The sequence below is a fragment of the Lycorma delicatula genome, chromosome 4 (assembly GCF_047948215.1).
Source record: "Lycorma delicatula isolate Av1 chromosome 4, ASM4794821v1, whole genome shotgun sequence".
Taxonomy (NCBI): Eukaryota; Metazoa; Arthropoda; class Insecta; order Hemiptera; family Fulgoridae; genus Lycorma; species Lycorma delicatula.
The window spans coordinates 149,407,189-149,479,277 of record NC_134458.1 but is presented as its reverse complement, the minus strand read 5'-3'; positions in this window follow the sequence as shown (position 1 = coordinate 149,479,277).

The window sequence follows — 72,089 nt, the reverse complement described above, 5'->3', positions numbered from 1 at the left end:
GAAGTCTTCTCTTTTTTTGATCATCCATCAGTAGTCACTGATCATAGATTTATAACATCTGCCTTAATAACTTTCCATGTGCAATATACTTGTATCTTGGTGGAACGTTTCTCCTTGTTCATTGCTGATGTCACCCAAGTTTAAAAGGAAAAAATTCAAATGAGAATGTAAAAAATAAATTTTCAATGACATTTTGCAGCCTAAATTTTTTAGTTCACTAAGAGTTCATTATAAGCTGATCATGAACTTCACCTTTTCTGTTTCCAAGAAAACCAGTAACGACATCATTGAGTGACTTCTATGCTGCTAGTTTGTTAGGATTTAGTTTTCTGACAAATATATTTTCACCAACTAATTTTCTTATTTGTGACCCAATGAATACTCCCTCTTTTAATTTGGCTTCACTTAATAATGAAAAAACCTCAGCTAAATATTTAAAACTGTCTCCATCTTTATCCAATACTTTTACAAAATTTTTCATCAGGCCAGGTTTTATGGGTAGAGGTGGTAAAATAATAAGTTTTGCTTTGACAAGAGGAGTATTAACATTTTCCTTTCCTGGGGTAAACTGAATATTTTTTTGCCAGTCTGTAACTGTGTAGTGTTTATCTGAAACCTGACTGTCCCACAAACACAAGAAACACATGTATTTTGTAAAGCCACTCTGGAGATTGAGAAGAAGCCTTATGACTTTCAGGTCAGTAGTAATTCACCATGAGTGTTCATCATACTTAATAACTTTAAAAATTTTTGAAATTCCTATAGCATCTGCTACCACTATAGAAGAAAACTTATTTCAGTTATGCAACAGCACTACCATTAAGCTTCTTTTTAATGAATATAAATAAACGCTGATCATGAATAGCATATTCATGACGTTAGCTCCCTAACATCATGGCAGGAACAGATTAAAACATCTCTTCTGAAGTATTTCAGTAAATTTTACTTTTGATTTCTATATACTGAAATTAGGATAGGATAGGATAAATTAGGGTATATAAATAGGATTAGATTAGGGATAGGATAAATGTGGATGTAGTAGGAATTAGTGAGGTTCAGTGGGAAGAGGAAGGCGACTTTTGGTCAGGTGATTTTAGAATAATTAACTCAGCTTCAAATAATGGGCAGGCAGGAGTAGGTTTCATAATGAACAAGAAGATAGGAAAGAGAGTAGAGTATTTCAAAACGCATAGTGATAGAATCATTGTAATAAGGATAAAATCAAAACCTAAACCGACAACGATTGTTAACGTCTATATGCCTACAAGCGCCCATGAAGATGATGAGGTAGAGTGTGTATACGAAGAGATTGATGAAGCAATTAAACACGTAAAAGGAGATGAAAATTTAATAATAGTTGGAGATTGGAATGCAAGCATTGGAAAAGGCAAGGAAGGAAATATAGTGGGTGAATACGGGCTGGGCAAAAGTAATGAAAGAGGGGACCGACTTATAGAGTTTTGCACGAAGTATAATTTAGTAATTGCCAACACCCAATTTAAAAATCATAATAGAAGAATATACACTTGGAAAAAGCCAGGCGATACTGCAAGGTATCAGATAGATTTTGTCATGGTTAAGCAAAGATTTAGAAATCAACTTGTTGACTGCAAAACTTACCCTGGAGCAGACATTGATAGCGACCATAATTTGGTGGTAATGAAATGTAGATTGGGGTTTAAAAACCTGAAGAAAAGGTGTCAGATGAATTTAGAGAAGCTTGAGGAAGAGGAGGTAAAGAAGATTTTTGAGGAGGACATTGCAAGAGGTCTGAGTAAAAAAGATAAGGTAGAAAATGTAGAAGAAGAATGGGAGAATGTTAAAAATGAAATTCATAAATCAGCAGAAGCAAACTTAGGCGGAATAAAGAGGACTGGTAGAAAACCTTGGGTTTCAGACGATATATTGCAGCTGATGGATGAACGTAGAAAATATAAGAATGTTAGTGATGAAGAAAGTAACAGGAAATATAAAAAATTAAGAAATATTATAAACAGGAAGTGCAAACTAGTGAAAGAAGAGTTGATTAAAGAAAAGTGTTCAGAAGTGGAAAGAGAAATGAACATTGGTAAAATAGACGGAGCATACAGGAAAGTTAAGGAAAATTTTAGGGTACATAAATTAAAATCTAATAATGTAAGATGGTATACCGATATATAATATGAAAGGCAAAGTCAGTAGGTGGGTGGAATATATTGAAGAGTTATAGGGAGGAAATAAATTAGAAAATGGTGTTATAGAAGAAGAAGAGGCAGTTGAGGAGGATGAAATGGGAGAAACAATACTGAGATCTGAATTTAAGAGAGCATTAAAAGATTTAAATGGCAGAAAGGCTCCTGGAATAGACGGAATACCTGTAGAATTACTGCGCAGTGCAGGTGAGGAAGCGATTGATAGATTATACAAACTGGTGTGTAATATTTATGAAAAAGGGGAATTTCCGTCTGACTTCAAAAAAAGTGTTATAGTCATGATACCAAAGAAAGCAGGGGCAGATAAATGTGAAGAATACAGAACAATTAGTTTAACTAGTCATGCATCAAAAATCTTAACTAGAATTCTATACAGAAGAATTGAGAGGAGAGTGGAAGAAGTGTTAGGAGAAGACCAATTTGGTTTCAGGACAAGTATAGGGACAATGGTAGCAATTTTAGGCCTCAGATTAATAGTAGAAGGAAGACTGTAAAAAAACAAACCAACGTACTTGGCATTTATAGACCTAGAAAAGGCATTCAATAACGTAGACTGGAATAAAATGTTCAGCATTTTAAAAAAATTATTTAAATAAACCCAATTTTATTCGTTGTAAAATTCAAAATGTTTTAATGAATGATAGTGAACTGTAGTATTACAGAAATACTTACTTAATTATAAAAATAATTAACTTTTAATTTATAAATACTTAATTACTTAAAATACTTCATAAAATTGTTTCTTGATGGAGTGCAATAAAACACAGCACAAAACACACACAACTTAAATCTTGATGTTCAATAAAATAATACCAAACATTGTTCTGTCATAAAAATCTTTCACTAAATTTATGGCATCATTTATGTATGAAACAATCTTTATAATATGTGAATGGTATAATATGTGATACCACATCTAAAGAACACAGCAAGTCATACCAAGAGCTGAACTCATACTGAAGAAAATTTCATAACGTTGAATTACTAATTACTTGATTCACTGACATGCCTTCTACTTTCTATACATGTCTGGCTTGACATGAAATGACATCATTCGGCTGGTATGTATCAAGTATAGGTCTACAGCATGCATCATAATATAAATCAGAGGTGAATAAGCAAACACACATATGTACTAACTTATTTGTATTGTATGTTCCATGAATGATTGAACAAATAAATTTAAGGGATTGTAACTTAAGAACATTACGTGATAAGTTGTTTTGGAATACATACTCAGATTCACCATATATAATACTATATAGAACCCCTACTCCCATTTTCGTTCCAAATTTTATATTGACCAGTGTAATCTATTAATACAAGTATAAACTATTCATTTTTGTTTTGTATACAGTAAGAAATATTTATAATTTATAAGTACGCTAAATATTTTTAAATGAATTACTGTCAGAAATTAAACAAAATGATAATAAATTTTAACTGTGAAAAGAAATTTTGCTGTGTGAAAATAATTAAACACCTGTATTGCAGAATACTTGGTTTCTGAATGAGCCTACTGTTATGAGAAAAGTGTAATATAATAAATACTCTGCACAGTAACTGTCTGCCTTGTACAAGGAAGTTATTATTTTGATTGCATGCACTGTCCATATTACATTATCATACTAGTACATTGTGTGTGTGCATGCGTTCATTTGTGCGTGCATGTGTGTGTGTGTGTGTGTGTGTGTGTGTGTGTGTGTGTGTGTGTGCGCGCGCGTGTGTGCGTGTGCGTGTGTGTACTTGTTTTCAGTTAACTTACCACTTACCTGAATTTAAGTAATCATAACAGGTATCTTAAAACCAATTCCTGTATATCACTGAAGTTTTATGCAGGGTTTATTTTCACTGAGTACTGAAAATATAATAATTATAAAAATTTATACTACATTATTAATGTATTATATATATATTATTTATACAGTAATTGTGAAACTTAAATAGTGAAGGATTCAGTAATAATTTTGAAATCCAAATATGCTGATGGATTCAATTTTTTGTGCATATGTTAGGTGCCACGACCGGAAAAGTTATAGATAATCTGACATGAGGTATAGATCACCCAAGATAAGCAGCTTTACTAGGGAAAGTGAGGATCAAGGTGGTTTCTTATTGCCTTCCTAAATGAGCCAAACACACAATTCCATGTTTCTATGTTAAGCCCATCAAAATACAATAGTTGTTTAGATCTTCTGTATTTTGTTCATAAAGAGATTGCATGCATATAAAACATCATTAATCTTAGAGAAAGCATTTATAATTAATAAATCTTATACTTCAGGTCCTTTAAATATGTCACAAGATTAGGACAGATAGTGTAAGCTAAAATAAATGTTTTGCTTTAATTTTGTTTTTTAACTTTACAGAACATAGAAAGATATTTAATTTTAAGTTATTTCCCTCTTTTTTAGAATATACTTCTATTGATTAGAAGTCATTGATCTGGTACTGGCAGTTTGCTTAATCTTTCAATCAGTGAATACTTCTGTTGGGATTATCTTAAATTGAAAATCCCAACAAAAGAATTATTTGCAGAGTGAGATTTTTAATTAATGTAACAAGATATGGCTATGCAAATTATGAAAAAATATGAACATGTTTTACTAGTAATGTGATTTTAAGGTAAAATGAAAAGTATCGTTAAAAGGAATAAGCTTGTGAACTGTTCTTTATTGTTTAGAATTTTGCAATAAAATTTGAAGTTATGAAAAATTATTTTAAAAGCAAAGTTCAATTTTTATTCTCATTAAATTACAAGTTGGTTTCTTTGTCGTATGTTGTATTATGCAATAAAACATACTAACGTAATGTCATGGATTGGTGGTTTTAAAAATATTATATTGGTATTTATTTTTTGTGTAACTTATTTGAATATTTATGTTATATTTGTTATGTTTATCTTGCATCTAAGATTTATACTTTTCAGCTATTTATATTCTCATGTGAATATGTATTACTTCCAATAATTGTACAGATTTATTATAATTTTTATACTACAATGCATTTTATTAACTTTAGTCCTCATGACTAACATTTTTCTTTTCTTAAACTATTTATTCTTAATAAGAATTCTCCATTTCATATTTATTGTGGTATAAGAAACTATTTTAAAATTTTACGTTATACTTCCTAAAAGATAAAATAATAACAATTTCTAACTAACTGGTACTTACTTATTTGTTACTTTGCTTTCTTGAATTATATGATGATCATAAATATGTACAAAAGATGGTTCATTTCATTTTACTGGTAAAAATCAAATCTTAAAATTTAAGATTTTATTAAATTTTTTCTGTTGTTAATTTTAAAAAAATTGTCTTGATAAGAAGTTTGTATAAAAATCTATTCATCTGATCTCAAATCCTTTGATAATTTAATATTATCATTATTTATTTAAATTTTCAGCTTGTGCAGAAAAGAAAGCCAACTACTTGCAGTTGCAGTTAGCAGATTCTGTTCATCAAGAGGAGGTAATTATTATTTTACTAATTTTTATAAATTAGCATAAGCTTCAAATGATTCTTTTTTACTTTTTTTTTTATCTAGAACAATTCTGTACTTACTTTTAAATAATTGATGGATGAAAACTTTACTTGATGAAAATCCATTATAACTAAAAGAAAATGAAAACAAAATATGTTGTTTAATTTTTACAAAATTAATTTAAAAAATGACAGCCATTTTGGTACACAGTACCTTACATAGATGAAAAGAGATAGAAATAGAAATAAAAAACCTGTATTTGTTTTATGTATCTTTTTTTCTTTGTATCATTCGTTTTAGCTTTTATATTATGTACTTAACATATGAACTATCACTTGTACTTATTTATGAATAGTCACATACTTCAAAAAGGCAAAGTAACAAGTAAGTACCAATTTCTTAGAGATTTACTGTTTTTTCTTATTGTGTATCAAAACAGCTGTGATCTTTTAAATTAATTTTGTGAAAATCAAAAAACTTACCTTGTTTTCATTTTTTTTACTTTTAAACATATTTTATGGTTAATTTAATGTGCTTTGATTTTTTATTTGTTATTTATATTTAAAATTTCCTGGGTGTGTTCTTCAACCTGTCTTTCTGTCACTCTCAATTCAAAAACCAACTCTTCCCTGTTGCATTAATTCATCTTGCATATCTTCTCCAATTTTCCCATTACTTTACTATCAAATTCACTTCTTGGTTATTGTGTTTCTCAAACAACATTTTTTTAGATGGCTTTTGTATTCTGTTCTAGTAATATGTGCAAACAACCTGAATTTTGACCTTCCAGTTCTGTGTAGCAAACTATCCAATCCCAATTTTTTCTCTGATGTCTTTTATCTTATCTCTTACTTCTTGTCTTTCCCAAAATTCCACTCTTTCTCTTGTGCCCCTGTTTCTCTTGTGCAACAGGCAGAATACCTGTTTGTTCCTCTATCTGTTGCTGTCAGTTTGTACTGTTACCTGGCATTTCCTATGATATCTTAATTCTTTAATGTAAATTTGGTGTTTCTGATAATGAAGTAAAATGTTAGTAGTTTTCTCATAAATAATTCATTTTTATGTAATTTACTAGAATTAATTGTATCATTTATCTATTTTATATTTTAAGATAATATTTCAATCTTGTACCTGCAGTACAAGTCTTTGTACTGCAGGTGTACATTTAGATACTTAAAACAAAGGGTTATATAATCTTTGTTAATTTTCATAGCTTTACTACTTGCTACTGTATTGATTTAAATATATAGTGTTTATTACACATGTGTAAATATAAAATTTATATGAATTTCTGAAATTTGATTTTTTGTCAGAGGTAATTTTATGTTTTTGTAACTAATTATGTTGTGAGGATCCATGTATATACAGGTGTTATGTAAATACTGATGTGTGTCTTTTGTCTCAACTTTTTTAAAACGAATCACTGAAGCAAGCTTAGCAATGTTACGTTTTCTTTATTGTGAAACTACTGATCTGATGAGATTGCTCATTTATACAGTACACATGTACAACACATTTTGGTGTGGGTAAACATTTATGTTTCAGTTAGTTCTGCTTTCCAGTCTTAGTTACTGCTGGTTATGTAGTTAATATAGAAGTGAGCTATGCCAGTACTCTCACCTATGCCCCAGTGAATGGCATTTATCATAATGACAAGATTGCTTAATATTTTTCTTGTTCAAAATCAAGAATTCAAGGGGAAGAAGTGTCTTTTACTTAAAAAATCCTCCATCATGTAACTTTAGGCTAACTAGAATTTATTTTTTTCTTTGTTAGATAAGAAAAGCTGGGAAATTTCTACCAAAGCAACACTGAAAGGGTAAGATGTGTGTGAATATTTATTATTATGGCCTTAAAAACTAAAATTAAGTACAGTTATGCAGTTAAAAAAAGTTAACAAATTTTTTATATTAGAAAACATTAAAAAAAATAACTTGTATTTATGGTAGCTTCCCTTCCAGAAGTCCTTTTTTGAGTAAAATATGAAGGATCTTCAAAAAGATTTAGTTTTCCAAGATCTTCTTGAAGTACTGTTTTGTATGTATTTTTAAAGTAAGCCATTAAATATTCTTTAATTTTTGTCATGCTAATCAGTTAAGTCAAGTTTAAATATAATACTATATACATGTTAGTAAATATTTAGAAAGTTTTATTACTGTAAGTTTGAGAAAGCAAAAATATTTATTGCAAGGTTATAAATATATTCATAAAATAATTATCTGCTGTTTGGTAGCTTCATCAACTAATGAAGCATTCAAGATGTATACTAGGAAGAGATGAAGGACAAGATAGTAGAAGAAATAATTAAAAGAGACTATGATGTTAATATTTTCAATGAAGAGATGGGGATGGACAAAAGAAAATTGCAGCAGTTGGGCCAGATCGCGACCATGAAGTGACTGGATGTGAGACTGGAAAAAAGAAAAATGAAACTTTATATCATCACCACTTTGTTATTTATATGTTAAGTAATTAAAGATGCATTGAATTGTTCTGCAAGTCTTCAAATAGTCAACCTTTTGGGGGGTTTTGTTATCAAAAATGGTGTATAATTGATCACAGATTCAAATATACACGTGCACATGTTTCCAATGAGAAAACCTAACATATTGTAGGAATTCAGTTCAAAAGTCAATATAAAGAAAAAAATTTCTTATAAATGTTTGCCCAAAAATTCTTTGTTTTCAAGTTAAATTAGTGAAAAATTTTGGTCTAATTTCTACTCCAAACTTATGAAGATGCTATACTAATATTCTTGGGACAGAATTATGAAGGGTAAAATTGATGATTTATACAATATTTAACCTTCAAAATGAAAAAAAAAATAAATACCAGGTTCCATAACAGAATTTTGAATAGTTTCCAAGTGAATTGTTGTAAAACACAAGTTGTGACGAAATTTTTGAATTTCATATAAAAATATTCTAGTTAAATTATCAATAAAAAAAATAAAACTTTGCAAAAAACATTTTAGAGAATTTACTCGTAATTTTGAAAACTTTTTAATTGCTCATTCCAAATAGTAATATTCCAAATAGTGTGTTGTAGAAAATCCAATGTTATACTCTTTGCTATTATAGTACATTCTGAACCTTATTCTTTACAATCATTATTTTTTCTGATGAGAATGGTGGCCAAATTTGCATGTTCACACTTCTCTGAGCTAGTTTGTTTTTTACGTAATGCTTCATTAGATGTTACAAATCTTGAAATGTTCTTTTATAATTTGGTGTTCTTTTTTTATGTATTCGTCATGATTTATTTTAAAATTTCTGTCATTTAAAATTATGCCATGACTTTGTGGCTAAACTGTAGATTTTGTTTTGAAATGTGGTAATAAATTTTGATAACAAACTGTTACTAAGATGTCTCGTTTTTTGGATGGAGGAAAATCTTTCTGAAGTTAATTTCAGTTTTCCTAATCTACGTTACAGGTGCTATTACAGATATTAGCTGTTTTTCTCAAGTAAATTAGGATTGCTGTGAGAAATGTGGTCTGAATTTGTTTGCTCATTTAATTTATTTTTTTTGTATTGTATTATGTATTATTACATGGTAATTAATATAGTTTTTTGATGTATTTGCAACAAACATTATACGAAACAGGAAAAAATCATAAATTCAGCATATGGGGCTATATGAAATCTTTAGACTGATTAAAAACTGGGAAAAAAAACACGTGAAATAAATGATCATAGCGAGTGTGTAAAGTATATGCTATTGTAATCAATTCTCCACAGAATTCCTAACTACTTCAAAATTACAGTTATTGGCATAACATGTGAAAAGTAGGCAGAGTCAAATTTAAAAAATGTTACAAAAAAGGCTTAAAAAGGGGGATAACTGTCTTCATTTTTTCTTTAGAAAAATATTTTGTGAGTAATATCAATATTTTTTATTCTCATTTTAGACAATTACATTTTCCTGTTAATATAGTAATTTTATAAGCAATTTATATGGTTGTGAACATTTCAGGAATACAGTGATTTTGATAGTAGACAACAGTAGTTGAAAAAATGAATCATCACTACAGCTTAAGCAAAATGATCTTAGCCTGATTAAGTATGAATTGTCATGTAATATCAGACCTGTCATTTGTAGTTGAAGCAATGAGGGGGTTTTAATAACCCATCTACAGTTATATCTATAATTCATGTTGCACGTAGCAGTTTGACAATAATAAGCAGTTACATGCATCTTATTCACAAATAAAAATTACGTTTTTATTTGTAATGACATATCTGTTATTAAACTTATGAATTTATTTTTTCCACTAATTACTGTTATGTTTTCATTGCTTTTCAGTGTGATTAAATGTCATAGAAAAAACTGATAAAAAAAATCAATATAAGGGATAGGCATTAGGTTAATTTTTTCTGGTAAAATTAATATTCATTAATTCACAGTTGAAAGAAAATGAGTTAATCAAGTAAAGGTCCTATAATTAACTTTGAATGCAGAGGAAGGTAAGATGATATACTACCCTAATGAATAGATTGGTTCTGTGGGTGCAGGCGTACTATGTAATTCATTTGAGGATTCCCAGCATCTGAAGGCTAGTGCATCTTCAGTAGGCTAGGGGATTGATTTAGGTTTTGTTTCCTGTTAAGTAGCTGTACCACAAGTTTAAGCACTGATGCACTTATTGAGTAAAGTCTGCTTGCTATTACTCTCTGATTAACTTAGAACACTGAGAGTAAATGAAGTCTTAGTTATGTTACTGTTATATTTTTCTATTAAAAAATAAAAATAGCGTTTTACTTTTTTTATGATTAAGAGGCTAAAAAAATTACATTATTGTACTGACTAGTTTTGTAGTGTATTGTTTATATAATAAAAAAAAAGAAGTTTCAGTTGGATAATAAAAATAATTGTGCCTACCATGTTATATATATAATATTATGTGTATGCATCTAATAATGTTGCATGGAGATTAAAATAGGTGTCTAGTAGAGAAAAAAAGTTGAAATTTATGTATGCATGTATTTTTTGAAAATAAAACATTAGTTTATGCTTTTATATATTTGTGTACATATATTCTACTAATTTATTTGTTCAGCAAAAGACTGCATTTACTGACACATTTACTGATATTAAGATGATAATGTATGATAAGAAAAAACATGTGTGTGTGTGTGTGTATATATATATATATATATATATATATATATATATATATATATAAATAGTCAAATATAAAAATGGGAAAGAAAATGAAAATAGTGTGTACAAAAATGGTTAAAGACAGTAGAAGAAAGGGGTTGAAGGGATGAAGTTTTAAAATTACTTTCTACCTCTTTTTTAAAAAAAAAGTAACGTGGAGAGTATGGAGAAGGGAAAGAAGTGGTAGGCTTTCTGTATTTTATCATTTATTCTTTTTCTTATATGTATATAACAAGAAGATAGTAGGAAAGGCAAGAAAAAAAAAGAAAGAAAACGTGAGAAAAAAAGAGTGTGAGGAGAGACACCCGTACAACATGACTATTCAGGAGTGGAAGAAATATATTGCTAAGAAATAAGTTCTCTACTGCATATTTAGTATTCTGAAAGAGTTTATAATTCAAGTGGAATGTTAAAGGGAACTGGATAAAAGTTTTGTATATTTTTAGATTCAGTAATTTTATCAATAAAGTTTCTTTTTACAACTGGAATCCGTAAATAATGCTACTTTATTTTTCACAGTTGAATTAGTTAAATTTTACCGTTCCAGTTCAGCTTGTAATTTTACTTCTATTACTTTTTCTCCTTTTGTATTTTATTGCACACATTGAATATATTAGAATCATTAAAAATGTTTTTAATATATAATTTACCCTCATTAAAAGTGATGTATGTTCAAATCTCTTGTTATTAATGTTTGTATTGGATGTTGTAGAAATTGCATTAGTATAAATGTGTTAAAAAATTATAATGAAGAAAGTTTGTGAGAATTTATTATTTATTTAAGTGAATTAAAGTTGATATACTTTTATCCTAACTTTTTTACAATCTTTACTTTACATTTAATCTTATTTAAAAAAAAAGTTAATTTAACTTTAGTTCTTGAGCCATCATCTAAATAAATTATTAAATAAATACGAGTATTTATTAGAATTAAATATCATTTATTCAAATTAGAATGTGTAAATTATTAATTATACATTATATTAATCACGCAGTAGTAGTAGATGGGCATTTCCAACAAAAAACATAAAAATAACAAATGGAACTGAACTATCATTTGCCGGCACACAATCAACAAAACAATCAAATGTAGTAATGTATTACTTCTAAATAAAATGTGAATTTTTCCATTTTTTCTTTGTTTTATCCAACTTATCTTACACCATTTTGTTCAGAATTAAATTCTCTACAGGTTTTGTTTAAACATTTTAAATGTTTATTATCCATTTAACAAAGTTACTGTATGTCAAACAAAAAAAAAAATAGGGTTTGTTACCCCCAATGTATTGGTTTTCCCTAAGTTTCTCAAAATTTACTGAAGGTTCTTGGATCTATTTTATTTGTTTTTTTCAGATCAAAAACCATAAGAAATCGCTAATTCAGCCCCTTAATTAACGTTCTAAAAATTTCAATATGACCTCATTTCACTGGGGTAGCTGAAATTCAAGCAAAATCTTTCACTAGTCGTAACTCACAAATGAAGCATGTTAGGACATATTTTTATTATGAATCTGAGTAGAATAGGTTATGAAAGTCCCAGGAGAACTTCGTGATAACATTATGTATATGTAATGGATTGTTTCACAAAGAAAGAGGTAAATAAAATTGTTTCCTTCGCAGTATCTTTCCAGACTTTCTTATAGCTGTAATGGCTATAAAGCACCTGAGGTACAAATGCACTAGTAAGAGTTGTTTTATCAGAGAGTAATGATTTTCCCTATTAGTAACTGTAGTGAAGTATCATTTGCAGGTCTAACTTATATATTTGTGGATTGGGCTGTTTTTTCCATAGGAGGAGAGAAAATCTGTCAGTTGCCATCTGACCCCGCACAGCTGGCAGTGTTGGGCTCACACCAACTAAGAAGTCTCTCTTCTTGCTGACTTCACGTTGGGAACTGGACATACCTAAGTATTACTCACTTCATGGGGAGTATGTGGTAGTGACATTTAGAAAGTGGCATTACACAGATCCCATGCAGTCCCATGTGTATCATTGTCTGGAGCTCACCCGAAACACAGATGAACACCTCCTCTGGATGTAGGCTGTCTAGCAGCCTATGCTTCAGCTTCCTTTCACCTGATGGTTTTAAATCATATTGGAAATTTCTTCCCAATTTTCTTCTGTTGTAAGCATTTTAGGTGTGATGTTACACACTTCTAAGATACCTGTCTTTGGACTAAATCGTTCTCTTATGTCAATCTACTGCAGTGAAAGACACATGCTCTGGATTGTCGACCTCACTGCAGTGTGAACACAGGTTGTCTTTTACACCTTGTGAATAGGTAAGACCTGAAGCACCCCTGACCACTCAGAAATTTGGTGATCTCATAATTGACCTTACCAAAACCCTGTCCTATCCACGGTACAACCTCTTTAATTAATTGGTAGATACTTTTCCTTTGTGGACGTCTCCCACTTGGACTGCCATTGGTTAAGAGGGACGTTGTACGTATCTGTCTTCTCCCTCCTGGGATAATGTTCTGTGCGTAATCTTGCCAACAGTTCTAATGATGGTTTCCCAGCAACAACAAACACTGCTTCAGATGAAACAGTCCTGTAACCAGAGAATACACTAAGTGACGACATCCTGAAAAGCCCTGATCCAGACCGGAGCCCCATACAACAACATGAAGTGCATCATGTGTGTGTACAGTTTCCTTTTTGAGGCCCTGGGCTCAATGACTTTTGCAAGAAGATGGTTTAATGCATTAACGAATCTCAGCCTTCTTCATTACCTCCCGTTTATTGCAGGAAAATGACATTTTGCAGTCCAACCATATGCCCAGATATTCTACTGGTAGGCTAGAAATGATCGTAGCTTCCTCTGCTTCAAATTGGATTGCATTCAGTCTCCTTCTTTCTGCCATAATGATAGCCTTCCTTTTTTTGTGAGGCTAATTGTAACCCTCTGCTGACCAGCCATCTCCTTACAAATTTGTTGGGGCAATTCCCTTTCAAATTGCTATCTTCCGCTTCAGTCCTTCCCAGTTAGACTAATACTAGGTCGTTTGCAAAGACAACAGGATTAATTCCATCTCGGTATTGAAGTCTAAGGACTCCATCATATACAACATTCCACAAAAGCGGACTTAATGACGGAGCCCTGGTGATTACTTCTCTGCACATCAAACAAGATCTCGTTGCCTTTCACTGTCACAACCTTTCTTCTATGTAGGTATTGTTGAATCACTCTTCTGATGTTTAGTGTTGGAATACACCTCATCCTTCTTGTGTCAGTCGCAGATTTGTCAACAATATCTAAAATATGGCTATCTACGTCAATAGTGGACCTGCCTTCACGGAAGACATATTAATGCTGGTTTAGTCCTCCATACTTCTCTGTAATCTTCTTCAGGCATCCTACTAGTATTCTTTTGAACAACATACAAATGTTTTTCGTAAAGTGGTATGTTGATCATCCTGCCTTCTTCAGTAGGATGAGTCACGACTTCTTCCATTCGTCTGGGATCCACTCGTTAAGCAAAATATGATTCAAGAGCCTCCAACACCTTAAACTGAGCTGCCTCAACCACAATTTGCAAGACTTTCACTGGTAATCCATCAGGCTTAATGCTTTTCCCTATCTTCATTTTTCTGGTAGTTGCAATCAGTTCTTGGCGGGTAAATCTTGGTATACTGTCTACGACTATCTCCTCTTTCAATATATCTTCGCCTTCAGGGAAGAATATTCTCAATATGTTCATAAGCTGGCCATCTGTTAGTACTGTACTGTAAGCCGTTGACCGCACCATTTGGTAACTACCTGATATCCCCTACCCCATAAATCCCCATCAACCCCAGCACACAACTATCTCCAACTCTCTGTTTCTTGTCGCAATCGCCAACTTGTATCATTCATTAATTCCATGAAGTCAGTGTTTGCAGCACTGATGCGTCACAGATCGGTTCCTCAATTAGCCCTCTGAACCTCCTTCGTGTAGCCCAGCATTTCTTCCTGAGATTAGCAAGCTCCGTAGTCCACCAATATATTCTCCTTTACCCTAAATTTGTCCTAATGAAGACTCTGGCCTGTTCACACCTCCAACACTACCGCTGTCAATATATTGGGAGTCACTTCTCCAGCAGCTTGGTGGCTATTTTCTGTCTCAGTCTAAGGCAGCCCTTCCTTAAATTTGCTAGCTATTTAAGGAAATTGCTGGTCTTGGCTGTGTGTGCTGCCCAATCATCACTGTCACATCGAACAAGATGGTCACTAAAGGTGATCCCTGTAACCATTGATTCACAAACCTTGTCGACATTGCATGACCGCACCAGTGTTAGATCAGTTCAAGATTGAGAGACTTCTTTCAAATGTGGGACACTCACCATTGTTCACACAAGTAAACATTTTGTCTGTCTCCTCCGAACGCCGACTACTTAGTGTTGAATTTACGCGATATACCCACTATTCTAACTGGGTGATTGGCACCCTCAGCAAATAGGTCATCAATGAAGACCCCCAAAGGCATCTAAGGTGGTGTTAAGGGAGTGATAGCAGGAGAAAATCATGATATCCTTAATGTCCATCCAAACAAACCTGCTATTTCTGCCATTGTTGGTAATCCAGGCCTAGGGAAGCTGATTGCAGCATCCTTAAAAGTGTCCGTAAACCAGCCGTCTTGACTCACCAATGACAATTTGGCTTGGAAATTACAAAAATCTTGGCATCTTCTGACAACAGCATTCTAGCAACATGGTGTCTGACACCATGGAGAACATCAGTCTGGGTTCACAATTGTGCTTTTCTCTACAGTAACCAATGCATTTTTATGCTTCTAAGAAGGTAATAAGAAACTTTCTTACTCCTTACTACACCCAATAATCTTGGGTTGGGATACTAATTATTCTTAGAAATATCTGTGCTGATCCCAGACCTATGCTATTTACATTCATTAAATTACAGTCTAACATTCATTAAAATGGTCAGAAGATTTTTTAAATCATTTGGGGAAATTATTAAAAATAAATATGGATGCACAATAAAATCCTTTTTTCATTGGCCAGAGTATTATGCTGTTTGATGAAATTTACCTGGTTTTATACAAGTGAATATTGTTACTTTTTAGGAATGTGAATTACTTTTAGCAAAGGTAGAAGATTTGTAATTATAGACCCGTGGAATTAACTTTCTATGTTTTAAATATCAACGTACAAGAGTCTTATTTACCGACATTAGCCTGTTTTTGTATTCTGAAAACTACTTCTGACTTTTTGAGTAGTCACAAGATGTAAATTACATTTTTATGCGAGTATATATTGATAAAATAATATTTAATGTTAACTAGCCTAATGGTTGATTAAGATGCTACAAAGCTGAACAGTATAGCAATATTTTCAAAATGAAATTTTCTGGGATTTGTCATCCCTGAAAAATTCAAAATTTACAGGGATCCCGTAAATTGTATTTTACGAAAAACAGAAGTACTACTATTATTATAAATAGGAATACTAACGATTCAATTAGCAGTAGGGTATTTATCTGAGAAACAAACTATAATGATTTTATTCACGTTTAAAGTTAGTTATTTGCAATGAATCTAATGAATGATTCTGTGAATCGCCAATGTGAAATTGTCTATTTCTGTTAAATTAGCTTCCAAAACAGTAGTATCATAAGTAAAGAGAGTAATAGTGAATGGTTTCATAGTTCAGGGAAGATCATTTATTAAAGTTATTAAGAAGAGCAAGGGTCTGAGGATACTTCTTAGGGCAATCTAAAGTTATTTATGGATCGAGTTATCTTCAAATTATCTTATTTTGAATTCTTATGCTCGGATGATTTTTATATATCACAACACATGAATTTCATGAATAAAATACTCAGAGAGTGGAATTTGTCTGAGGCACATTTACCTTGCAGTAGGAAATTGATTGGAGATGTCAATTTAGTTTGGACATCACTTCTCAAGTTCAGTTTGATTTGACCACCTGATACTGTTCTCAGGTAGCTCTTAAACAAGAAAAAGCCATACAAGCTGTTCATCAAAATTGCTGAACAGAAATATTCTGCTTCCATTTTGGGTGAAGATATGATTATCTGCTGAAGAAATGTAGGTGGGATAATCATCTGCTACCTGGAGAGCACATACCGTTTGAATGATTTCATTATTGCGACTGATTTCATGATAATTGTATCGTTATCAACCCTTGTGTTTAATTCTTGGTTCCTTCTTCCATAGGGTGTTCTGTTGGTTTTTGTTTTGTAAACTGCGTAGATTATGTACTAATTTACCTAAAAATTAATCTAATGGCTAGTTAGCATATTTATTCATTCATTTTGTCAACTGGTTTATATGGAATTATATTCATCAACCTCCTTTCTTAGTGAAATAAATCGTTTAGAATCTGAAAAGCTTGACGGTTTTAAGATTAGAATCTTCTGAATGAATGAATGGTAGCGGTGTTATCATGAATATCAATATAATAAAAGAAAGTATGACATTATTAAATTACAAGAAGTTATGTTTTCCACAATACTGTTAACGGTTTTTGATAAAAACATGTAGGTATTATGATTAAATTATTTTTATAATAAAATAAAAGATAAAAATGTCACTTTAAATAATCCATTCGTTTAATGTTGCTTTTGTAGTATGTAATAACAGAAATTTAATACGTAAAGCTTTAATAAAGTATAATTTATGAACTTGGTTTTTTTTAATATTAGATAGGTTTAGGTAAGATACAAGAAGGGTAGGTTGGGTAATATTATGTAAGAAGAGAAAGATTATTAATGATATTTTATTATCTGTTTACCTTTTTCTTGTTCTTTAAATTATTTTTTTATGTAATTATGTTTAATTATTTCTCTATAACTTAAAATTAGAGGTCTTAAATTTCTTTTTGTATTTATTTTTAATATTGTATGATTAAGGTATATACTTTAAGTGGGCCTTTATTAATGCTGAAGATCAAACGAATGGGTTATTTTAAAGGTAAAGGTAGGCTTTTACAAATAAGAGGATCAAAGAGAAAAAGGGAACAGAATAAACAAGGGAGATAGAATGAAAGAGTGTATCTGATAGTAAGGGATAGATAGATGAGTGGATAGATAACTGGAACGGGTAGTGTAAGGGGAGGAGTTTTTCCAAGTCCTGTGTTCACAAGGGAAAAAGAGACTTAGTGTTTTCTTATAACTTAATTCTACTCTTTGGATGTTTTTTTTTTTTTTACATTTTTTCTTATATTTTAATATGAAAGTATAATATTTTCTTAATAATTATTTTCTTAATCTGTTTTTTCGTCTCGATATAATATATTATTATTAACATTATAATTACTTCATTTTATTTTTATTTTTTGAATATATTCACGTAAAACTTAATTTCTGTAGTATACCAAATATTTATTCATTTCGTCCGGGTTCCCCATAAAGAGGGTATGCCTCTTTTAAAATTATTCGGACGAAATTTTTCCGACGTTTAAAGTAAGGTTATAATTAATTTCTCTAAGCAGCTTTCTAAAAATTAGGTCGGCCAGTAATACACGAAATGAATTCAAATATACATGTATAAAGGCATAGTGATTGACAGACAATTTGGGAAAAATACGAAGTGTAATTATCTGACAACTAGTATCTGTGGCTTCTTACAGGTATTTACCGGTTTCTAGTCGTGAACGCGTCTTCCCAAATCAGCTGATTTGGAAATCGAGAGTTCCAGCGTTCAAGTCCTAGTAAAGACGGTTGCGTTTGTACGGATTTGAATACTAAATTATGGATACCGGTGTTCTTTGGTGGTCGGGTTTCAATTAACCGCACATCTCAGGAATCGTCGAACTGAGACTGTACAGGGCTACACTTCATTTACACTCATACATATCATCCTCATTCATCCTCTGAAGTAATACCTGAAGAGTAATTCCCGGAGCCTAAACGGAAAGATATACACCAGTTTTCTAATAAGGATACAATTTTAAATTGCCATTTTTAAAGTAAATTTGTCACCTGCTGATCGTTACCCTCGAAAAAAAAAGTAAATAGGTACAGATCTAGTCCGTAATTTTAGAGAAGGGACGAATCATTATTACTGAGGAATTTTTCCTGTCGAAATTTATTGTTGAAGTCATTTCTGTTCATTATCTTAGTGAGTACATTAAATACAGTAGAAACCTCGTTGCGTTGATTATCACGTGGTTAGTATTTCCTCCATTACGAATAATTAAAAAAACTTGAATTTGCTTTGGTTATCAAATCGAATTTGTTTACAATATATATATATATATATATATTCGTTTACTATATTGTTTCACTTTGAAGCTTTTTCTTTTTCTCTAAAATTGTAATTATTGAGCTTCATTTTATATTTTATTTTTTTTACGGCAGCAAACTGTAGAGTGTATTCGTAATTAATAAATTATGTTTAATTATGAAGTAAAAATATAGTATAGTACGACGTAGTTATGCTAAAATAGTAAATGGACGTGCAGACGTCCATGCACAGTGGACAGTATGTACAATGGAACTATGCTAAAACGTTGATGATATATTCCTGTAGCGGAGTTTGTGGTGGTTATTAGAGGAAGATTATCATCGTTCCTCAGCATCCTTCTTCCCTTACCTTTGTAAGTGTACTCATATCCTTCCCGACACATTGTCATCAACTGGCACCAGTCACATTACCATCCTCTGCGCATTAACTAATGTAAGTTAACTTACTGTTAAGTTTATAATATAATTATGAATAAAAAATAAAAAATAAAATTTTTAATCATTATTAACGAATCATTTATTATTAAAGAAACAAGTTACTACAGTAGTAAGTATTATGCTAAATTTCTGTTTTATTATTAAAAATAATATTTAAATAATTTACTTTAAATTTTTACCATAATTAGATGTAAAATATGCAAAACATTGGATTAACTCCTACTTCAACAAATCCGTTTAAAACTTTCTCTGCAGTTCGTCTTATATTCTAATACTTCTATCGATCATTTATTTTTTACTCTTCCTGTTGTACATCGACAAGAATAATTTTATAAATATCCCTTTTTTAACGACCTAGTCAATTTTTTTTTTACAGATTTATTAGTTTTTGAAAAACAGTTTAAAAAGTAAAATAGGTTTTTGTTTGTTGTAAATCGCCCTTTTTTTTATAATTATTTACTCCTATTTAGTATAAAGTATGCTGAAAGTCAGGTTTTAAAAAAAATCTTTCTACAATATCTTTTAAACGCCACTTTTCCAAAATTGAAGAAATAAGTTTTTGATGTTACATGTTCATTTATAATTTTTTATTTTTGAAAAAATTAAACAGCCCACATAAATTCAATTAAAAAAAGACACAATCCTTTATCGCTATTTTAAAAACGAATAACAGAGGAAACTGCTATCGGTCGAAAATTGGTCTTTCTGGACTTTTTATTTTTCGTTATTTTGAAATTCTCTTGTCTAAAACTCCAAACAAAAATTATACGTTGGCATTAATACTGTTTTATATTTCAGGAAAAGTTTGAAATGTGGAATGATAGCTTTTATATAAGGGAAATGGATACTAATAATTTTTTTTAAAATAATTGTGGAAGTGGGACGATGCTGTATGTTGTTGTATCTCGAAAATTCTTAATAAAAATATTAATTGTACTTATATAAAATAAGTAAACCTTTATTTTTAGAAATTTTTCATAAAAGCACCCGTTTAATTAATGGAGTTACATCAGTTTTGGTTATCCTTTTAATCTGGTTAAAGAGAATGTATTAACCTATTTGTTGGAGATCATGTATTGATATCTTTTGTGTTAAGTAGTTGATGGAAAAGATTTTGGCTTACAATGAAGCGTTACATATAATATTTGTGGATGTCAGGACGGTATACGACATTGTCCCGGTCCAGAAGTTATGTATAAAATGGAACAGGGAGGTTGCAAATATTTATATTAATTCTATCAAAAATCTACATGAAAATGCTAAAAGCAGAGTGTTGGGAAAGAATATATTAGACGAACACAGTGAATAAATGACGGATAAGGTTGCTTTAAGCCAGTTAATATCTTTGCTACTTAGCGCCAATTACGTTTTGATGTTAAGAAGGTAGGCTTACTTACCTCTGAGCGCATAAAAAAATAGACGACGAAGGTTTCCATTTATGGCAGGTCAGGTGGACTGAATCGCCCGATGACCCTTACACGCATGGTATTTTTTCTGACGTGAGAAGTATGCAGGTGGTTAGGTGGATTTCCCCCAATCGGTATATTGAATACAGTTTCTTTCTGGACGTGGTACTCTTCGAGATATGTTGGCCAGATTTGGTTTGATTAATTCGGGATTTTGTCCGGAGTATAGGGCCACTGATGATGTGCGCCACGTGTTATATGTCTGCCCTAGATAAGAATCTGAACGTACTAAAGTAGCCAGAGAGCTTGCTAGGATCAATTGTGGTTTTGATCTGCAAGTTAATTTGAAAACCGAAAGGGACGTAGTTACTGGATTTCTTAGATTCTTAGCCCTCCGGAGGATGGCTGAGGGGATCTGATGCTGTTATAGATGTATATATAGAGTAACAACCCGGGTAGCTTGGGACCGGTGTGGGTGCTTACTTCGCCAAGATAGGAGCTTTGACATCGAGTCCTGGTTAGCTTAGATGTTCGCTGATAGGATAAGGTGGATGTGTGGAGAACTCTGTGATGGAGCTGTGGTGTGGAAGAACTTAGGCATTGACCTCGCTCCCGAAAGCGGATCAGAGCAGAGAGAAATAGGGTATATTTTCATTAGAGGCTCGTTAAATCTGTTTATTTATTTTTAAGTAAATCAAGAGGACTTTGAGTAAATTAAATTGTATGATAAAATTGTCGTTGTTGTGATCAACACTTGTTTTGTCGGTATGAGAATATTATTTTGGTGTTCAAAGACTTAATAAAGTATAATGATCTGATTGCATAGTCTAATTGAAGTTAGATATAGGAAGAGATTTTGTGTGAAACCTTCTATGATAGAAAGGCGCGGAGATCCGCAGTTGTGATACTGTAAATAAATGACAGGTAAGGTTGCTTTATGCCTTTTATTTTATGTAAAATATACTTGAGTAAGGATTTATATGTGTGGTCCCCGAAGCACAGGAAGATGGTAGTTCAAGTAGATGAAATTTATAGTACACCGATGCAAAGTTATGATTTCAGAAAAGTTATATAACATGATGAAAAGTTAATTGAAGAAAACAAAAAATGGGATCTTGAAATAAATTTTGAAGTGAAAAGGTGTGTTGTGGTTTTAGGCCAAAGAAGAGATCTATTGATTGATGCCGGGATTGCCTGTATAATGATGAATCTATTACTTTCTGAGAAATCAACTCTTACTCGTGGTCGCTTTTATACACCCTTTCTTTTGTGTTTTTTTTTTTAACGACTATCTTGCTATTTAAAAAGGAGTAGAAATACATTTTTGTAACATTAGAAATTGAAAAATTGTTGTTTTCCTATTAGAAAAAACCATTTATTTTTTACTTATAATTTCAGGATTTTTATTACTAAAGTTTTTTTAAGATGATAGTAGTTAACCAGATAAAGTTTCGTTACTCATACTTATGTAGAAAAGGAGAATAAAATTATTGTTCAAAAGTTGTATGAATTAATCTTGCAGAATTGTGAAATTTAAGATAAATTTTGATATTCTTTTTTATCTGGGTAATTTAATCGTAAGATATTAAGGCTTAGTTCTTCCTCCCTCTTCCGTAGCTTTCCTCCCTCTCTACATGATACGCTTGAGTTGTTGTTAGCTACTCATCTTACGGTGCAATTTGTGCTACCCAATATTGTAGCCGATCAGTTTTAAGCTTAATAGCTCGCTTCATAATTATGGTAAATAAATAAAGGTGGTCGTATTTTAATCCCTAAACAGTTATTATAACCTACATAATTTAATTAAATGAAATTTTTATTCAAAAAACTAAAGAAAAGAATTTCCCTTTTTACTATATTTTAATCTAACCCGATTTCCATCCATGTGAAATGTAAAATAAAAATGAAAGGCTTTATCGGTTACGTGTCTAGTGCCTAATCTTTTTTTTTTATTTTCTTAGCCCAGTTTGTATGTTCGGATTAATGATTTTCCGCTATCGACAGTTTTTAAAGTAAATTTAACCATTTCTGTTGGGACTTAACTATTTTTTTAGTACGTTATTCTTTTTGTAAGCTTCCAATAGCCGCCACGAAACGGCGAGCTTGGATGATCAGCCCGTATGTCACTGCTATACTGTTGTTCTCTGAAACATTGGCACATCATGTTAGTCATCTCTTAGTAGCATAAACATGATGCATGATACAAGTTCGCCGTTACTTGGCGGGGACTGTGCCTGTGTAGTAATTGGAAACGGTCATTAATACATTGAGTATGAAGTAAAAATTGTAAAAAATATTAGATTAAATATTAAGGTTAGTCAGTACAGGAGTTTTTCACTAATATTCACGAGTAATTTCTTACCCGGCTTTCTATAAGTACTATAGTACTCCACGACACGATATAAAATCTATTTAAAATATGATTCGATACTTTTCTTTCTGAAACTGTTACTACTACAATTATTTAAAAGGAGTTTTTTAAAAATACCAATCCTTATTAATTCTTACTTTTAATTACTATATACATGTATATAAAGAACACAACCTTACTGACTGACAGATTCATCAGATTCATCAACGCCCAGCAAAAACTACTGAAGATAAAATTATGAAAATTTGTATACGTGTTCTTACGGCATGAGTGCACGCTTATAAAGGATTATTTGAAATTCGGAATTTAAAGGTTAAAATGGAGTAACTATAAAAATTACTATTTTTTTTAATTTCTCGGTAACAATTGAAGATATCAACTTGACTTTTGGTGTGTGTAATTTTCATATAAATGTCTAAAAACCAATTTCTACATTTTTCGATCTTGAAAGGGGTGAAGAAAGGTAAACAAATTTGAAGAATGCTTGCAAATTTTCACTATTTCCGACTGTACTCTACGAAATATACAATAAATTGGGGATTAGAAATACTCTTCAGATTAATATCTAAAAACTATTTTCAGGCTATTTTAAAATTCGATTTTTTAAGGGATGAGACTGTGTAACCGGGCGCGGCGGATCAACCAACAAAGCCACTGTACGTACGACGCGACTTGCTGCATCTGTCTCCGGTTACTTGACTAAAAAACATAAAATAAAAGAAAAAGAAAAAAAAATGAGAAGTTCACTCAGCTCCTAGTGGTGTTTGTTGGGTAACGCTAAGAAACGGGCAAAATATATTTGTTTTAGGTCGTAACTAATATTTTTAAGATGGAGGCTGACTGTTTTGAAACTCATTCTTATATCACTCAAGTTAAGGCCTGTACTGACCAAACTGTTAGGTTTTTTTGATCAAGTTGATTGAAATCAAAAGGGGAGGGGCATAACTAGATGTTACAACAGTTCTAAATCCAAAATTTCAACATTCTACGGCTAATATTTTTAGAGTTATGCGATTTACGTAAGTACGTACAGACGTCACGCCGAAACAAGTCGAAGTGGATTCACGGATGGTCAAAATGGATGTTTCCGTTGAAATCTAAAACCAGAAATTTTTCGCGATTACAGTACTTCCTTATACGACGTACAAGGAAGTAAAATTTCATAGTCTTAGATTAGTAAATTAAATCCGTGTAGTACTATTTTCATTAAAAATTAATACTGGGTGTCCCATAAGTTTTCTATACGTAGAAATAAACATTTTTTTTTTTTTTATGAAAGCCACGGTGTATCACGAAAAAATACAATACAAATCATCTTAAGGAAAATATCACCTACGCCGTTACAGTAGTCTACCTTTTTAAAATAAAATAAAAACTAAACTTACAAAAAAGCGTTATAAAATAAACTGGTTTTATTGTTGACTTAAAATTGCGTAAAAAAGCTTCTCCTTTAAATTTCGACTTTTAAACTCAATACCAAATTAATTACAACTACTTTAATTTGGCATTCACTTCAAACAAAATAAAGTTTTAAGAAGAATTGATAAATTGTATGACTTGACCGGCGTAGCCGGAAAATTCATGAATTATTTTTTTCAGCTTTTTCATTGAAAAAACTTTTGACTTCGCCGGAAAGATTTTGCCGAAAAAAGATTTTGAAGATTTGATGTTTAAATTGCAAAATCTTTCTAGAACGGTATGATTCTAATTTGTATAACATAATTTCTTAAAACTTTAATAAATAATTTCGTAATATTTTTCATTTTTATAAATAAAAAATGTACTAACAGGATTAGAAAAAATTGTTAGTAACCCAAGTTTTTGATGTTCTTATAATAAGACATTATAATGTTAAACGTAAAATTACAAATTTACCCTCTGTAACAAAAATAAAATTCACAAACACAAGTAATTTTTTTATTTTAATAAAAAAATATATTTTAACTTCCAAATTTTACTTTATTAAAACTATTTTTTTGGTTTTTATAATAGAAATTAAAGCCTTAAAAAAAAACTTTATACACTTATTGATAACTTTTAAAAGTTTATAAATATCATGAAGTGTAAAGGTTGAAATTTTGTTGCTTATTTAAAATTGGGACCAATAAATAAATAAGAAATAAATTTTAATTTTAAAAATTAATAGATTTAGAGCAAAAAAACGAAAAACAATATATATTTTTTAGAGGTGGGGAATACATTTTTCTAATAATATTCATATGTAGGTTAGCTTAACAAATTGTGAAGTAAAGTTTTCTCTGAATCTAAAATCCCTTTCAGTAAAGGCCGAAATAAGAAAATAAAATATTTTCAAAAAGCTTTTTTACATTTTATTTCCGGGATATATAATTAAAAAAATAAAAATTAATAATTTCTCAGTAGTTCTATATATGAACTATAAACTTTCAAAGATTTGTGAAATATATTTTAATCGAATGGAGCAAAATAACAAAAAAACACATATTTCATTTTTAAGATTTGGTGGTTGGTTTTTTGAATTCTTTTTTAGATTACTTATATATGCATTTTTGTTAACTAATTTGCTTTAATGAAGGTTTCTCTAAAAAATATATTTCGATTTTAAAAGATGAGGATTGATTTTTTGAATTTTTTTTGATTATTTATGTAAATTCATTATAGGTAACAAACTTGCTATAATGAAGTTTCTCTAAAATCCCTCTGAAGAAATTCAAACGCGATATCCCCTACTCTTTGAACAAATTAAAAAAAAAAAGAAGATTAATATAACCATTGCCACATATATAGAAATAATTTCAGCCAAATTTGAAGAAAATCGGTTTGGTCAATTCTGATATATACGGCCAAATATAGGGTGAGACATATACGTACATACATATTTTTTTTGTCTATATGAATCAGTCGGACCCTAAAACGTAAAGATTTGCAAAGAAATCCGACACCCCATTCTTAACATGTTCACCATACTTTCCCCGTTAACATAGCTATTATAGTTATATTCGCCGGTAAAGTAAAACGTATCTACGTGAAAAAAAATGTTCGAAAATAAACGCAGGTGGAAAACCTTTGTGTTAGAAAAAAATAAAACAACTTAGAGAAATTATATACTCATCAAAAGATTACTGTTGAATGTGACGTAAGGTTCTCAAAGGTTCCAGCAGAACACGGGAATGTATATTATTGTTTAATATAAGTTTTCCATTTAAATTTTCGTGTGAATGAACTTGACTATCAGACTGATATGAGGCAAAATATATATTGTGCTATTACGAATGAGTAATGTTCTCTAATTTTCTTTCTTTATAATTAATTTTTAAGTTTAAAAAAAATACTCTTCCATGTAATTAACATGAAAAATGCCAACAACGAAATTAATAGAGGAATTAATTCTAGTAAATATAATAAATTGATAATTATAATCGTTATGGGTTCATTTTGTGGAAAATAAGGTTTTATGTACTTATATTAAAAAAAAAAACTCCGTACAGGTGGAATTAATAAACTTCCTTTTTTGAAGTCGGTTAAAAAAAAAAATTTTTTTCAATTAGTTTGATAATTAATTAATAATTAATAATAATTACAGTAGTTACGGAGTTAAACTTTTTTTAAATTTAATTTCTGTCATTTTCAAGAACATTTCTTAGAAATTTTAGAGATGTAGAATCTCTTTTCCAATGACGAAACTTCATTTTATTATAATGTTACATTAAATAAAATTATCTATAATTAAAGTACTGGACTTGAATGAATAAGGTTGTAGCTAATTGGAAATGTTAATTGTGGTTTCTACATACCAAATACAAATCTCTGCCCCTTTAGCCATCTCACTCTCTGTTATCTCATTCTCTCTCTCTCTTTTAATTTATCTCTCTTGCTTTACTATTTCTCTCTAGTAATAAGGTACGTGGAAAGTGGGAGAGGTGGAGTATCCACTGCTATTAATTGCCAAACTGCATCGACAGCAGATGGACGAAATGCCTAACATTGTTCGTTATATACCATCCTGTTTACTACATAGTTATTTGGAATTAAGCTCCATTACTTTGTTATTATTATTACTATTATTGTTGTTATTATTATTATTGCTATTAGCTTTATGTATGCATTCGTCATCAAACTGTTTTAAAGCAATCTCTTGTGCGCATTAGTATCGATTTTAATGGTCGTTTTGTAATGTAATCCAAAATGGGTATTAGTTAATTTATGATCTTTAATTCAATTATTATGATTGTTTATCTGATTGTTAAATTAAATTGATTTGTATTTTGCTATTCAATGATGCTAAGTGACTGGAATATTGATAACAGAGTAAAATTTGTTATTAATTTATGTTTATATAACGAATACATTGTGTGTATTTTATGAAAATTGAGCATTTTCCTAAAATTATTATACCAAGTTTAGTAAATTATGAGTGACTTTTAAAAATATATATAATAATTTATTTATAAATAACAAATTATTCATCATAATAGTTTATGAATAAACTATTATGTTTATTTAGTTTATAAATAAACTATTATGATGTTAAATCTCAAGAAATATCTTATAACGTGATCTAAAAAAAATCTTAAAAGAAAAAAAAATACAGTTTTGAATAATCTGGGACCTTTCATTGATTCTTCGGAGAGTTCTTGTATTAGTGTGCGTGCCTTGTCTGTATTAAAAATAGAAGATTAACAGAAAATCAGATCTTTTTCCAAATGTTAGTATATGAAAACGGGTGATTTTTACTACATTTTTTATGCCGATTAAATTTGAATTCCAAAATATCAAGTACCCTCAGCTCACTTTCAGTAAAGGTATCTTTACGTCGTTTTTCGACGTTTTAGAGAAGATAGCTAGAGAATGGAGAAAGGCGATTAACACCAAAGGCCTACATCTCGGAACAAAAAACAAGAGAGTTGTTTAGACTTGTTAGCTTTTGCTGATGATATGGTGTTAATCACCGATACAATAGAACATGCGCAAGAACAATTAACAGAACTCCAAAGACAAGCAGCTAAGGCTGGCTTACAGATCTCCTTTGAGAAAACACAATACATTACAAACATCAAGAAAGCGCCACAACATCTTAGAATAAACAGAAATAAAATAGCCAGAACTGACAGTTTTAAATACCTAGGAGAATGGATAACAGAAAACAATAGTGAAAAAATAGCTCTAGAAAACAGATTACTCAAAATAGAAAAAGCATACAATATCACGAAGAATACCTACAACAAGAAATCCCTTTTCTGGAACACCAAACTAAGACACTACCAAAGGGTAGTTAGACCAGAAATACTATATGCGGCAGAAACGCTGAAACTACATAAAGTACAGGACGTGGAGAGAATAGAGAAAATAGAGAGAAGAATGTTACGGAAAATATTAGGCCAAAAAACAACGCAGGACTAGATTTTTTTTTTTTTTTTTTAAACTCCCCTAAGACGACCAGCCCACGCTAAAAAGCTTAACACAGTCGCCTCAGGGTTTCATGGCAGCGCAGTCTGCCCTCCCTAGCTCGGCCGAACTCGGACATCCCATCGGGGTTTCTCGTGCCTCCTCGAAAACATACTAATCACCTCTTCCGGTGATCAGAATTTTTCACCGCAGGAGAGCACCCTTCCAGTCCCTATTGTACCTGATCAAGACACACATTTCGTTTGCCCTTCACAGTTACGCGTCCCCCCATGCACACCTCGAGGGTCCCCCATGCCATCATCGGGGAGCTCCGACCCACCCACTCTTGCGCGTGAGTAGGCCCGAACACCCTTGGCATAGACACTGCCTCCCTGGCCCCTACACGCATCAAGATGGACTTGTACCAGTCCTCGATCCCCCACGCATTCCCATGACCCCTCATTACTTGTTGCGCCATGCCTCCCTCGCCGTCAGCGGTAGAGCACCGCACACAATATCCCCCCACTCCATGTCCATCGGTATATCCGGCAGCATAATCCAACAACAACATGAGCAAAGACACATAATACAATCATAAATTCCTAACCTAGCAAAGTACATTAACAACTACAAAAACAAAACACATTTTGACGCCTCTTTTGACATCGAGGGCCGTGTGCACGTCAAGGAGGTTCCTCCTGCCTCTTCGCTGTTAGTACGAGACGAGCCACTCTCTCTACCTCCCTCCATCCATTCTCACTCTGGATCACGTGTCTGACGACGTTATCTGGTGTTAAGGCTACCGGAATCTGAGGTCTCTCGTTCTCCCACCTGACACAGTCGAACCAGGTGTGTTCGGCTGTGTCAGCTGTCGCACAGTACCTGCAACCCGCCGTTCTCCTCCTCTTGAAGCGATGCAGATAGCTATCAAAGTTCCCATGGCCCGAAAGTAGTTGAGTGAGGCAGTATCCAACTTCAACACAGGACTAGATTATAAACAAAGATCAAACCAGGAGCTATGTTCTAAAATAGAAAAAATAACAGATGTAATCAGGAAAAGAAGACTGCAATTCTATGGACACATATACAGAATGGAGAACACCAGATTAACAAAACAGATCTTCACCCTATTACACTCACAAGAACAAGATAACCTGGCTTAAAGAAATAGACAATGACCTAGTAAACAATTTTAAAAGACAGAGCAACATTCAGAAAAACAATACAGGAATTAGAGTTTCAGGAGAGGAAAAACTTACTTGTAGAAGAGGGAGAAAATGGACTCAAGAAGACAAAGAACACCACTCTAAAAAAATGAAAGAAGCACGGGCTAAAAAGTTGATTAAGCGAGCCCTCTAAATGGGCTATTCTAAAAGAAAAAAAAGCCAGCAATGAATTCGTTCAATCATTTTTATCTATTTGTATCTTGATGATAAAATCACTTTTTATTGAAAAACAGTAACCAAAATTGTGAATTCTTTTTACAATGTATGAATATGTTAAAAAATATCAACCAAAAATGTTCGGTTAGCCAGCTTCAGTTATTTCTTTATCGACATATTAAAAAAACTATGTATCGTAATAAATTTGAATATTATTGAGTTTTGAAAAAAGTTTTTTTTTTTTACTAAATATAAAATGACTTGTTTGATTATATTTATATATCTTTTAATTTTAACTTTTGAAGCCAAGGTAATCAACAAAATAAAGCAGTAACCAAGATTTATTAGCATCACAATCTCGAAAAATATATTTTCAACTTTGAAAATTTGGGGGCTTATGCGTCTGGGGCTTTTATTAATGATTAAAAAATTCGCTACATTTATTTAAGATAAATAAAAATAAAAATTTAAATAGAGATTTTTCTATTTTTTAAAATTTGGGAGCTTCCCCATTTAGTTATTTTAGTGAATTTATTGTTTAACAAAATATGTTATAAGCATTACAAATTTGAAATTGCAAAATAAGATTTTTTTCTTTAAAAGATTAATTTAATTTTAATAAAAATGTTTAATTAAAAAAAACTTTTTAAATCAAGGAATATTTTTTGTTACCACAGACCATTGGAGTGGAATGGGCAAAAAATGCTTATAATCGTTTGAAGGCTGATTGATGTAGAAAATATAGATGCAAAAAACTCCCATTACTCCTTTTCTGAAGAAGGATGCAGCTAAAAAGAGAAAAATATATAGTTATTTTTTGAGGAGGCGGGTAAATATTAAATAAACGTTTTTCGTAATTTGTGATCTTGATAAAAAAACCTTCAATGTTAGGACAGATTGTTTGCTAAAGTATCCCGGTAAAGTTTTTCCCAGTTTTTGGAACATTTAACAATACATTCTTTCCTCCTGAAGGTAGTACCTGTCTTCAAAATTTAAACAAATCGGTTAACGGGGTGCAGAGTTATAAGACCAAATACAGTCCAACATGTACGTGTATATACGCACAAACTACCGTCTGACAAAAATAGATTTTTTGGGCCTGAAAGCGTTGGAATAGAAATATTTTCGCAGATTATTTACAATTTATTTAATCTATTTATTTTTTCTTAAATTTTGTTTTTAAATGTCTCCTTAAGAGAAAAAATGTAAAATATCTGATGTGGACACCACATAACTTCCTTGTACGCCTATTAAATTATTACATAACACATTTTTTTAAAATGAAAAGTACATAAAAGTTTCTTCAATTATTACTAATTAATAATTTAATAATATAATAATTATTATAATAATTATTACTATTAATAATTTTTTTTTCATTAATAACTTTTGATATTTTTTCATAATTTTTTTTATTGTTATTATTAAACTATTATTTATCGTAAAAATTGTTTACAATCAGAGGTTATTAAATATTAATAAATCAATATATTTAAATTAAAAAAAAAATAAATAAAAAAAAAAATGGAGAAGTCGAATTTGAACCGATATGCCTTCCCTTTGTAAGATCCAAATATTTCATTAATTAAAGTTTTATTTGGCTATAACTCTGGAACTAATGAAAATAAGTACCACTTATGATATATCATTGTAAAGCTCTCTGCAGTTAAGAAAAAGTCCAAAATCTAAACGTTTTTAGAGTTAGGCTTTTTTTGAACACGTTTGGTTCAGTCAATTGCAATCAAAATGGGAGGGGCACAATTAGATGTTACAACAGTCCTAAACTCGAAATTTCAACATCCTCTACTGATAATCATTTTTGAATTATGCGAGATACATACGTACGTACGTAAATACATAGGTACGTACAGACGTCACGCTGAAAGTAGTCAAAATGGATTCAGGGATGGTCAAAATGAATATTTCCGTTGAAATCTGAAAACCGTAATTTTTCGCGATCACAATACTTCCTTTACTTTGTACAAAGAAGTAAAAAGACCAAATTAAAAAGAAAAAATTACCAATTTGTACACTTCCCATTATTGCTACAGCAACATATATCACTGTAGCCGGGAACGCAAAAATAACAAAAAAACTGGTTAAAAAAAAGCTGCATTAAGAATTAACAATAATATTAATTTTTTGAAGTCTGTTTCAAATTGCTGATTACTAAGTTGGTGGTAGTTATCTGATTTAATTTGATGCAGAGTTCAAAATTCAAAATTAATTTTTTTTTTTTTAGTTCAGTTTGAAATCAGTTTTGTTAAAAACGTTTTTTTATAACGTTGTTAATTCGTAATTCGATATTTACTTCTTTTGTTAAAACTGACACTGAAAGAATAGAAAATTTCTAATGAGAATTGTACATGTACAATTTTAAATAAATAAAAAACGCTTTTTTTAATATGAAATAAATTTTGTAGGTATGAAAAATGTTTAAAGCCTGATCGGTCTGATTGGAGTGTTTAATAATACTAGTAGCTTTATTATACCTTTTTGAATAGTTTGATGCTTAGAATTTAACTACAAAATAACTAAAAAAAAAAATCAAGAATAATCTTACTTTATACCTTAATCCTTTAACCTTTATAGTGAAAAATAATTTTCTTTTGTGTTTAGTTATTTGACTGGTTTGACTCAGTTCTCCAAGATTCCCTATCTAGTGTCAGTCGTTTTATTTCGGTATACCCCTTAAATACTACATCCCTAACAGTTTGTTTTACATATTCCAAACGTTGCCTTCCTGTTCAATTTTTCCCATCACATGTCCCTCCAATATTAAAGCGACTGTTCCAGGATGCCTTAATATGTGGCCTGTAAGTCTGTCTCTTCTTTTAACTAAATTTTTCCAAATGCTTCTCTCTTCATCAGTTTACCGCAACAGCTTTTCATTTGTCACTTTATCCACCCATCTGATTTTTAACATTCTCCTATAGCACCACATTTCAAAAGCTCCTAATCCTTTCTACTCAGGTACTCCGATCGTCCTAGTTTCACTTCAACATAAAGCGACGCTCCAAAAATATACTTTCAAAAATTTTCAAAAGTTTTCCTGAGGTTTAAATCATTTTCGATGTAAGTAAATTATATTTTTGACTGAAAGCTCGTTTCGCCTCTGCTGTTCGGTATTTTATATTGCTCCTGCTTCATCCATCTTTAGTAATTCCACTTCTCAAATAACAAAATGCTTCTACCTCCGTAAACTTTTCTCTTCCTATTTTTATATTCAGTGGTCCATCTACATTATTTCTACTAGATTTCATTATTTTCGTTTTGTTCTTGTTTATTTTCATGCTGGAGTTCTTGCGTAGGACTTCATCCATGCCATTCACTGTTTCTTCTACATCTTTTTTACTTTCAGCAAGCATTACTATCGGCAAATCGTAACATCTTTATCTTTTCTCCTTATACTGTATCGCTGAATGGCTTCGACGGCACATGGCACTTACTAACCTTGTGGTAGTCCTGAAAAAGGCCGTTTTTGTCGTCGACTGGCTTCGACGGCTCGTAATTCATAACCTTGTGGTGTCCCTGAAAAGGGTCCTTTTTGCGTTAGCTCTTAGAAGAGCTGTTGGGTCCGGAAGCTGGTTTCCGGTGAAGTCGGGAATTTGCGGCTCGTCCATTGAAGTCAACCGGGCTTTCCCTAAGCGGCAGTTGGGTCCCCACTACAGCGTGGTAGTAGTGGCCTCCAGAGCCCTGCAGTGTCGGGTCGGCGTCGGTCGTCCTTCGCTGGCGCGGCCGAGGCAGTTCTCCCCGAGCGATCCCACGCTGGGCCGGCTACTGCTGCTGAGTCCGCCGGCCAAGGTAATTGAAGCCCAGCGAGCTGGAGCGGGAAGGTAGCGTCCGCGTCCAGCGGCTCCCTCGGCGGGCCGGTCAGGTCTGCTGCTCCGGCGGGGATGTTGGCATCCGCCGGAAGGTCCCATGTTGAGGCGGCCAGGGAACTTCTGTCTTCTTCCATCTTCTTCTTTTTCTTCTTGGTCTCTCCAGGTGGTGATCGACCTTGAAATAAAATTCACTCTCGTGCACGCCTTTTTATTGGAGCCTGTGAGTGGAGGGGCTGCAGCGCCGCTATGGTGGGAGAACTGCTCGGTGGGAGTGATGCTGGTATCAGCGCGTACGTATACTGTGCGCCAGCTCACATCGTTGCTACCTTGTTCGTCCGCCGATATTAAATAGGCATATACGTGATAACAAATGTTACTCTAGATCTAAATTGTTCTTTAACATCATTAACTGCTAGTTCTATGTAAAGATTGAGAAGTAATGGTGATAGGGAACATCCTTGTCTTACTCCCTTTTTTTTATTACTGCTTCTTTCTTATGTTCTTCGATTATTACTGTTGCAGTCTGGTTCCTGTAAATGTTAACAATTGTTCTTCTATCACTGTACTTGAACCCTACATTTTTTAAAATCGTCAACATTTAATTTCAGTCTGTTATCAAATGCCTTTTCTAAGTCTATAAATGCCAAGAATGTTGATTTGTTATTTTAAATGTTACTAATTAATTATTTTTATTTTATAGTAATTAATTAATTTTTTATTTTATAGCTTATTTTTAATTTTATTTTTTAGTTACTTTTCAAATAGCTAAGTTAGCTTTACTTCTAAGGGAAGCATAAGTATTTTACTCTTGAACTTCAAATTGCTGATTACTTTATTGTTATAAAGGGTTTTGTATCAACCAATGAATACATTTTTTTTTTTTGGGGGGGGGGCTACATAGCACTAATGAATTTGCATATTTTTCCTTCAAAGTATATCTTTTTTATTATTAAAATTTCTATGTCTGTTGATATTGTTAAATCATGTTAGTTAACATAAGACCTACTTGAATGTTTCCTTACATCTTTACAGAGAGTTCTTTATCAAGTTCAGTTGGATTTATCTCAGGCTAATTGTTTACTATTATAAATGATCATTAATTATATAGTTGTTATTAAAGCAAAATTTGTGCCAAAACTATTTTGTCCCATATAGGTGAGTAAACAAAATCCCTTCTAGTTCAAGAAACTTAAACTTTTTTACATTCATAGTTATGTGAAAAAGGTATTTTATTCATTTAATCCATCCTTCATTCACAGTCATATGTTATAATGTATTATATTTTAGGTTTGGTTAAAGGGCGCGCGTGCGCGTGCTTATAGTATATGATTTTTAGTCGGTTAATCTTTCTTGTATCAAGAATGTGTGATTTTTTTAAAATTTATTTTATCACTAATCTTGAACAACTAATAAATTCCTGTCAAAACAAAATTAATTTTTCAGAGATTTTGTGTTACGTGTCTTAAAACCTGTTCTTTAACATTAGTGTAATTCTAATTTAATTTTTTATCAGGAATGTGTGTAGTTTTGTTTATTTTCAGATTACATTTTTTAAATTAATGATCTTAAAAACTAATAAATTTTTTCTTGGATTAAATAAATCCTTAAGGGTTTTACTGTTAGCTGTTCATTATTAATCTCAATTTTATTTTTTTTCATTTCTCGTCAAGAATTTTAGTTATTAATTTATATGCGTATGTTAAATGAATTATTGAGATTAATTCATTAACAAAATAATCAGTTATTTTAGTTAAACATCTTGGGTGTTTTATCAGTTATTTGTTACAAAGCGCATGGAAAAAGTATTATATTGTATTGCGGTCATACAAATTTTGTCCATTAAGTTTGGCCAGAAACCTATATGAATAATTTTTTTTCTTAAATAAATAAGCCATAAAAAGTAAGTAGGTCTATAAAATTATGTTAAAAATGATCAAAATATGTATTGTGAATGGTTGACACTAAAATAATTGCTGTATCATGTGTTTTGAAACAATGGTTATCTCAATTTCTTAAAATTGTGATTAGGTTTTTGCATTTTACCTCATCAAATCAGGTTTATTTTTATCAGGGATGATTATGTTGGATTTTTGTAGCTTAAAATAATTTTAATTTGACTTTCTCTGCTTATTTTAATGCAAATATTCCTTTATTACAATAAAAGAAAAATACGTAGATTATCCTGTTTATTTATTTGAATTGTAATTCTTGTCATATTTTATTTTCCATCTGCTTTAGCATATTACTGAAGAAAATTATTGTTGCTGTCAGTTAAAAATGACCTCCTGCCCTGATTTTCATAATTCTGTACGTTTAGAGGGCGCTGGAGTCCAGAAATATAAAATCTTGGTTAAAAAATATTGTTTTTTCGCAATGTTTATAAATAAATAATTGCTTTGTAATAAATAAAGAAGACTATATAATCTATTGTTTACCACAGGAAGGGGTTCATTAATTTGTTACCTTACATTATCTGTCACAATGTTTCTTATGACTGTAACACTTGAAAAGCGTCCAAGGTTTAATTAACACTAATCTGAGTTCCTTTCTCTGAGAATGATGGTGCTAATGATAGATACAGTTCTTATAATGAACAGAGAGAATGCCTAACTTTTAGAGCTGAACATTACCTGTGTTTTAGTTTGCTGATGTGCGACGGTACATCCAACTTGGTGAAGAAAGCAATGGAATCACTTCAGTCTCCTTAGTAGTAACTAGCACGGGATCATAGGATATTGTTATTCTTTGGAATGTTTATCTTGTGTACCTGTTTCTCTTTATATTACAGCAATAACTTAACGATTGAAATTTAATTTAAAATCACTTTGTGTGACTGGAAAATTTATTCTAGGAATACAATTATTTAAAAAAAATTGGATTAGGGGAAGAAGGACATGCATGGGAAGGTGGTGCTGTGATATTTCAGACAGAAATGGACTTTATGAACATTTTATTAATTTTTGTTATGCTAGATCTTATAAAAATATTTCTAAAATGCCATAGGCATTAAAAGAAATGAATATAAAAACGTTTTCAGCAGTCCTCGCTTCAAACATATTTCAGTGTTACATCAATTTAAAATAAAACTTATTTGTTTAACTGGCAGTTTTTATATTTTTGTATAATTTTTTTGTAAATGAGATGTTATCATAACAGGAATAGTTTTCAGCATTTTTCTTTTGCTGAATTGTAGCATATACATTGTTGCTGAGGTAAAGTATGCTTGTGTATCAATATCTATTCCTACTGTGAATATGTGGTGTGCTCAAACGATGAATCCTAAGATTCCAGTTGCTAATATTCCGTAGATTATTCCCACTAATTGCCATTGTTTCACAACAGAAAGGTCTATCGCTTTACATTATATTTGCCAGTCTTTCTTGTGGCTGTGATATATATATATATATATATATATATATATACAGCACCAGTTATATCTGTTTTTTCTGAAAAAAAAAAACAGTTTGTGTGGTGAGAAGAAAGAAGGTGATACTTTTCAGCCAAATATCATCTGCATTTCATTTAGCTAGGGGTGTTAATATGTAAAAATATAATAGGCTCAGTGACAAAAGCAGTGGAAACCACTTCATTGCTTACTCTCTATTGTAAGACTGGTGTGGGAGTTTTATTATTTTTGAGAACAGCAATGCCATTTTGGAATATGTCTGTGAATTATGTCAGATTGCCTATAACCATTACAGTTATGATATCTATGTACATATTTGAAGGTTTTAATATTTACAATAGTGTAAACATTTTTTAAACTTTCTTCTCTTTCAAACTTATGAATTAAAAAGGTTTTATTCCTTTTTTTCTTAATCAGATATTAACATTTTAAAAATAGTTTTCAAACATTATCACAAAGGTGAAAAGGAAACTAAAGATCTTTTGTAAATCTGAATTTGTATTAATATTTACAACTTTTTACCGGTTTAACAAATCATTCTATGATTTAGAAAAAAAATTCTTTTGATTTATAAATAAATAAATGGGAATAATAGTAATTTTTTACTTTATCCTTTGGAGAATGGTTAAATTACTAGGATTATGAAAAAACCAGGAATTTTCAGCAACATTAATTCCAGCTTTTTTAAAAAATATATAATTTTGTTTATATTCGAAAGATTATTTTAGTAAATTCAAAATTTTTATCAGATGTCAATCTTTTCTCTCTCTATTGTTAATGTTTTTGTTACAATAATAATAATACATTGTAAAGGCTTGTATAGTGTATACAAGTCTCAAGGGCCCAATTCACTTGACAATGTTCTTGTGTACAAATGAAATGTATCCTCGAGGAGAACAGATCTATTATTTAGCAAGCTGTAAGAATGAGACAGAGCGTTTGTTAGAGTGAAAGAGATTGATGGAGAAAAGAGGAAGACAGTGATTCTGCGCAGTATACATACTCCTCGTACCCTACTCCACCTACAATAGTACATCACAAACTTGACTCCTTTATTCAATCATCTCCAGATATAAATCCAATTCCCTAACCCCCTCCCACCCAGACATACCCCTCTTCGATCCCTACCTTCCTTATGCTCTCTCTTACCCCCTCGTTCTATCTTTCTCTTTGATAGTGGTCTGTATCTATTGTTATATTATGTTTCAGGCATTGTATCCATGGAACTTGGAATTCTCAAATCTGATTATTACCAATCATTTAGGTTAATAGAGTTAGATATAACCTCAAATTAAATGTTTAATAATGTTCAAATGCCAAACTGTTTCAAAATTTAAACAAATTAAAGTAATTATGTAATTACTTAAAATTAATTAAAGTAATTTTTCTTAATTTATAATTTTATTACTAAATTAATTAATACATCAGAATATCGGTTTATGTTAATATGGTAAATTAAAGTTTTAATGCGATTTGAGAACGGTTATGTTTTTCAGTTGTATATTTGTACAGTTTAAAAAAACAATTTGGGATTTGTATATAGTTGGCATATTTTTGATTCTGTTTGCACCTTTTCCAGAATGGCTAAACAGATTTTCGTGAAATAAGTTTCTAACATTTCGTCTCAATGGAGTGTTACTGAATTTAGAAATAATAAAATAAAAATAAATAAAATATTCTATTACACGACTGCCCAAAAAGGAATGTAATGAATTTAGGGTGTATGTATGTATGTTTGTTCCACCGTAGCAGCGCAACGGCTGAACCGATTTAGATGTATGACCCTGCGTTGAAATCCTTACATTACCTGGAGTGTCATAGGCTATATAAATTATACTATATACAAAATTGTCACCCGCACGCTGTTTAATTATCCTATATTAAATAGTAATGTTTGTCAGCAATGTTTTTTTTTGGCAGCATGTTTTTTAATTATTAATATTAATCTCTTGCTTTAAATAACAAATGATCAGTAGGTGCTAATTATCTGTAAAATGAAAATGAATAATTTTCGTTTTTAAGAATTAACATCTTTTGAAACTTACTAATTATGATACTAAATTAAAATGCATGAAAAGCGAATTTTATGTGCTTTTAAAACGTCGGGTAATATTAATTTTAAGATTATCTTCATTTCTTCTAAGTAACTAACGACAAAATTTAATAAATTTTATGAGATACTAATATCACACGTAAATTTTTTAAAAATTGTGTATAACGTTAAAGAAAATTACATACATATAGCATTACTGTAACACTTATGTTTTTGGATATTCCAAACGGGTGTTTATAAACGAGATTTTTTATGTGTTACACTTACAAAAGCTTAAAATTTTAAGCGAAACGTCGCGGGTTTATTCATTTATTTATTTTTTTGTGTAAATCATATCTATGCTGTTGTCTACGTATTAATTATAAATAACTATTATTAAAAAACTATCTCTACTCATTTGGAATACCAATTATATGAATGTGTTTTATGTGGTGCACTTGGAAAAACTTAAAAGTCATAGCAAAACTCTGTGTTTTTATATTTTATTGTGTAGTAAGGTATATGTAAAGTGTATACGTACATGTGTATAAGTGTACAAAGGTGGTGTTTGTAGAAGGTACGTCAAGAATTATAAAGATAGAATTTAATAAATAATATTATAATCTGCCGACCTCCGTGGCGGAATGGTAGCATGTTAACCTTTCATCTTGATGATTCTGGGTTTGAATCCTGGTAATATTTGGAATTTATTTTGTGGAAAATTACTTTGTATCATTGTGATATCGTAAATGGACGTTATCCTGTTTTTTTAAGGAAATAAAAAAAATATATCTTTTATTATGCATATGTAATTCGAGAAAAATTGCAGGATAAATCGCTCATCGGCAACTATAGTAATACAACTCAAAAAACTGGAAAATTTGAGTTTCGTCGACAGAGCACATCATTTTTAATGTTCTACGAAGCTGCAGTACTGACACTAGGTTAGTTACAGAGGAATCCAACAGATGGGACTAGTGTCATTATTGCAGAGAAATGAATCCTTGCTATGTGAAGCATAAACTGTGAGTGACCTATCTGAATTGAGTCATACGACTTTATTATAGAAGTGTAATAGGAAATTCAATTGTGTCTTATTTCAAGTTGTGCCAATATTAATCTTGGTAGTTTTCAATGAAATGCTTATTATCGAATGCAATATTCACTTATTTTTGGTTGTGCCTTTTTTGCTTTACGTCACTTTAATGTTTATTATTTTAAGTGACCCATATCAAAATGAGCCTTTATTACCGAGTAAGTTTTATCGGTTTATAACACGTTTCAAATTTTTGTCATTTTATTATCGATAAAATTCATATTTCTTTCATGTCGAGATGAACTTAAATTGGCGTTATGAGTGGGAGCTTCAGTCCCGGTGAATTACTTTATCCAAACTGGGAATAAAGTCTATGGATTAAAAATGAAAAATTAAATTAGTTCATGTTTGTTTTAAGGATTAAAGATAACGGTACAACTGAAAGACGGGTTGATTTTGTTTGGTAAAGCTTACCTTAAAAATTCAATTTTTTCAATGATTACTTTGTTATATTGCCAAAGGATTAAATTCAAGAATAACAAAAATTCTTGTCAAAAAGTAATAAACGTTTAAAAATTAATGAAAAACCCTCGTTCTTCGTTTTCCAAAAATATGTAATTTTGAGTTGTGTCACTATAGTCTCCGGTGAGCGGCATATGACTGTTATCAAATATAAAAGTGAAAACAATGAAAAATTTAGGGATATCAAATTATTGTATGAAATTAAACCTTATAAAGAATGATATATTTGTATTATTACTGTTATTTTGAATGTAATTCCCGAGAAGTTAAATTTTAAAATATTATATGAAAATATAGTATAAAAAATTTAAAAAATCGTACATTAATGTAATAATAAAGGAAGAATTTATGTACTAAGTCGAACCAGTGTATTTGCATTAAGTTAGAAAGGGATATGTTAATTTGTTACTGTAAAGCATCTGTCTCAGTCTTTCTTATGGCTGTAACACGTGTAAAGTAGAAGATACATCAATCAGAATTGTTTTTTTTCTGAGAGTAATGATGTTTATTATACAGCCAATTAATGAAGGGATCAACTTTAGGGCTGAATATTACCTGCATTTCCGTAGGCTTGGCGAATGGTGGTATACAAACCGCATATTTAGCACAGTGAAGAAATCAAAAGGAGCACTTCACTCCTTACTCTCCTTGTTAAGCCTGACATGGATGCTTCTTATCCTTGAACCATTATCGGGAACGACTTATTATTCATGTAAAGTATCCAATGTCGTTATGGTTATGGTACTTAAACATAACAGGTTCGATCGGAAAGTTCTCGGCTTGACAGAGAGGTAACGCAAATATGATCATGACTGTGATATTTGTAAAGTAAGCTCCCTTAGATGGCATGATACGAAGTTGCAGATGTGTTAAAGGCTTTTTTTTACGGCGATCAAGTAAAGCAAACAAACAAGTCTTAATATTTTCTGAAAAAAATAATGGATAAAATTGAAGTTCGAGTTGTTGTAAAGTACTTTGCTTTAAAAGGTTTACCACCTGTGAACAAACAAAAAGAGTTGGATTTTCCTTCGTAAAAAAGTGGGCTGCTGAATTTAAACGTAGTTGTATATCCATTCAACATGATGAACGCTCGGGACGCCCAAAAACCGCAACGACCCACAAAAATCCACAATGCAGTTCTAAATCTTCGCCGGTTAGATTAACTTGGTTAGATTACACACATCTCTGTAGTTCGTGTATACTACATTTTATTATTTTACACGATGTTTTGTGTATGAAGAAGTTTTCCGCTCGGTGGGTACTGCGTTTGTTAATAGTTGACCAACAACGCATTCGACAGAACACTTCTCGAGGGTGTTTAGACTTATTTAATCACAGATTCCGCTGAGTTTCTTCGACATTTTGTAACATTATATGAAACATGGATTCACCATTACACGCCAGAGACCAAACAGTGGGTGGGAGCAAGTAAAAGTGCGCCAAAGAAAGCGAAAAATGTTCTACTTACAGGAAAAATCATAACTACGGTTTTTTGGGGGATTCTCATGATGTGGTGCTGATAGACTACCTGAGAAAAATCAGGGCCGTCACTGGGGAGTATTACGCTTTACTGTTGAACCGATTGAAGGCTATTCAAGCTAAACGTCCTATCTGTCCCAAAGAAATTGCTGTTTCACCACGGCACATAGGTCTCACACACGTTTCGAATTGCTGCTGCAAAACTCCATGGTCCACTCTTCGCTTCCACATGCGACGTATTTGCCGGGTTTGGCTCTCTACTTCCCCTTTCCAAACCTGAAGAATTGGCTCACTGGACGAAGATTCATTTTAAATGATGAGATCAGAGCTGAGACAATCGACTATTTTGCAAAGTTTGACGAATCGTAATATACCGGCGGTGTTAAAAATTTGGAAAGTCATTTGTCTAAATGTATCGGATTGCAAGGCGGCTACGTTGAAAAATAAAAGTTTGAAAATATTATGTTTTTTTTTTTTGGGCCGAGAACTCCCTTCGTACATACGAAGGAAGTTTTGCTGAAATAAATTAATTCGGTATTAATCAGTTTAAAAAAATATTAAACGATTATTTTGAATTCATTGAAGGAAATCTTTTGTTTAATGTTGCTATTAGCTATACTAATTTTTTAAATTTGAATCATTGAACTCGTAACTGATGGACACTGTTTTACGTTCTGATGTGTTTTTAAAAAAAATGTATGAATGTTACACTCTGAAAATGAACTTTACGATTAGAAAGACCTCAGTATTTTAAATCAATAATCTATTTAAAGTTAATTGACAGCATTACAAAGAAAGCATTCTAATTAATTTTTTCAATTATAAAATGTTTTTGGGCGCAATTCTCTTTCTCTTTTTTATATATTAATATATATATATATTTTTTGTATGAAAATGGTATACAGCTAACAAATCAACCGATTATAATTAATGAACAAATAGGAGTCACTCGTGGAATTAGACCACCCAGTGATGAAAGTTAATTCATCATTTATCATTGTAGCAGTAGAAGTTTATATATATTAATAGGTTTTCATTACAAACATTTATAAGTCGTTATCGAAAATTGTTAGGAATGTTAAGGCAGTAATACTAGAGAAGGAATTGATTTTTATGTTTACTTAATTTGTTGTGGATTATTCATAAAAATGTATAGTATTTCACACGCATATATGTGTTTATAATTTCATTTCATACGTACCACGGAATATAAGTTATTTACTCGGAGAATTTTGGACTGAGAAGCTTAAAAGTGAAAAGTCGTGTTTTTATGGGCAAAGCTGCAAATTTAGCAACCATATGACAAGAGCAATTAATGATAATAATTATAAACCCAATCATTTTGTATAGAATGTCAGAAAAATTATTTACCGATAAGGTAATGAAACTCCTTTAATATCTGAGAAAATATTTGATGTTTTCATTTAATGTGTTGAGACTAAGTACATATTTTACTAAGGGTTATATTAAGAAACTTAATAGGCTGATTGCTATTGTTTATCAGAGAGTAAATTTTTCATAAAAAGGTTTATGTCACCTGTAGAGAATTGACAGGATTTACCGTGATATTCCAGTTATTGAGCCAATCGACTCATTTACTTTCCCGTATATAATTATATTATACAGTTACAAAGCATAACTATATTAGGGAAGTAAGCTGATCAGATCAATTTTTAAATAGCAGGTTTTTAGCAGATCTTAACATTTGTTTCATGATCCCCTAATCAAAAAACACAATTTTTTGCTAGATATCTCCAGAGTAGATGGACAGATTTGAATGAAATTTCGCACGATGATATCTGTATATGGGTTTATTGATAACATTTAGTTTTGGTCAAACGCAGGGAAATACGGAGAATATAGGTATCGTATCTCAAAGTTTTACTGAAAAAATAGGTAAATTTTTCTCAAATTTGAATACAGTTAGGTAGTTAAGATATTCTCTGATGTCCCTCCCGATAATGGGATTGGAACAAAAATAATTTTTGTTTTTGTAATTTTTGGGCTCGTTAGGTTAAATCACATTCTCATATTGATTAGGTGATTCCACTACATTAATATATCACTTTTTCTACGTATGGGGAATTTCATTCAGTGGTGGGGGATAATATCCCTAATTTTTGAAATGAAAACTTCTTTAGGCGCGTTGTGTCAGAATTGTACATACGAATTACATGGGAACATGGGAAAAAAAATCGCTGACTCGTAATAAAAATCTGTAACGTAACGCAAGACGCTTAGTATATATATATATATATATATATATGAAAGATTTTACCAATCGAATTTAACGATAAAAATCGACAGTTACACTTACAAAGTAATGTAACTGTACTTAGAAGTAAATGTAACAAGTAAAATATTGCATCACGATTTTTGATTCGTAAAGGTAGGCATTATACTAGTTTTATTAAAATATGAAAAATATCGTATGAAGTGATATGACTATAAAAAAAAATTCAATTTGAAATACAATTACAAAACTTACCGGCCCGATTTCATTTATATGTAATACATATCACATTTACAGAAATAATACAATTCTTATAATTATTCGTTGTTTAATAAATGAAGTCAGGCTGGTAAGATTTTTGTGACAAATTAAATTTTTTCTTGCTTATTATATGGAACGCTTAAACATTGTCAATCTATTATTGTATATCTATTATCTATTACATATATTTTACATGTATTTTTAAAGTGAAAACTTCTTTAGGCGTGTTGTGTCAGAATTTTTTGTACATACAAATTATATGGGAACATGGGGAAAAAATCGCTGACTCGTAATCAAAATCTGTAACGTAACGCTAGATGCTAAGCATATATATATATATATATATATATATACAGGGTGTCCCATATAAAACGCAACCCATCAATCACTCATCCATGAAATTTCAAAAGTCAAGTTTTCTCCCCTACTCGTTACTGAAATGGACTCGTCCAACATCTGAACATCGCGGCGACGCAGTAGAACACTACCGATAGTAACAACAATGCACTCATAACGTTCAGTGTATTGCTAGATACAAGATGGTGTTTTCGCTAGATGAACGTGTTTTCATTGTTGAGTCGTACTTCAGTACGAAATCAGTGGTTCCAGTGCAAGATTTGTTTCGCCATAAGTACCCAGATAAACCAGCTTCTAACAAAACATCAGTATTAAGGTTAGTTGCAAAATTTAGAGAGACCGGTTCTGTTAATAACAAGGAACACAAAAGATCTGCGTCAGTGTTGAATACAGATACAGTCACTGAAATCAAAAACCGATTACTCGCCTCGCCAAATAAATCGATCAGACGTTTGTCTGCTGAAATTAATTTGTCTAAATCAACTGTTCATCGGGCGACCAAACAATTACAATTACGACCTTATCGCATTCAAACGGTTCATCGACTTCTTGAGCCCGACAAAGAAAAACGGCTACACTATTGTCAACGGTTCCGTCGATTTCTGCGTGAAAGAATTAATGTTATGGATTCGTTATTTTTCATATATGAAGCATGGTTTCATTTGGATGGCTACGTAAACAGCCAAAACAGTAGAATTTGGAGTGCTGAAAATCCCCACGTTTATCACGAAAAACAATTACACCCAAAGAAGTTGGGCGTGTGGTGCGCGATATCGCGGAAGAAAATAATCGGTCCTATCTTTTTCGAGTACACCATTAATGCAGAACGATATCAGGATATTTTATTTCAGTTCATTGCACTCTTGGAAGAGGAGGACAGACACTGCTGGCTACAACATGACGGTGCGACATCGCACTACGCAGGTTCAACTTCTGATTTCGTTGAGTTCTTTGGTAATCATGTTATCGGTCGAGGCTTGTGGCCACCAAGATCTCCAGATTTGACTGCGGCGGATTTTTTTCTATGGGGTTACCTCAAAGAAAAAGCCTACAGCAACAAACCAGGAACACTTGAACAATTGAAAGTCAATATTGAACAAGCTGTATTAAATATCCAGCCACAAACTTTGAAAAAATTTGCAAGAAACGCTGTAAAAAGAATTGAAGCTTGTATTCAAGAAGATGGCGGCCACTTCTAACATTTACTCTAAATGTAAGGTAATGGATGGTAATAATAAAATTTACATTTACACATGCCTTTTTATTATTTCAATACCTACCAATATATGGTTGGGTTGCGTTTTATATGGGACACTGTATATGAAAGAGAAAAAGGCATAGAGCGAGAATATATATACGCATATCTGAGTGTATAGTATAATATGTAGTAGCAGCGGTTGGGAGCTGGGAGAAAAAACTGCCGGAGATTCACAATAATTCTCCCTCTCTATCACTCATAATAATAAAAAAAAAATTGTTTAAATTCATTGTAAGTGTAACATAATATAATATTTTTTTATTGAGTTTGGATAACATGTGAAGATTTTCAACACCTAATTTATATGCATTAAAAAATCATTAACCTTGAAAATATTATCGGTAAAGATTGCTGTTTATTGTTAAAAAATTACTTTATATGAAATATTTTGGTCCTGCAATTCTGTGGGGGCGAATTTAGCTCGCGCTAGTATTTCGAGAACGGTGACCGCTAGACGCATAGGACTAGGACCTATCGTCCCGGGTGATCGAAAAGCACCCTTTTAAAAAATGTTAAGCCTTTCAAAATCGCGTTAAAAATGTTCTAGGACGCACCGTTTTCGAGATAGACCTTTTTTTATTTAACGAAAGATATGTCTGAGAAATCCTGTTTTTTATGTAAAATATAAATAAAATCAGCTGTCAATAATTAGCTATCACAACTATAAAAAAATTTAAATCCACAACACCCGCGTTCGCTGAAAGTAATGATGACTGATTGATTCAGAACATCATAAATTTACAGCGTTAACTGAGTAGCTGTTACATTATAAAAACCAACAATAATTTGAAGTTTGAATCGTGAATAATGATCATTGCATATATTACATAATGATCAATGATATACACACATGTCGCTGGAAGTATTGATGACCTACATCGTCATCATAAATTTAAAATTAATCATGTTTTTTGCAGTTACAACATATGTTTTACTATGAATTTTTCAGTAAATCAATTTTTTCAACATGTGAACACATATTCATCATTGAAAGTAGCCGTTCTTTAATGTTTTCGAATAAACCCGTGAAAAGAGACGTGGAGGTTCAGTAGCCACTTTCTTTGTTGTAGTTTTGGTGGCATCTCAAACCCGTGTTTTACTACTTATTTTGCAGAAAATCCACTTTCAGCGTGAAAATTTAACTACAAACAGGAGATAATCGTCGAAAACACGCCTTCAAATTGGTTCTAGAGGTCAAAGGTTAAAGTGGCTATTGAACGTAAACATTATATGCTACTTGTAATATATATTAATTCGAAACGATTGCGATCCCATACAAGTTTTCACTTCGGCCGTGTAGTCTTAAGCACACAGATTTTTTTTTAACCTTTTTGCTGTTAATTACAGCTTTTCTTGATATATTCAGATAGTTTAACTGAACTTCTAAATATAGGTATTGATGCAACTTAATTTTAGTTCCAGTCGTTCGTGGGGAGATATGTACATCGTGGATTCCGTATCTCAAATTTTTTCCCAAAGAGTAGAGTTATTTAAAAAAAATCAATACTTAATGTAAGATTTGCCAACCTTTGGCTGGTTTTTTTAAAAATTTTGTTATACAAAACACTTGTGCTATTTTTGAGGTGTTTTTTAGTACGAATTATTATTTTTTATGAAAATACCACATAAGGTAACTATTGAATAAAATAAATCAAGAATTCTCAATTGATTAAAAATACGTAATCTACATTGACAAATGAATTTTATTTAAATTTCTCATATTATTGCTTAATATTTGGATTGTTTAATGTAATAAATTTATTTAGTTTCGCGCATTCTCATTTTCAAAATATTTTAACACGAAAATTCAAAAAAAATAGTTGCAAAATTTGAGGTAAAAAGAAGTAATAATTGGTAGCCTAAAAAGTATTGAACTTTTTGCGTACGAGGTAGCGTTACCGTATTCTGGCAAAAGTCGAGGAAGTCCGGAATTTAAGCGAGTCATGACATCGCTAATGACGTAATCATCCATCACCAGTGTTAAACCGTTTGGAGAAAGTTAGCTAAAAAAATAAGCTCGACGTTTGAGTGCAACATGATCTGACTCAGAAAAATTTACTCGGTCGAATTTCTATCTCAAAATTTCTACTGAAATATAAAGAAATCGAACCGTTTCTAAAGCGTTGATCTCGAGTGATGGAAAGTGAATAGTCCAAGACAATAATGTGCGAAAAAGATCGTGGTCGAAACTCCATAGTCTGCGGCATTGCTCACACCTACGCCCAGGAAGGTTATGCTGGGCGTTTGGTGGGATTAGAAGGGCATCGTCCATCATGAACTGCTGCCGCCAGGCAGCAAATGTAGATTCAGACATGTACTATCGACAGTTAGCGCGATTGAATCTCGCAATTCAAATGAAACTGGTCTGGTCTGGTGAACAAAAAGCCAAACCGCATACATTTTTAACGACCAGATAGAAATTGAGAGAACTTGACTGGGAGATTTTAAATCCATCCACCGTATAGCCCAAATCTGCCACCGTCAGCCTGTCATTTGTTTCGGTCTCTGCAGAACTTCCTGAATGCTTTTAAATTAGTTTCAAAAGAGGCCTGTGAAAACCACGTGTCACAGTGTTTGACCAGCAACCCCATATGTTCTATAGCGACGGGATTATGGTGTTGCAGGAAAAATGGCAGATGGTCATCGAAAAATCGATGCATAAGTGGTCGCATATGTTCTATTCTCCAACAATAAATACATTCTCAATTTTGGCCTTCATAGGCTCAATACTTTTTTGACAATCTGATATTTATATTCTTACAGCGCAGAAGGAAATGCTTTGAATGGGAGGGCGGTGGAGAGCTCATGCTTTCCAATCGTCTATGTCATTTTATTGCATTTATTTTCATATATTAATAAAAAATTAAATAATTTTTTAATTATACAACTTTATCGTTATTTCATTCGGGGATCCCGGGTTCGAATTCCGGTCAGGACGGAATTTTCCATACTTCTGTAAATTTAGAATTTGAAGTGGCAAATTAAGTTTGGTAAATTTTTATTAGTTATTCATTTATTATTATTGTTAGCTTTTTACTTCTACATGAGTTTTTTTGAAGTCTTTTTCTTTATTGTTTTATAATTTCAACGAAAGTAATTTTTAGCTGAATTCTGTTGTACATGTTTTAGCTGAAATTATGTATGTTAATTTTTTATAGTAATTTACGTTTGTATTATATTGTTAGTGTATTTTGTAACGTGGTCGATGCGAGCTAAATAATGAACAAACTGATCTAAAAAATTGATTCCAGTAATACTAATAGTTATATGATATTTTATTATAAAAATAAAGAGCTATAAGCAATTTGTTTTTATTTTCTTATGTGACTTTACCGCTAACTTATTACTATAGGCTAAATATCACTAATAATCTATTACAGTTTCTTAGTATTACCTACTGTATTTATAACGCGAAACAATGGGGTATTTATTAAATTGATTTGGCCGATTAAATTAGAAACAACAATAGGTGGATACAGTATTTCGATTTAAGATAATAATATGTTAGAGGTTTCACAATATTTTATTATAAATACGTAATAATTAACTTGTATTTTATCATTCTGTATTACCGGTATTGTAAAATAATGAGGTCTTTGTTTCATTATACACACGCTTAAGCGCATACACATACACACATTTTATGTGTATACTGTTTACCTTAACCTAAAGTGCGATAATCTCAGTTCGGTTTTGAGTCCAATCGGTTATCGTGCGGAACGAAAACCTTTTTTAGGAATTTTTTCTAATCTAGTCTTTCGAAAGATAATCTGAAAGCCTGGCGGATAGATAGCCGGTGGTTTTAAACAATTTAATTAGTTGGTTCGGGTTATTCTGATACACACTTAAATCATCGGATTTGACACGTAATTCCTGTACAGATCTACAAACAATTGTTCCCAAACAGAACACAAAAAAGTATTCTGGTTTTCATAGGTCTTCGGATCCTCAAAGTGAATCTATCAAGATCTGATCTATATCCAATAAACCCAAAATTCGAGATGAAAGATAAAGAAAGGGAATCGATGGGGATAAAGGTCGATCAATTAACAAAGGAATACAACACGAGATGTAAGACCCCAACCAGATGATTATCTCAAGGTCCTGGCACATCCTCCTGCAAAACTTCCGGAGATCGATGTACTTTTCCAAAAAAAAAATGGGGCATATTTTTAATCAACTCTTTTTGCATCGATAAAATTAAATTTATACCTCAAAAAGTTGTTTTATCTCCAGCAATCAAACCGTCAGAGAGAACAATTTCAGGTATGAAAAAGAAATATCTTACCAAATCATGGATTTGTGAGGCGTCTGGAAATATCCAGTTTAACTAAAAACTGTTTATTAAGACCTTCCTTACTTGAGGAAAACAGTATCTGAATTATACCAGTAATTATGCTGTTATTTTTCAATTGCCATTTATTTTGGTGTACCGTTGATTAATCCGATCAGAATATTTTTTTTTTTTCAATAAAACCCAACAAAAAATCATACTGCGAGACATAAACAAAAACCTCACACTATTTGTAGTACGTATAGTCTACGGCCTTCATTTTTTCGATTTTCTGAAGAAAAAATAAATATGAATAAACAATAACAAGAATTTGTTGGATAACGATAACAATTTAAACTTCTCATTTAGATAAAGCTGTTATGTTTATCTTAAAGATTATAATAAAATAATGTGTTGTACCAACAGAAAGTTGAAAAAAAATAAAATTTCAATTAACGTAGAGAATATAATATTGATAATTATTAAAAAATTGATTTTCTCCTATTATATTTTACGGTTTCCCGAATGTAAAAATTCTGAAATCTTAATTATAAAATTTTGTACGCATAGATTTTTATATATCTGTAATATGTGTCTATGTTTCTTATTACGCTTAAGTATTGAGGGGAAGGATTAATTCTACAACTAAAAAAGGGGTTGGTTTATATTGAATGCTTTGCCCTTGCCTGTCTTTTTGTTTATTATTAATGAAAAAAATCAATGGAAAATACTATTAGACGATTGGTCCAGGGGATGTAGTGCTTACTTTCCTGTATAGGAAGTGATACGTTTAAGAGAGATCATTGACAAAAGTTGCATTATAACGATTCCTCGATAATATCTTCCGACGACAATTCTATTGTTTGGTATTAATAAACAACACCTTGACGATCTTAACGATTTAACAAGCCTCACTCATATACAAATATGGGACCATACTAATTCTAATTCAGTAGTGTTTAGAAAACTTTCGGACATTTTCTGACTACAAATAAAACATATCCAAATAGATTTTTTAAACATTTATTTTGCAATTTTTATAAAACATCTTCTATTCTGATAAATCTGGAGATTTATGCTTGTTTCTAAACTTTAATAATTTAATTTTTTGTTATCCTTTTATCTAAATCAAAGATTATCTGCATAGGAGTAGTTTTCAACTCTCAGCACAGGAGTAACAATAGTCTTATTCTGAAAATAATATTTCTATTATAGATTTATATATTTTACAGTTTAGGGCTATGTTATTATTACTTTTCCATTTTTTTAAAAGATTCTTTATTACTCTTTATCACAGCAGTAGAAGGTAAAATTCATTTAATTATTTTTTTAATTAAAATAAAAATGTACGAGTATCGTTTAAATAGCCTAAAATACAGGCATTTTTGTTTCCTACTAAGTATAGACAGGGTATACATATATATGATATGCTATACATATACATATACATTGTTTTCCAAAAAAAGGAAAGAGATCAGATCCCTTAAAACCATTACGATTTTGACATGTAACATATATATACAGACAAATAATTTGCATTTACATAACTTCTTTTATTGCTGTAACAAATTAATCGATTAAAGTTGTAAACTCGTAAATCAGCTGATTTCGAAGTCGAAGTTCTCAGGTTCAAATAGTAATAAAGGTGGTTAAAGGTTCGGATTTGAATACTAAATATTGGATGCCGGTGTACTTTGGTGGTTGGGTTTCAATTAATCACACGTCTCAGGAATGGTCGGCCTGAGTTTGTGCAAGACTACACGTTTGCCGTACAGTTACATTACTTTGATAAGTCGCTAATGATTTTTTTAATTGTTGATGCGACTATAAATAAAAATATTAAAAATAAAATAAATTTGTATTGATTCGTTGCTTTACACTATCGTAGTGTTTTTTATGACTGTTTTGTATATAAAGCATCAAGACTGTTTACACTAAGCGTAATGATGTCATTATGTAGTTAATCTCTACGGTGAACAGAGTGAAGATATTACTTGTAGGGATAAATATTATCTATATTTCTGGGAGGTTGAATTATTTAGTATAAAAGTCAACGCAAAACCATTCCTTATTTTCCTTCTAGTTCTGGTTTTTTTTCTTTGGAATGGTTATACAATTTCTTAGAAATGATTTCATGTCAGGCCACTTACTACCTTCAACGGTTATATATAATGTATATATGTCGTTATTTAATTGTGAATTTCTATAATTATTTTATTGACAAATCATTTAATTTAGAATGATATTTTTCTTTGAATAGGTTAATACCAATTTTACATTTCTTTTATTGTAAAAGGTAATTATATTTTAAACTGTAGAAATGTCAGGAAAATTACATAACTTCTTTCCTAGATTTTATAAAACTTTTTAAGCATTTCAACTTATATGTGTCACGTCTTTTTCAGGGAATTTTTATTCTACAAATAAATAGTCGTGAGCAGAAAAATAAAATACATCCGTAGAGCAATTGCTTTGTCGCCAAAGATATTAAAATAATATTAGAGTACTTGACTTAATTAATAATTTATTAATTAATTAAAATTTATTAGTTTATTCTGTTTATAAAACATAAATTCGATGTTACGACAATAGTGTGTATTTAAATTAATCGTAAAATTATATATTTAATCGTTTTACTTTATTATTTAATTAGGTTGACCAGACTGGTATGAGTTCAGCTGTCCAATGTTTAAATCCTAATAACTCTTTCGTACAACAGACAAGTATATCAGATAATAACAAAATATGTTTCTGTTTACTTTAAGATTCATAAAAAATAAAAATATAAAATAAACATATAAATTAAAAAAAAAAAAAAAAATAGATTATAAAATAAGCAATGTATAATATAATACATATATACAGTGCACATATAATGAAAGTTGTAAATACTGTTTATTGTTGTAATAAACCTTCTAATTTAATGGCTTCATAAAAGAAATAACAAATTTCTTCACTTGTCATTTTTTTTATACTTTTAAGTTATTGTTTATTTATGTTCTTTTTTATTATTTAATTATATAATTATTATTTGCAAAACAATAACAAATAGGGTACATAAAAAATATTACAGGCTATGTTTGAATTACTTTATTACAGAACTAGATGGCGTTTCAGATAAAATTGTTGGTTATGTGCTAAGAAGAAAATTGTTTTCGATACCTGTGTCATTAAAAAATATGTTAAAAAAGGTTTTTTTTCATACTTTCTTATTTTTCAAAAAACCCTTGGTCTAATGACGTAGTGTTTTAAATTTTTTTGTTTATTATTGTAGTTATATCGGTGATTTTATTCTCACGGTTGTTTAAGAGAAGTGTCTTTTTGAAAATGTTGCAAAGGTAAATTTTTTCAGACAAAATAATGTTCATAAAGTAAAAAAAAAATTTTATCATGTTCTTTAAATTTGGATTTATTAAAATCTGTGTTAAATTAAAACCATATAAGTTCCAATAATTCCTAACTCAATTTAGCGCCGTCTTCAAAAGATCAATATTTAAAGGATTGAAAAAATATTACATTTTACCAGTAAAATTTTACGAGTAATTTTTAATTAAATTCAGCGTAAAATTTATTGTAATAAATTTTTACTTTTATTTTAATCTTTTTTATTATATTTAATAATTTTTAGCTTTAATATTTAGTTATGTGTGGAAAAGATGCAGTGTGGAAAAAAAAGGGTGAAATATTAAGTATTAGCTGAGGGATTTTTTGAAATGAGATAAAGTTTTTTCTCTCATTATTTTACCTTAAATTTTCCAATGAATTTTCTTGATTTTTTGAGTATAATATCACTATCATAATGAAACATATATACCGTCCTAAAAGAAATTAATAAAAATAAATACTTTTTACAATTCTGGAATAAACTTTAACTGATGAACTCGGCGCCAAATTAATGATTAATATTGATGGTTATTTTTAATTTGGTGTTGAAAAAGGTAAAAATTAAAAAGCGGTTTTTTTCTTTAATTATTAGGCTGGTATTATTTTTGTTAAAATTTTTGATTTATAAAATTTATTTCATTTTTTTATTGTTTTCAGTAAATTTTTCAATTTTTTTTTGTTCTATAAGAAAAAATATGAAATTAACCAATAAAAACCGTTGCTTGTATCATAAAAGGTGGTTCGCAAAAAATAAACAAAAATATGATATTTAGGGAATTTATAAAAATAAAAAAAGGAGTGTCGAAAATGATACTTACAGAGCGTGAGTTTAGGCTCATTTGAATATCGGAGGTGGTGGGGGGGTATATATAAGGATTTTGTTGCTGTAAGTTTTCAAACTTTTTTTTTTTAATTTTCACGCAAAATTCTTTCAGTATTTGTATGACAACAGCCCCCTCACTCATATATACCGGGTGATGTTAAAATATGGAAACAGCTTTATACTGCATATCTGAGAGATATTTGGAGACAGAAAGAAATAGGGTTCTACATAATTAAAAAAAATCTGCATTATGGATGGTGGGTTTTTTAAATTTTTGTCCGCCTTCTTGTATCCGCCATATTGAATCAAACTTAATTTTTTAAATAGAATGGTGGACATATGATACATGATTTCGATTTAAAATTTTACAAGAAAAACAATGGTGAAACCCGTTTTTCTGATAATGCCTTTTTTTTATTGAGTTATAAGCATAGTTATATGCATTCAAAATTGCAGTGACGGAAAAATCGTGTTCACAGTTAAACGAGGTAAAACACGCTGCATGAAAAATTTTATTGCGTTTTACATTCATAATGCATACAGTAACGAACTATAAGAGTGCTGTAGTATTGATAATAGTTAATAATGACTAACAACACAGCAGCAGATTAAACGTCTATCTCAACTGATATTATTTACTTTAAATATGATAATATTTATTTAAAAATTTTAAATAATGTTTTCGATCGTAAATTGCTAATGAAATAAATGTTGAAAGCGTACCATTCTACAATCAATGTTCAAAATGCTTCCCCTCTACAGCTTGGCAGTGTGCTAACCTCAGGTATGAGTAATATACGTTTATAACTTGTATCGTGTCTGTCGGTACTCGTGCAGATTCGTCAATGTCTGCAGGTTTTGTTTTGTAACATTATGTTTCAGTTACCCCCAAAAAAAGTAACCCAGAGGAGGTCTGGGAACCTGCCAGGATATTCTATGGCTCCTGTATGACCTATCCAGCGATTTGGAAATTTTAAATTTCATTAAAAATTTTCCGTGCCCTTAGATAATAATGAGGTGGTGTCCCGTCTTGCTGAAACCATTCGTAATTATTAAAGTCTTGTCCAACATTTTCCCTGGACATTTGGTAAAATGCTATCGGCTAAAAAGTCGCAGTATGCATCTCCTGTAAGATTGTCATCTAAAATAAAAGGCCCTACAAATGACCAAAAAATAAAAAAATAAAATACAATGACCAACGATTCTCGCCCAAACGTTCACTTTCTGAAGGAAGCTTCCAACATCCATCTGGGATTATTGTCGCTCCAATATCGATAGTTTTGCTTATTCACACGGCCATTTAAAAAAGTCGTTTAATCATTATGTATTATTAAATTGGAAAAATTTGCGTTTGTACCTAACGTTTTCATTATAATATCACAATACTCAACTTGGCGTCGAAATCATCTTCCGAAACTGCTTGCATCAGGTGTAGCTTATAAGGGAGAAATTTATTTGTTTTAAGAATCTTTTGAACTGAAAAATAACTGATGTCACGTTGGACAACAGCTTTCCGAATCAATGAATTCGGAAAGCTTTGTCTTCAACAAAGGTTTGCAATACATCTTATGACTTTTCATCGGTTGTGACAGTATTTGGTCTATCGGTGCGAGGAGTATTCTTTACAGTACCGGATAATTCAAATCGCGGCGATATTGTCTTGGATCACAGTAGATTTACTTAACAAAGTTATTTTTTCGGTTTCATTTAAAGAAGGCATTGGCACCTCCCGTTTTGACTTGAATCGACTGGACGAAAAGTGTCCAAAAAAAGCCCAAAATCTAAAAAAAACTTGGATTTTGGACTTTTATTAACTGCAGTAATAAGCCCTCATTGAGAGCTTTTCAACAATATATGATGAGTGGTACTTATTTTCATTGGTTCCGGAGTTATAGCCAAATAAAATTTTAATTAATGAAATATTTGGATCTTAAAAGGGGAAGGCACGTTGGTTCGAATCTGACTTCATCTCCTTTTTTTTAATTTAAATATATTGATTTATTAATAATTATTAACCTCTGATTTTTTAAAAACGTTTACAATAAATAATAATAATTCAATAGCAATAAAAAAAAAATTATGAAAAAATATCTGATGTTATTAATAAATTAAAATGTTATGTACTTTCATTTAAAAAAAATGTGTTAATGTAATTTAATAGGCGTACAAGGAAGTTATATGTGTCCACATAAGATTTTTTTAAAAGTATTTCCAGCTAATTTGTTTTCATTTACGATAAGTAACAAATATCAACTGATATTAACACAGGAAGTCAATTTCTATTTAGAAAATAATATCAGTTCATATAGCCGTTTAAAATTTGTTCTTGTGTTAATTATTAGTTATTGTTTATTATTATCAATAATATAGCACTGTTTAAAGTTCATTATGTTATGCATTATGAATATAAAACTCAATAAAATTGTTCATGCAGCGCGTTTTACCTTTTCTTATTGTTAACAAATTTTTCATGTTAAAAATATATGCATTATAAAGCTATACCATAATTAAATATCACTCTGTATATATGACAAAATAAAGTAAGAAAAAGCCCTTTTAAAATCCTTTGTGTAGTATATTTAATGTTTCGTTTAAAAAGTCTTACAACTTTAAGTATCAGAACAAACTTTCAACATATCACCTTAGGAAAATTTATTCTAAAAAAGAAAAATGATCGAAATCGGTTCATTATGTCAAAGGTAAGGTGAGTATTTATAAAAAAAGAGAAGGTCGAACTAAAAAGGTTAAAAATGCATATGTTTATTATAGTGAAAAAAAACCGCGGTAAATCTGCATGAGGATGTACGAGAATGAATGTATTCGTATTACGCAATAATTACAAAAACTTTTAAGGGTTTAATGCTATAGTGACTTAAATTTTTCATATTGTGTTATATGTACGTATATACGTTTTATATGTTATTGTAAGTCATATATTTTAATTTTTGTTTATATTTTTTCTTTTATTCATTATTCCCAATAACAAATTAAGTAAACCTAGGTACATCACCCACCAATCTACGACTTAAAAAGATTCTGAAACAAATTTTTCCTCTATTATTCGTCTTAAAACATCATCATTTCAAATTTCATTGATCCAGCTTATTTTAAACATCCGACTGTAATACCGCACTTCAAAGGAATCTTTTTCTCCCCATTTTGGTTTTCTTATTGTTCATGTTTCATTATCATAAAGCGCTACACTGCATTCAAATATTTTCAAGAATTTATTTATAATTCTTAGATTATATTTGTTATTAATAGATTCTCTTTTTGCATAAAAACTTTCCTTGCTTATGCCAATCTGCTTTTGATGTCTGCATTACTTAGTCCATATTTTGTGATTTTACTACCTAAATAAAAACATTTCCCACCTCTGGTATACTGTGTTTCTCTATCTTATATTAAATTCATCGTTATCTTTCTGTCACATTTAAAACGTATTTGTTTTGTCTCTTATTTATTTTCATTACTGAAGTTCTCTCCTAGCAATTTCAAGTTATTTTAGTTCTTGAGATTCATGTCTGATTTCTGTCAAAATAACATTGTCTTCAGCGAATTTCAAACATTTCAATATATTTTTCCTTGGGACAGAGCTTGTCTTTCTTCACCTTTTTAACCATTTATAAAAGGTGTTTGGTTTACGAGTCTTTTACGAATTATAAATAAATTTTCTCTCCCTAAATTGAAAAGTGATTTTTTTAAAAACTTTATTATATTTTACAATATAAATCATCGATTTACATTTTTTTATAAGAATGTTAAGTTAGTGACTTTACTCGTTTTTAAATCTGTCTTCTAATATTAATTTGAGAGCCTGAAAGGCAGACCTCTTTTGTACTTATCTTCTTTTTGAAACCTTACTGTTCTTCATCTAACATATTTTTTTACCATAATGTTCTTTTCATATGTAAATTATCTTGTTGAAAAAAAACCCATTTTTAGAAGTTTTTAGTTACTTTTTATTGGCTGTATTTACATTAATTTTCTCAGAATTAAATTTTCTACAAGTTTTGTTAATAATAAATCTTCCGTTCTCGTACTACAAACCTAAAAACCTTGTTTTTTTGTGTTTTATGTCGGATATCTTAAACACTACCGGAGTTACTGTTTTGGAACCTCTTATCCTATTTCCAAGCTCAAATTACCTAACAAACCATCAAATTTACTCCTTAATTTGGGTCCCAAAAATTACGCTAGGGCTTCTTATTATTAGAAAAAGCTGAAATCCGGGTCAAATATTTCGCTAGCCGTAGCTCGAAAACAAAGCGTATCCAGACCTATGTTTATATGAACATTTTTCATTAGTTTCACCAGTAGAATTTGTCCTGAAAGTTTCTCCGTTTCTTCGTGGGGCACTGAATTAACAGATTCTTTTAAAATCTGTATTTGTTCAATCTCATAAATTTTGCATACCAATGATAATTCAGTTTACTTTTTTCATATAGTACTGTGACCCAAATGGTATACAATTATAGTGGTACCGTATAGTAATATTTTTTTTTTTGAGTTAAGATATTAAATTAAAATCCACCGAGTTGGTGTACTGAAAAAATTGTCATCGCAACTCGTTTAACAGCTGATTTTTAAAGTCGAAAGTTGTAAGATTCAAATCTTGGTAAGTTGCATATATTCAGATTTAAATACAAGATAATAAATACCGGTGTTATTTGTTAATTAAACTCCAACCGGGGTTCAAGACTATCTCATTTACATGTCATATATATATATATATATATATATATATATATATATATATATATATATATATATATATATATATATATGACATATTTACATGTTTTATATATGTATTATCTCATTTCTCATTTGGGCTTATTGTTTATTTTTCACAAGTTTAACAGACTGCAATGTACACATTGGGAGTTGTAAAAAAAAGATAATATTAACGAAATACTTAAAAGATAAAGAAAAAGCTTATTTAATTTTTTTATAAAAAGGGCAATCGTTCGTGCGTGATCCTTGGCAATTATCATAATAAAAATTATGATAATTATTTTCACTTTAAATTTGAAACTTATATTTTACTGCCACATTAGGTTAAATTTTTTAACTTATGGTATATACTGTAACATATTCTGCAATATTGTTTATATCTCTAAAAAAAAGAAAAACATTAAAATGTATCATATTGTTATTCACTATTGATAATGTAAAATTTTACGACAGCACCAACCGCAGCTTTATCAAGAGAGGTTCGAGGGTATACTTATGTAAAAGATACAAGGTACTTGTATATTGTACATAAGTGGTTTTATGAGGGGGGTTTATACGAAGGGAGAAGGAGAAAACCATACCGAGAGGAGATGAGATCGTTGTATGTACACACGATGGATTTGGGAAGATATTGTATGGAGTGGGGTTTCAGTTTTGAATAATCATGCGACATTATTGTTCTGTTCAAATTTGATTGACAAATGGGTTTTGAAATGGACAGGGAAATGCATATATTATATACATATATATATATATAACCCATATATATTGAAATATGGTACCTATACTAACGGAATATTTATTATATACGATCATGCACTGTGTAAACGGGTGATATTTACGTGTTAGTGTGGGGGGGGGGGTATATGTACGCGTATTGTTGTAATTCATATGTAAAATTGTTTGTAACACCAAATTGAATGGCGTACCATGTGTCTGTGCATTGTAATACGGATATTCTTACTTAGAAAAACGTTGATAATTTTATTTTTTTTTTTATTTAAATATATTTAGTATTGATCAAATGCATTTAACCTAACCTTATTCTCTATTAGTATAATGGGGTTAGAACCAAACATAAACGAAATAATTTAGCCTTTGAAGAGTTCCCCAGAGATGATTATAGAGAGAGAGAGAGAGAGCGAGCGAGAAAGAGAGAGAGAGAGAGAGAGTGTGCGAGAGAGAGTGAGAGAGGATTAGTTATTAAAGATTAAATTATGCTAGTCATCGTACAACCAGCATTCAAGTACATTTTCCTAGACGCCAGTATCACTCAGCGACAGTGCAAGAAAGATTATCGCCGGAATTGTTTGCTACAATGGTTTTTAAGGTGCTGTCTCTTGGATACAAAGGTTAATCTGTGGTTCCTTTTGTAACGATAAGTTTGATAATTAAGTAAACTTAATTTAATATGTAAGTTTTTGGTAAATAAGTAAATTTATTTACTGAATATTGGAAGAATGTTTAAACCATCTCTTCAACAAGTTAGTCTTTATTCGCATATTACGATGTGATGCGTTTTACATTACGCTGTGAATCAATAAAAAAATTATTAAATTTAAAAAATAAAAATAATAAGTAGGTTTAAAGATAAGTAATAGTCAAAAAACAAAATTCTTAGCAATTGAAATGGATAGGGAAATGGTTATATTGACAAATGATATATATATATATATATATATATATATATATACACGTATATCATCATTTCAGACGTTATCGATCCAGACTGGTAGCAAAGTTTTGCCACTAGTTTTCAGCATCTCAGCAGTAATATTGTTTGTTCCTCAAGCTTTTCCATTTTTGATTGATTTTATAGCCTATGTTACTGCTACTAAAACGTCTGATGCTTCTTGTTGTACAAGGATCTTAATTTTGTCCGATTTTGGTCCTTGTCTAAATTAGAATTACAATTTTTCAGCTATTTATAATATTTCCTGACGTGTTCTGCAAATGGAACAATCTTTGCGTTTAAAGTCAAAAATTTACTTTCTTTCTATTCACCGGTTTACGTTTTGCTCTATTAATCCCTTACTTTTTTCCTTACTTATCTTCTACATTAGTTTCACGTTAAACCGATGCATTTCTTCCTAGATGCGTTTTCTTATGGTCTTACAGAGTTCATCGTATTCAAATTTTTAATAAAATTTCCTGAATTTTTCATTGTCTGCCTTTTTTTCATTAGACTAATAGTTTCAATTGAGATTTTTGAATCTCGACGATGTTTATCTGATGGTGCTATAAACTTAGCCGAATCAGGTATACTGTTAACAATTCTGTTGAATTCCTTCATTATGTTCTGATATGTTTTTATCTTCCAAATGTGTATATAAATAACCGGTATATATATATCTATTCTAAATATGATCCGAAATACGATATCTATACTAATGGAATATTTATTGTACACAATATTACGGCTGTAAACAGGTGATATTTATGTGATAGTGATGGCAATTCAGTGTGTTAGCGCCATTGACCGACATTGACCGACTTGGATTAGATTCTGGGTTTAGTAATTCCAGATTAATATAATCTTATTAGCCTAAAATAAGATGAAATTTTACATTCATTAATATTTTTATTATTTGAAGAAATATTTTTTTTCTTTTTTATCTGCTATTTTTCAATCTAATAGAGAATTGAGAAATGAAAATGCTATTCTCTCCATTTCTTTTTGTTCGTATTTATTACAATCTAAGTAAAAAATTGTCTTAAACCAATTTTTGTCTTTCTCTACATTTTTTTTTCTTCTACACGTTCTTCATTACTAAATTAATTAATCAAACCTCGATGTTTTAATATATGACCCACCAAACTATTTTGCTTTTTATTTACAAGATTCTGCTACAGATTTCTTTCTTCATTTATTCTTAGTCGTAAGACCTCTTCATTTCGTTCGACCATTTTATCAACCCGTCTAAATTTCCAATATCTTCTTCCAAAACCAAGTTAGAAAGACCTTTTTTTTGCATTTCTTACTGTTCTTGTTATACATCCCTAAAGCGGTACACGCCACAAAAATATTTAGAAAAGATCTAGTTTTTAACGTTAGATATATAATTTCGTTTATGGACGCTCTTTGTTTCCTTGAACCAATCTGTTTTTGATGCCTGCATGTTTATCTTTTATAATTTTGCTTCCTAAATAATAAAATCCACAAACTTCTGGTATGTTGTGTTCTTATATCATATTTACCTTTTCATTATCCTTATTTCTGTCATATTCCATTACCTTTTTTTTTATTACCGTTTATTTTTAAACTAAATTTCTTTTCTAGTAATAAATCCTTGCTCTTAAGGATTCGTTTCTTTCCCATTTTTGTTTACTGCTAGTAGAACAATTACAGTAAGAGATCTCAGTTCTTTTATCCTTTCTTCTTGGATAGTCTCTCCATTTTGAAATTTTTATTCAATTTCAAAAAAAATAACCTGTCATGCAGTTATACAAAAATATGTAACATCGACTTGTCTTATTGTAGTTTGTTGTCAAATATATCTGATAGATACATTGTTTCTTCTTTTTCTCGAAGACTTATGTGTTCATGTGGAACTTTCTTGGTGAAATCACAAATAGCAATTTGAAGTTCAAAAGGCTGTGGGGCTTTCCTCGATAAATGTTACTTTTTCTATAACCCCAGAAATAAAACTCCGGTGGACTTAGTTCAAAGAATGAGGTGGCTACAAGCCCTTAGAAATGATTCGATCACCGAAAACCTCTTGCGATAACTTCATTTACTGCCTGGATATACACGTGTAGTCGCGCCGACTTGTTGAATCAAAAGATTATTAATTTCGTTCTCGGTTAGCTCTCCCATGAACCGGTGAATGATTTTACAATAACGAGCTTAATTTATTGTTTCTGTGAAGATTATTTAGCCGTTATTCTTCTTCTGGATATTGAAGTCCACATTTCCATCTTCTGGTTAAGAGGAATTTCATATAAAGCATATATGTTGTTGACATACCGTAAACGTGAGTTTTGTGTGTACACGTAATCTAATAAATATCTTACAGTTTTCCGTAATCGAATACTGGTGGTCTACCGATTAGCTCATAGTTCTTTACCGATCCCGTCTTCCTAAATCTTTCGATTTAAAACGCTCTTTCACTACGTCGATTAGGAATTGGTGTGCCTGGAAATCTAATAGAAAACTGATCTTTCACTCTCTTTGTTACTTACCGTACTCACATAAGACATGTACAGTGAGAAGAATTCGCTATTCTGAAGTAAATACCGTTTTGAGCTTATACGGCTTATAAGTCTTTCAATCATTCAAAGATGACGAATTACAAACGACCAGAGAGTACCACGAATACCCAAGATAACAAACGAGCAGACACACCTTTTCATCTCAAGGTGACCGCCTGACTGACTCGAGGAAGCAAACTACACACAACGGAGAATTAAGAATTAAAACCCTTGGCAGAAAAAAATATTCACAGCGCACGGAATACAATCTCTCAACATAATGTGTTTATTTTACAGGTGTGCATTTTGAACTCACTCTACGAGTTACAAAGTAATTGAGTCGGAGCTTGCTTTTCCTTTATCTTCTAACTTCATATGATGAGTGTTCTACTTGCTTGTATAACAATCGAACAGTTGTATTAAATATGGTCTTTGCTTACATTGTGTAATAGAAGTAAAGCTCAATAATATTTCATCATTAACGCATGATTTACTTCCCTAAGGGATATCTGTTCGTCTCCATTAATAAATAATCTTTTTTGACTTCTCTTCTTTCCATTTTCTATTGATCCTTTTAGCACTCAGTTCTTCTCTTCTGTGAACTTCAGAGGAGGATTTAGTTGAATTAGTTTTATTTTTTTTTAATATATAAGTTTTCATTTCCGGTTAAGGACTTCTTTATAATTATAAAATCTTATGTTTGATAATATTATTTTGTTTCCTTAGATATTTTCTTTGTTTCGGTTTCCTTTTGATATCTTTTTTATTTAATTAATTTTTGTTTGACTATCATTGTGTCGATTAAATTTTACTTTATTTTCTTTTACCTTAATAATTAACTCTGTTACGTAACGTTTTATTACTATTATTTTATTAATTAAATTTCTTTACTGTAAATAAGCAGATATTTCCTTAGTTTCCACCTAATGAAATTATCATTAGCAAATCTAACATTCTTATTTATTCTTCTTAAATTATTACTCTGCTTTTTAAATTGTTTCCACAATTCTTTTACTGGCTCTTTTATATAAAATTTCAAATGAACGGCAAAAGAGATAAATTATTGTTTAAAAGATAAGTTGGTGAAGTTATTTTATAATGCTGTGGCTCCACTCCTCCTTGGGCTTTGATATTTAATTTTATCCATCAACAAACCTCTTTACTTGTTGAAAAGAAGAAAAGAGGTTTGTTGATTGATATATTTGAAGACGAAAGATAATAAACCTTATTATTTAAAAGAATTCTGCCAAGTTTTGATCTTGTCGTTTGACAAACACACACAGGCACACACGTACCACATTGATAAAGTTTGTACAGTACTCTCACTTTGATCATCCAGTAAATGTAAATTATCAAAATAATTTTAATTTGATTAAACGGATAATATTTCAAAATTGTTCTTATGTAATTTGAAAATTAATAAGTATAATTTAAAAGAAGGTCTAATTTTTAATAATGGATAGATAAATTTATTTTACGATATAAAGAAATACAGTTTTAATATTTTCTAGAATAAAAAATTATATTATTCTTTTATGAGAAAAAAATACAACGTATCGTTTACGTTGTTATTGCTGCTAAAAAATTCTTCATTTATATATTCTTGTACGTTATATGCTATGCCTATATATAAAATAATATTAAATTTTTATAAGAAGAAGAAGAGAATAAAGAAAAAAATATAAATAAAGAGTGGATGGAGAATTGAAGAAAAAGAAAGAGTTGAAGTAGAGAAAGAGAGTATGAAAAGAGGGGAAGGATAGTATGATGAAGAAGTACTGGGGTGAAATGAAGGAGAGGGTAAGATCAGAAGTGAGTACGATGGAGGGGGAAGGAAGCGGGCCAGAGTTGGAGTTAAGAAATAAAAATAGACTCATATAAAAGTAGTCTTTTTTGCGAGTAATATAGGTTTATAGCCTCCATCTGTGAGATTACTTTGGGCATTTTCAAAAGGAGAGAGTGTAACTTTTTTTTTGTGTTGACTTTGTAAAAGATCTCTGTTGTAGAAAATGAGTTTCGAACAATACCCCTCTCCATGTACTCACTCTGTCTCTCTCTCTCTCTCTCTCTCTCTCTCTCTCTCTCTCTCTTTCGTTTTCTTTTACTTTTTGATATAATATCTACAATTTTGTCTGCAATTATATCTGATATATTCATTTCATCCAACTACATACATATTTAATAATAAAACTGAAGGCAAAAATAAATTGTATTGCCCTACTATTCTATTTTATAATATCATTTCCTTTCCTTTTTTTTCTTTCTATTATATTCTTGAAATTTAATTTTCTTAAATAAATAAAACTGATTTTCAATTTAATCATTCACTTTTTTAATTAAATACCGAAAACTAATTAACCTTATGACCTATTCTATTTTATTAAAAAAATGTAATAAGCTATAAATAATTAGAAAAGTTTGATTAATCAGTAATTATATTGGACCAAATTAATATAATGGAACGGTATTTATTTATTTTACCCAGAAAAGAGAAAATAATTCTTTTTTTTGTGTTTTGTTTCTCTATACTATGAAACACACGTTCTCTATAATAAGAACTTTGAACTGATATTAAAATGACGTAGTATGCGCAGTAGTTGAAATATACAAGAAGAAAGTTTCTGTATAGATTCATACATCATAAAGCGGGATTGATTTTTAGTTTATAAGTAAATCTGTATGTGAATTTCCTTATGTAGTTATTATTCCCCTTCTATCCGCATTAATCTATCGTTTGATAATCGTAGCTCTGCTGCTGAAGCTAATTGTTGTATCAAACAACTTATAAAATATTTAGCTTTTATCAATTTTAGTAGAATATTAATGAAATTATAACTGTTGTATTTATAGCATTATAACTATTTACTTATAAATATTGTTCCAAAATAACAATTTAAATGTTAAATATTTTACTAAACCTTTGCTAAAGCCGCAGTCGTATAGATATTTTCATAAACTATGCGATTCAGAATATGAGTTTTTCAACAGTATACTGGAGTTATGCGATGAAATACTTTTCTATTATTGATCTAATGTTACATTAAACTTCACCTGTTTGTAAAAATTTACCGTATTTTTTACTTTTTCTCTTAATTAAACTTTTTTTAATCTTTCACCAAATTATTGTCTTTTTCTTTTAATTATTTTATTTTATTCGTTTCACTTTTAACATTTTTAAAATTATTCATCAGTTCTAGACATTCCTACCTAATAGGCTGGTCTCCTTGGTGCGAATGGTAGCATCTCGGATTTTCATTCGTAGGTATCGGTTTCAAATCCCGGTCAGGCATGGCATTTTCACACGCTACAAAATTGCCATTTCATCTCATCCTCTGAAGCAATACCTAACGGTGGTCCTAGAGGCTTAAAAAGAAACTGATAGGATCGATAAGTCGACATTATTAGCTGTGTGGATTATCGATAAAGTTGGACACAACTAATACTGTCGATTTATTATTATTCGATTGTTGTATTTTGTTAATAATTGCAGTATTGTTTTGGAACATGATAAAATTATTTCCGTCTCATCTGCAAGTGTTGCTGTAGGTTTTATTCCTTCTTCATTCAGGATATATTGTTATGTAATTAGAGCAACCAAACTATAAAAACAAAAATAATGAATATATATATATATATATATATTCTATCTAAGTGTTAAGGAAACAATGTATATAATATATATCTATACATTTAATAAAATTATAACTAGAGACGTTCCTGTGCGCACGTCACGCAAAAACTACTGATTTTAATAGCACATTATAGTATAAATTTTAATAAAACATTGCAGATTTATACCTTAGAGCAGTGGTTTTCTATATTTTTAGCTCCACGACCTCTAAAGAGTAAAAAAAATATATAATGAATATTTCGCGACCCCCCAACCACAACCCAATGAAACCTAGTTAAAACTATTTAGCTGCGTTGGTAGAGATGCGTATGAACATATGTGTACGAAGTGTACAAACATGAACAATTTACAGGTTGCACTTGATGGTGCGTCTCCTTGTAATTTAGTCTGCTTGGTTAATATTCGCTGTGAGAGCGTCCTGTTCAAACATGTATATGATACGTTTGAACAGTCGCGCTCTCAGCAGTGTAAAAGAGGCGTAAGAGATTGCAGAACGTCAGTTTAGTTTTGAATGAGAAGCGTCTGGTGCCTTTATTCATGTTTTTAAAAGCGTAGTTTCGTTGTAAATAATCTGTATTTTAGTGTGCGGTCAAACGGTGTAACTGCTTTTTTTTCAATTTGATTCTTATGAAAATGGATAGATTTGTGAAAAAATGAACTGAGTTATCTACATTCAGTGAATTGATTGATAAACAGACAAGATTGTACAATGACAGTTATTTAAATTATTGTTTTACCTCATTGGATGGAAAACCACGGTCGTTTTTCACTTTCAAATCCTCTCCGATGAAAGCATGATTCAAAATTAGTTCGATACTTGAAAACTAAACATCCGGATCAAAAAAGCAAACCCTTGGAATTTTTCAAAAGAAAATTACCTACGTTGAGAAATCAACAGTTTCTATTTTTAAATCAAGCCATACTGATAAAAGTACTCATGAAGCATATTATCTTGTAGCATTAAGAGTAGCTAAGATGCCAAACCCCATACAATCGCAGAAAACCTCATATTGCCTGCTGCAATTGATATGGTCAGTGTTTAAATAGGGGTGGAAGAAGCAAAAAAATTTCACTATCTAACGACACAGTATCAAGGCGATTGAATGACACGGCTGCTGATGTTTGTGATCAGATAATTCAGCAAGTAAGTTCAAGTAAATATGAAAAAGAAAATAAGCTGTTTTGCAAATCAGAACCTGGACAAAATGTATTGCAGTATGTAGTGATGTTGCACAGGCGATAACAGGAAAGAACGGTGGATTTCTGAAAAAATTAACAGATCGTCTTATACCAAGGGCGAAATAGACGCACTGCTTCCTTCAAAGACATGCTCTTGCCACAAAAAAAATATGCCGTAAAATATCAAAAAAATTCTTTGTAAAAAAGGTTAATTTTATTAAAAGTCGACTATTACAGAATAGGCTGTTTGCTAAACTATGCGATGAAATGGGCGAAAAGAAAAACTTTCTTCTTTTTCATACAGAAGTCAGATGGTTATCGCGGGGAAAATGTTAACCCGATTAATGGACTTCAGCAGATCTAGTTATTTTCTTTTTTTTGCGAGATGAATTAATAATATTTTTCCAGGATAAACAGTCCATTCTCAACGTTTTTACAGAATAATGAGTGTTGCTGTTGGCTTACTTAGCTGATGTATTTTCGAATTTAAACGACTTGAATGTGAATTTACAAGGACGTGATAAAAACATTTTATTAATGATAAAGTTCATGCTTTCATTAAAAAGCATGATATCTGGATTATTCGCCTTCAAAGCAAAAAATTTGATATTTTTCCACTCGCTTCCGATTATATTGAGAAAAACAGTATATTATAAAAACATTATATTATTTACCACAGTTTGGATATCATGAAGATGCATTTGCGCGAGCTAAAATTTCAGTTGGTGGAGTGTTTTCCTGAAGATAAAAATGATTTCTGGAAGAGATGGGTACTACATCCATTAAGTGAAAACATTGTTGCAGCTGCTAAGTTTCAAGTTGAAATTCAAGACCAGCTCATCGAAATTTCTTCAGATAGAACGTTACAACTTCATTACAATCTGAAGATTTAGATACGTTTTGGCTTGCTCGTCGAAGTGAATATGGAAATTTAGTGTCAGAAGCATCGAAAATATCCCTTTCGCCACGTCTTACTTCTGTGAAAAGGAATTTTTGTGTATGGTTGCACGAAAAACTAAATATAGGAATCCTCTTTTCATCACTTGAAAAGAATTTGCTTTGGTGTGTTTTTAACATAGATCTACGTACGGAGAAACTTTTAAATGAAAAACAAACGCAACGATCTCATTAATTTATTTTCTCTACTTGTATACTTATAGTTGTAAGTAAAATTTTTATACTCGTAATTAATGTTTTTCTTTTCTCATAAAATGATTTCATCATTGTTTACGTGTAAGGTTATAGGCTAAATTTCGCGACCCCAGTGGTGAAACGCTGCCTTAGAGGCTTGGTCATTATCTACAATTAGAATTACAAAGCTATTCCTAATGGAGGTTAAGTTGTTAATTAACGAAAACAAAAATAATCTTTTTTAATTTACTAAGCATTTGGCACCGTTGGTATTAATACAATTGTATAAATCAAATTTCCACTTACCAATAATGGTTGGTAAGTGGAAATATATACAAATTATCTTTTTACTTCATTATATTTCTGTTACCATAGTAAAAGGAAAAGTTCTCTGAATTAAGATTTATATACTTTTACATAATTATTATAAAATTATTATTATTATCATGTATTATTCATGTCATTTTCATGTATTATTCTAATTAACTTAAATAATCATGTTTAGGAAATTCTTAAGAGTTTTGATTGTTTATTTTTGCTGTCGATATTGAGCTATCAGTAGTTAAAAAAATAAGCCATCAATAAAGAGAAGTAACCCTTCTCAAAAAAACCCTTCGTCTGCTAAAAGAATAGAGAGAATCTCGTCCTCTGAAACAGCTGAAGTGGGTGGTTCTGGGTTAGGTGTTAACCATGAGCGCTACGTCCAGACGCGACCTGTGATAAATTTGCAACGCGAATTAAATTCAGATCATATATTTGTATATATACATATACATTCCATATAACCTAGAACATGGATGGTGTACGGTTTATACTGTACGTTTAGGTATAGGAAAGATATTTGGCCAATAACAGTCGTATGATTGTCAGAATCATGTTAGTTTTTATTTACTCAAAATTTATTGTGGAGTTTAAAAACAAGTTGAAATATATAGTTAAAATACGTTTGTCAGTTGACATAAAATCGTTCATATTATTACTTACGTATCAGATAAATTGCGAATGGAATGAAAATTTTGATAAAAAAAACAGTAGACAGTCGGATTAACTGTATGAGAATGTCAGTATTTTTAAACTTTACGTACCGTTGTTTGCAGAATTAATGAGTCACCGTTGAGCAGATATGGTGCTGACATATATAGATTACTTATTAATCGGCATCCAATATTTATCTGCTGGATAAACTGTGACAAGATGAGATTGTGATGGTTACTGTTGTTCATACGTAACTCTTTATTCCTCAACTAAAAATAACAGACAATTCTGTGTTAAACTGTAGTTTTATGGTCATTCGTGTATTAAATGTTTTTAGTAAAATGTGTAGTGCCCAGCCGTTGATGTTTTGTCTTTCCCCTTCTTCTAACGGTAGTTTTATGTAATATGTTCCTACCAATCACGTTATTTTTATCTTCTACCGTTGTTTAATGAAATAAATGAGATCTTAACCGTTATTATACATCCAGATTTAACAGAGCAGGAGATTAAATGTTGTTTGATAAATTTCAAATATAATCCGCTTAATTAAAATTTATCGATTTATAAATGTATCAGAATTAAGTTTTGTTTAATAAGTCGGGTATAATAAGTAATAACTATATAATTTGTATCCAACGAATTCTAATGTAATTGAGTAATCGATTTATTAATTAATTGTCAATGTAATAAAATCTTTATTAGCTTAATTAATTATTAGATGTTGTTTATTTTAAATGTTACAAAAACAATAAATTTTAAATAAATAAATGAATTTTATTTTTATTATTATTACTATTATAAATATAATTACTTTTGAAGTTGATTTATTAAACTACATAATAACTGTAGTTTATAGAGTTTACATTGAAATATAGTAGAATATTTACAAAATGGAATTTCGCGTGACTTTATATAATTATTGCGTGTACTAACTTATTAAATTTATTACTATTACCATTTTTATCAAAGTTATTTACAATTTTTTATTACTTTTTTATCCCCCTTTACTTTTTAGTTATATATTAGAAATTATACCGTGAAAATTGTTTGGTTTAGGTTATTATTTCACGATTATTATTCTTCGTTTTTTTAAAGTTATAATTGGTATTTGATTGCTATCTCTAATTTATCTTTCTTTTTTTAATAATTTCTTTTTCATTTCGTTAAGTAATTACGTAATTTTTTTTCATTATAATTTGAGACCTATTAATTATACGAGTTATATGTATTTTTAATTATTTCTTTTTTATTATGTAATTTTCTACTGCTACATATGATTATATCTTAAAAATATTAACAAACCGATTTAATGTACAGCAGTTAGTATTCAATTTCAGGCTGACAA